Source organism: Coloeus monedula, assembly GCF_965178545.1.
Source record: "Coloeus monedula genome assembly, chromosome: 6".
NCBI lineage: Eukaryota > Metazoa > Chordata > Aves > Passeriformes > Corvidae > Coloeus > Coloeus monedula.
This window is the reverse complement of record NC_138786.1, coordinates 3,328,489-3,395,766: the sequence shown is the minus strand read 5'-3', so window position 1 is coordinate 3,395,766 and position 67,278 is coordinate 3,328,489. Positions and strand designations below refer to the sequence as shown.

Here is a 67,278-nt window from a genome sequence, read left to right as displayed (position 1 = left end):
ATAGAAGGATTGGTCTCTTGCCAGGTGGTTTTACCCGTGCTTTGAATTAACCTCTTCGTTTGTATTGACAGAAGCTGACACACACAGTGAGTGCTTCTGGTAAAGAGGGCGGTGTGTGTGGTGTGCAGCCGATAAATACCAGCGGTTAATAATTGTTTTGTTAACTGACAGTGTACAAGCCATTGCCACGGGCCTCATCGACCCCATATGCACAACAGGCAGAGCGCCCGTGGAGAGCAAGGTCTCCCAGGCCCATATCCCGTTGCTGAAGACCCCAGCAGCTGTGATATTGTCAAGGCTACACAGTAAGTACATATTCTGAGGGTGCAAAGTGTTGCAATGGATGGGAGTGTCCTCAAATGTGAGCCAGGCTGGATATTTTACAAAGGAAACGTTTATAGTTTCGTTTTCTCCCAGTAGTGGAAGAAGAGAAGTCACTTACAGTTGCTATTGTGAATAAAAGCATTCCAAGCAGCTTTCTTTAAATAGAAACTTCTCATCAAGGCACAGCCTCATTCTTTTTACAAGCCTTCCATTGAATGCAATGTGGAATTTGCTCAAGTAGGAGCTGCTGGGTGATCTTTCTCATATGTGTTTTTCCTCTAGGATGCAACTGTTTCCAGACTGGAGAATACTGAAGAGATGATAAGTAAATTGATTTTTTTTTTTTTTTTTTCCCCTCGTTTAAGGTATGGAATGCTAGAGCGATGCAAAGAATTGGTAGAAGCAGGATACGATGTTTGCCAACCAGACAAAGAAAATGTGACTCTTCTTCACTGGGCAGCAACAAACAACAGACAGGAGCTGGTGAAGTAAGCCGGGAGTCCCTGTGACAGTAACAGAGCGTATTCTGCCACTGTTACCTATAATCACTTTGTTGCTTTTGTACTGGAAAAGGAAGCCGGTGCCTGAGAAGAAAAGGGTAGAATTCAAATTTTGATGCGCTTAGCTTTGCGTCGATGTCACTGGAATGTAAAGACAGTGCGGTTTCTTCAGATGTGAAATCATGTATTGCATGAAATAATTTTATTTTCGTGGGTTTTTTTAACAAAGGTGAAAGCTGATCTTAGAAGTACCTTGCTAAAGACTGTATTGTTTCTTCAGCATTTTCTTGAAACAGTGTCATTTACTGCAAAAGCACTTCTGTCCGTTTGCTTCTCTAGTGAATTTTTTATTAGGAGTCATTTACTCCTTTAGCTGTGTTACCATTCGTATCATGTTTTGCTATTTTATTGTGCCTGTTCCTGACCTTCCTGTGTTGCTATTACACAGCTACTACATTTCCAAAGGTGCGGTAGTGGATCAGCTCGGTGGAGATTTGAATTCTACGCCCCTGCACTGGGCCATTAGGTAATGCTGCTTGCAACCGCTACTTGCAAATCTGTCGGTATTGACAGCTGTGGTAGCGTTTCCTGAGATCCGCAGAACAAAGCAGTGCTTGGCTGCAGAAAACATATGCTGAAATAATTCTTCTGGGAAAACTTGTCCGAGTGCAAATTCTCCCATTGGAAGATGAGTGCTTCCTTCTGGACCATCAGTCTTTTGCCAGAGTCAGAGACTTGGCTGACTGCTCAGAGGAGAAATTACTGTAGAATAACCTCTGTATTCTAAATGAACACTTTGCCCTAGGCTCAATCATTAAGGTATATATTGAATATGATTTGCTGAAAAAGCCATGAGAATCTGAGAGAAAACTGTTTTTTGTGCGGTCTCTAGGAGAACTCTAAGGGCAATGCTTTCAATAAAATATCAATTTTTAAAATCATCTCTATAGTTTCATTTCACGCCTCGTTATAAACAAGGACACCTTCCCAGGGGAAGGCAGCATCCAAAGGAGCTGTGCAGGGACATGCAGATGCCAAAAGGGACTCTAGGACAGTTGGACAAGCTCCAGTGGGCTCAGCCCCCCGTGCTGGGGCAGGGAAAGAGCGTGAGGAGACCCCGCTGCGGAGGAAGGAGCGGCAGGGACGGGGGATGAAGTGATGGCAGCAAATGTCGGGAAGGAGGGGACAGAGGGATATTGGTGGGGAAAAGGGAGACACAAGAGCTCTTGGGGGCCTGAAACCATTAACGCTGTCCTGAGAAAGCCCAGCACACTCCCCCCTGCATAGCCCAGCCCCTTACCCAGGGGAAGCCGTGGCTAAAATCCCGGAAAAACGGTGCTGTGGATCCAAGGAATCAGAAGCAGGATCTGTGTGGAGGGTGTCCCTCACGGGAGGCACAGGAATCGAGCTGAGCGAGGCTGGGGCAGGAGGGTCACGTCCAGCAGAGAAGGGAGACCCTCTGTCCATGCCAAGGCCCAGGGCAGCCCTATCCCGGGAAGCGCGCAGGGAGCGGATCCTTGAGCCGCTGCACGTTCGCGCTGCCCTCGCTCAGCCGGGAGCCCCCTCGTTGCCCAGGGGGAGCTGGTGGCAGTGGGGAGAGGGAAAGAAGCGGACAACAAGGACCTGTCCTACACCTCCATGGACTCCGAGGCCGCGTTCATGGGCTGCGCCAAATGGCTGCCCTGTTGGGAACAGAACCAGAGACCTCCATCAACATCCTGATTTAGTGCTCCGGAAAAAGAGAAAAGAGAAAAGGAAAAAAGAGCAATAAAAACAAAGGAGGAAAAAAATTAGGAAGAGAAGATAAATAAAAAGACTGAGAATAAGACCTGGAAGGAGAAGAAGGAGGAGAAGAAAACCAGGGAGGTGCAGACAAACAAGAAGAAGGAGGAAGAAGAACAAGAAGGGGAGAAATGAGCCAGAGGACCAAAGCCCAGGTCAGAGCAGTGATCCCCACCACAAGTGCTCAGCACCCTCTGCCTGATGCCCAGTCAATCCCACCAGGGTTCAGCCTCTCCTGACCAGCTTCCCCAGTTGTTAGACTCAGCAGGACATCCTGCGGTCTGGAATATCCCTCTGGCCAGTCTGGGTCGGCTGTCCTGGACATGATCCCTCCAGGCTCTTTGGCACCTCCTCGACAGCAGAGTATGGCACATGCAGGGGCTTCTAGGACCCTGCAGAGTCCTTGAGGAGGGCAAGCCCTGCTTAGCAACAACCAAACTATCCACCTGTGATCCACAGCATTCCCATCCTGCATGCAAAGGCAGCGCTGTGCCAGTTGCTGGGAAGAAAGGAATCCCACTCAAATCCAGAACAGTGGGAACACTCAGACAGTTCTCTGGGAAAATCCAAATCCATTTAACACACATGCTCCTAAGAAGATCTGACCGCCATCCGTCAACATTTTCCTGGAAGTCAGAAGCCATGTCAGGGGAGCTTCCTGAAGATGGAGGAACCTCCTTGGTTTCATGTGGATCATGTCTGCTGCAAAGCACGGAGTGTTCCCTCCTTGGAACAGCCACAGTGCCACGGGAGCGCTGCGCTGACAATTAGTAGCTCCAAGACTCTTGCTACTGGGACACTTGTCCAGTAGCTCCCAGACATCTGGCACTGGCCTGACCTCTGCGTTTACTTCCAGGCCTTTCCTGGCCATCTGCATCCTCAGCCACAAGCAGGTTCTGCAGATGGACGTGGCTCTGGGGGAGCAGGGACTCCTGTCTGTGGGCAAAGAAAACAAAGACAACTTGTAAGAAGAGAACCTGGAGCTTCTAGTTAGAAGAGAAAGGACTATTCAATCAAGGCAGGGGCGACGGAGGAAACTTTCTAAAATGGAACAAGCAGCAGAAGCACAGTAGTTTTGCAGAAGAAATTCCCCTTCCAGCACTTGGCTTAGGGAAAAAGCCTGATGTTGCCATGAGAGACATGAGTTCGTGTCTAGTATTGGGTAGCAGACATCAGAACATTTAGACTATTGGCTGTCCAGGCTCACGCTATTCGAACCTGAGAGTGAAACTATTCTAAAAGCCAGAGATGCTTGGAAGAAATGTTTCTGCTCACACCACGACTGGGGACCGTGCACCATTCATACCTTGCACCTGTCCAAAGGCCTTCCTTCCTCCGTCTGTGCTCTGGAAGCCCTCACTGAGGCTCTGGCAGGGATGGAGGCTCTTGCCAGAAGTATCGCAAGCGTGGAGATCTTCCTCATCCTGCTCCTCCACTGCCGACCTCAGGGAATTCCCTGGAGCTGCCAACATCTGCCTTTCCTGCTGGAGGATCTTGTTTGGCAGTTCTCTGACGCTCTTCACCTTTGGCAGCGCCGCAGCCATGGAGGTGTAGGACAGATCTTTCCCTCTCCCACTCCCCACTGCCACCAGCTCCCCCTGGGCAACGAGGGGGCTCCCGGCTGAGCGAGGGCAGCGCGAACGTGCAGCGGCTCAAGGGTCCGCTCCCTGCGCGCTTCCCGGGATAGGGCTGCCCTGGGCCTTGGCATGGACAGAGGGTCCCCCTTCTCTGCTGGGCGTGACCCTCCTGCCCCAGCCTCGCGCAGCTCGATTCCTGTGCCTCCCGTGAGGGACACCCTCCACACAGATCCTGCTTCTGATTCCTTGGATCCACAGCACTGTTTTTCCGGGATTTTAGCCACGGCTTCCCCTGGGTAAAGGACAGGGATACATAGGAGGAGCGTGTTGGGCTCCCCTCCACCACTGTTAGTGGTTTCAGGCCCCCAAGAGCTCTTGTGTCTCCCTTTTTCCCAACGATATCCCCTCCGTCCCCTCCTTCCCGACGCTTCCCCTCAGCAGCACCCAGCCTTTTCCCGCCCTTTTTCCCCTCAGCGCTGGCCCCGCCCCCGCTCCGACCACGCCCCCTCGGCGCCGCCGAGGCCCTGGCCACGCCCCCTCGGCTGGGAACGGCTCCCCGCCCTCCCCTCCCTAATTAGCGCCCTTAGCTCCTCCCTCCTTAATACCTCACTAATTAGGCCCCTGGCGGCCAAGAGCAGGCCTTGGGAGGGGCTCTGTGGGACACCCTGGCTGCGTGGGGCAGGCCAGAGACGCCCAGTGTTGGCCCTCCCCTCAGGGCAGGGATCCGGGGCACCGCGGCCACCCGGGGAAGATGCTCCGTTGCCAGCCCACACCTCCACGGAAGGGAGAGGAGGAAAGCAGGCTGCCAGAGACACAGAACCCCTCAAGACTTCCCCGGCTGGCTCTTCTCCGCCCCGCCCCGCCCCGCCCCGCCCCTTCCGGCTCCATGCCGTATTTACAGGAGCTCAGAAAGAGGAAAAAAAAGACAAACGAGCTCCACAGCGAATTCCTGAAAGAAAAATCCATCAATGGCCAGGAGGCTCCTGTGGCTCCTTCGTGAAAATCAGGGCTGTGGGGAACAGGGCGCAGGGTGTCCCAGGACACAGAGCTGGACACTGATCCCTCCTGGATCTCCTTGGCAGCCCTGTCCCAGGCAAGGATGGTCCTGAAGATCCTCCTGGAGCTGTCCCGGGAAGGTCCCTGCTCCCTGGTGCGGGATGGGAGGGGTAGAGGTGGTCCTCTCACACTCATCCCACTCATTCCCCCCTGCGCTGGCTTTGGCCCTGGGGTGTTGACCCCCCTTTTTAGGGTGTCCAGCCCTGTTCCCATGGGGAACCTTGGCAGCACCCGTGGGCATAAGGAACCTTTGTGGGAGGCTGGGAGCACTGGTGAGGGAGGGGGCTGTTCCTGGTGACCTGGAACTTGGCTCCTGCTGTGAGCCACGGGCTTTCTGCCTGCTGGGCTGCGGGAACACCCTCTCTGAGCTCTGTGACACCCCCAGCCCCACACCCACTCCTTGCCACAGCTCCTCCCAGACGGCATCCGCTACGGACACGTCCCCCGCTACCGTCCCTTGGCCAGGGGCCTTGTGGCTCATGCCAGACCCTTCTTCCTCCCCAGGGAGTCTCCTCCCAGGAAAGGGGGAAGCCCCCCACAGCCCAGGACTCTCCAGCTCAGCCCCCCTGGAGCCAGGCCGCCGTCTGAGTCCCACGTGCCCTGAGCCAGGTGGGGACTGGCGGCCGTCTTGGCCACAGCGACCACAGATAAATCGAGTTTCAAACCTGTGACAAGAGGAAAAGGGCCAGCAAAACCTCAGCTCGGGGCATGAGGAGAGCAGACTTCAGACTGCTCAGGGAACTGGTAAGCAGGGTCTCCAGGGACAATGTTTTTGCAGGTGCTGGGGTCCATCAGTGCTGGTCAATTTTGAAACATCACCTCCTAAGGGCACAGGAGCAGGCGATTCCCAAATGTCGGAAGCCAAGCAGGCGACGCAGAAGGCATCTTCTCTGGGAAAGAGGATGGAAAAGGAAGCTGTGTGCCCAGTGGAAGCAAGGTCACAAGAAGAATACGGATGTCAGGAAAATGAGTCCTCAAACACCACAGGTTTATGTCCAATCAAGAGACAGAGCAGTCCTGTTCCTTTAATCGAATAAAGGGAGAGGTCATGGGCATTTCCCACGGGATCTCTCAAGTTGATAGAGGACGCAGCTTCCTTTTTCTCCTAATTTCCCAGTTGCATTTCCCTCTCTCTTTCCCCACTGGCTGAGGTACTTGAGAGGTACAGACTTCCCGAATGGCTTAATACAAACCCCCTTTCTAATGTGTACCCCCCCCACCCCCATTCTTTTCCTCGTGTCTCTGTTCTTTTTCTCTAAATCCAGGGATTAGCAGAGTCTTGGGTGAGTAACAGTCTGTGTCAATTAGTGGAATTCCTATGGAGTTTATGGTTCCTCCCTTTGCTTCTTTCACCTATCAGTATCTGGCTTTATCTACCATCAGGCCCACAGATAGTTTGTAAAGACGCCTCCTTCTCATTCCTTCCACAGAGATGTTCCTTGCCACTGTAGGGAGAACTTTGGTGCGGTGAAAGCTCAGCTGGAGAGGAAGGTGGCCAGAAATGTGGGGCACAATAAAAGGAGTGTTTTAAAATATATTCATGGAAAGAAACATTGTAGAAATAATATTGTCCCCTTCCAGGATGTGGATGGTGTAGCGGGTTGAGTTCGAAAACCGGGCAGAAAACACCAATTAAATGTAGTGGTTTTGGTTCAAAATATTCATTACTTACTCATTTTCCTTCTGTGAGATAAGAATTAGGAGAAAAGCAAAGCAGGCACAAACCTTAAACAGTTGCAGTACAATGAAAGAGTTTTATTACTAATAGAATTAAAAGTAAAGAGACAATAACAAAACAAAATTAAAGCAAATCCCCCCCCCCCCCAGCACTTCTCTCCTTTTACCTAGCTCACACAAGGGATAACAGAACATGGGATGTTAGTCAGCGTTCCAGTTCTTGAAAAGTCTCTCTCTTATGCTTAAGGGAAAAAAGGGTTTTTCCTTCAGTTGCACGTGGTTCCCAAACTGCCACTAACAGCAGATCCGCCCGGAAACAATCAATCTGCTGTGTGTAGAACATCTCTCCCATGAAAAATCTCACAGTTCCTTCACACTGCAAAACATGGGCCATCACATGGGGTTATTCATCTTTTTTAAGGATAAGTTCTTTTGGCCTGCACACAAAGGCTCTTCTTCGCCACAAGTCTCTAACAGCCTCTTACTACTATATAGCCTGGCATCGGGCATTCTTCACAATCTTCACAGGCACACGAAGATACTCCATCCCCCCATGTTCTTCAAATGGATTAAAGAGACAAACAGTTTGTGGTATTACAGTTTCTTACCACGGCATGCAAGAAGGTTTCTTTTAAGCTGCGCGCCAGAATCGCGGCACCGCCCTCTTTTCTCCCGCCGCCATTTCCAGCTCCGTCCCACGGGACTCACTTCTCTTTCTCTCTGACTCTGACGCCGCCATGCTGAAGGGTGTTCTTGTTCGGGCTTTACGGTGGGGAAAGCCTCGCTCCCTCTGTGCTGCTGGCTGCGTGGTGTCTTCTTCAGTTCAGCACGAAGTGTGCTGGCTGCGGACAGGAGGCTCTGCCGGCTCCCGTTGACTCCGCCGGCTCCGCATGGAGAGGAGAGGGACCCGCCGGTCCCCAGAAGCCGCGCTGGATGGGTTTAGCTGTGAGCACTCCATGGCTGGTTTTAGCTGTGAGCACTCCATGGCTGGTTTTAGCTGTGAGCAGTCCATGGCTGGTTTTAGCTGCCTGTGGCTCTGAAGCAGTCCCCCCCCAGCCACCCAGGGTCCGTGCCACAGCGTTGGGAAAGGGGGAAAGGGGCAGTGGCCCCGGCCCGGCCCGGCCCGGCGGGGCCGGGAGGCTCCGGAACCCCCACCTCCCAGCAAGCGAGCTCCGACCAAAGGGGAAGTCCCGCCTTTCTGTGCAGTTTAAATATGTAAATTGTGAGAAGCGTAATTGGTCTTAAAGACTGTCCATCAACTCAGGGTCAACCCAATACAGATGGTCACCTCACAAACAGGGACAGGGACACAGCACAGGTGTTTAATGCATTCTTTGCCTCTGTCTTCAATACTCCTCCCTCCCTTCCCAGTGGAAAACATGCACTGTACCAAGGGACACTGCAAAGTCCTTGAAGAGGGCAAGCCCTGCTCAGCAGAAACCAAACCACCCCTGTTTGATCCACAGCATTCCCATCGTGAAGCTGAACCCAGCGTGTGCCAGCAAGTGGGAAAAAGGGAACCCTATGCCCGTCAAAACCAGAGCAGTGGGAGCACCATGAGCGCTCCTTGGGAAATCCTGACTTGTTTAGAACAGAGGCAAGGCAGAAGTCGGTGAGCTGTTACACAAAACTCTTCCTGCCCTCGACAGCCAGCTCAGGAGAGCTCCCCAGAGACACAGGAACTTCAACTCCCTTTGTCTCTGGAAGATCTTCTCAGGCACAGAGTAGTGGGTGTTGCCAGTTGGTACCGCTGCAGCGTCCTGGGAGCCATGGGCTTGACACTGGTGGCAGCAGCACTCTTCCTGATGTGCCACTTGCTGCAGGGAACGATTCGCTGCAGCAGGCTGAGCTCCTGGTCTTACTGCCAGGCTTTTTGTGGCCATGTGCATCCTTAGGCATGAGCTGGTTCTGCTGCTCCCTGAGGTGGGCCCAGGGCTGTGACGGCACAAAGGGGCTGAGCGCTGGCGAGAGGCAGGGCTGGGATGTCACACGGCTGTCCTGGCCCACAGCACTGTGACATCACCGCGCAGTCGCTGTGTAACACGGGCCAGCACCTGCAGCTGCCAGTGCAGTCGCGATGGGACGTGCCGGAGCCATGTGTGACGGTGTTGTCCCGGTGATTGTGCTTGTCCTGCTGCTGGCCACTGTGGCTGTCTGGTGGGCCGTTGGCCACTGGCAACCACGGAGGCGGCAGACAAGGACAGCGAAGAGGCGCAAGCGCCCCGGGGTGCAGCCCAGAGGCTCACGGAGGAAGCGAGGAGCCCCTGCGGCTCCCAGGTCCTCCAGGCCTCGGGCGACCCCTGGCAAGCGGCCACGTGCTCCCGCGAGCCCCCTGCACAGCCCCTGCAGCTGCGGCCCCTGCGTGGCAGTGGCCCAGGAGCTGCAGGAACTGATGCTGCTGCTCTGGGCTCGCAATGGGACATGGGTGCCGCTCTACTCTGGGATGTGGCAGGCGTTGTGGAAAGAACTGGAGGAGCTGCTGAAGCGAGGCCACCTGCCCTGCTGTGGCTCGTCCAGCTCCTCCAGGAGCCTCCATCCCTTCAAGAGGCTGCTCCCAGCAAGATTCTCCATCCCTGGGAGAGCCTCAAGCCCTGCAAGGACGGCACACCATCAGAGACCCGCCACCCAGGCAAGAAGCTCAGGCTGTCAGAGATCCTCCATCCTGCCAGGAGTGTCCGCTATCTCTGACAGCCTCCATCCCCCGCAGACGCTCAGTGAGACCTGTCAGCCTGCAGAAGGTGCAGAGCCTGTGCACAGGTCTCCCAGCTCCCTTGGACTCAGGGACTTCGACAACACGGGCGCAACCCTGACAACTGACGTTGCCACGGAAAGCCCAGGAGTCCAAGTGGGAGCCCAGCCCGATCCAGGGGAGCCTTCTCAGGAGCAGGTGGCGGAGCAGCGAGTGAGCTGGAGCCAGCAGTTGCCGGCCCACAGCTCCCAGGACGCTGTGCCGGCTGTGCCAGCTGGCAACAGCCCGTGCCTGGTGGCGGAAACGACCCTCAAGACACCCAGGAGGTCCCTCCATCTCCAGGAAGCTGCTCCGAGACGGCCACCGACTACCACGAAGGCCTTTTTGGTAGCAGGTGAGATCTTGTGAGGAGCTGTCTGAGGCTCTCCCAGGGCTCTTGAGGGGCATGCCCAGGCCAGGCCAGGGCCCTTGAGAGCAGCCGAGTCCCTGGCTGCTTCCAGTGCTTCTGATGCCACGGCTTCAAAAAACCCCTCGCTGGTTTGCAGCTGCTCCTGACACCCCCCTGTGCGAGTCCTCGGGCTGTAGCCCCGGCCGTCCTCAACAGCAGAGTCCAGCCCACGACGCCGGGGACAGCGACGGTGCCGCCCTGCCCCGCTGCCCTCCGGCTCCTGCAGCCGCCTCTGCGCGCTCCCCTGCCCCAGCTCTGCCGCTCGCCAGCCCGACGGCTGCAAGGCGGTGGCCGCTGCCCGGCGCGCAGCAGCAAGCAGGTCAGAGCAACGTGGCCCGCGCTGGCTCGGCCCGCTTCACTCGCGGGCACTCGGCCGGGGGGGCCCTGGGCGCAAGGCTGATGGCTCGGCCTCGGTCGCAGGGCAAAAGAAGAAGCTGCAGGAGCTGTACCAGCTGGGCCCGCAGCTGGGCAGCGGTGGCTTCGGCACCGTTTTCTCGGGCATCCGCCTCTCGGACGGGAGCCCGGTAGGTGGCCGGGACGGCGGGGCGCGGGAGGAGGGCCAGGGGCGGGGCGGGGCGGGGCAGGGCTTGAGCTCAGCCCCGTCTCTCGTGGCCTTGCAGGTGGCCATCAAACGCGTGGCCCGGGAGAGCGTCCTGCAGTGGTACGAGCTGGTGAGTGAGCGGGGCCACCGCGACAGAGCGGGCCGTGGCGGGCGGGGATAAGGCCGGGGCCCCGAGGGCGGGAGGCGGCGCAGGGCGGGGGGAGCGGGCGTGGGCTCAGCGTGCGAGCCGGAGCATGGCGGGCCCGGGGATGCCAAACACCGGAGGTGGGGCCGGGCACGGGGGCACCCCCCAAGCATCCCCTGGGCGGGAGGAAGCCCAAGCACCAGGGAGGCTGCCCGAGGGGGGGCACTGGGGCATCCCAGGCACGGGGCAGCGCAGCCACAGGGCGGCATCAGGCCTGCTGCAGGCACTGTCTCCTCCTCACAGCCCGACGGCACCCGTGTTCCCATGGAGATTGTGCTCATGGAGAAGGTGGGCTCTGGCTGCCACAACATCATCCAGCTCCTCGACTGGTTTGAGCTGCCTGACAGCTTCCTGCTGGTGATGGAGCGTCCGGAGTCATCGCAGGATCTCCTGGCCTTCCTGCTGGAGCAGGGGTTCCTGTGCGAGGAGATGGCGCGCTGGCTTTTCTGCCAGGTGCTGGAGGCCGTGCGGCACTGCACCGCCTGCGGCGTCCTGCACCGGGACATCAAGCCGGAGAACCTCCTCGTGGACCCGGAGAGTGGCGACCTGAAGCTCATCGACTTCGGCTGCGGCACCTTCCTCCAGGAGCAGGCCTTCACGCGATTTGCCGGTGAGCCCACAGGCCGGGCCCCGCTCCCAGTGCCCGGCACTGCACGGCCCCGTTCCCTCCTGGGCTGCGGGGTGCGGCATTCAGCCGGCTGCCGGCTGCCCTTTGGCACGGGCCAGATGCTGTGCCCCAGGAGCCGGCTGCCGGCCCTGCCCACAGAGGGGGGCTGCCAAAGCCAGGCCCCGGCCGCTCGGCTTGGCAGGCCCGCAAGGGCTTGGGCTGCTCCGCTGGCCTTGTTTGCCTCGCAGAATGGTTTCCTGGCTTTGGCCAATTGGCTGGGGGACGCCGGGCGGCCCCGGGGGGAAGTTGTGGCCACCGGCGCAGCCCCTGCTTCCGCCAGGAGGCTGGCACCAGGCTCTGGAAGGCAGCAGCCTGCGCCTGGACAGCGCCGCCTGTGTCCCCTAGGAACACACATGTACAGCCCGCCCGAGTGGATCTGCCTTGGCTGCTACCACGGCCATTCGGCGACCATCTGGTCCCTGGGCGTGCTGCTGTACGTCATGGTCTGCGGGAACATGCCCTTCCAGGAGGACCGTGCCATCATGTCGGGGCAGCTCTTCTTCTGGCAGCAGGTCTCTCCAGGTTGGTGTCCGGCCTCAAGAAGGCAGGCTTTGGCAGATGGCACCGCGCAGCCCAGCGTGGCCCTCACGCAGCTGCGCGGGAGGTCGATCTGCCCTCAAGGGCTGGCCGCAGGCGGCGGCCCGTGACCACGGGGTCGGCGTGGCCCGCTCGGCTGAAGGAGGTGGCGCGTGTCCTGCCGTGCCGCTGTCCCGCAAAGGGCAGAGTCAGCCGGGAGGCCGGCACAGCTCTGAGCACACGCAGCACGGCCCGGGCCCTGCGGGCGCCGGGAGCAGCTGGGCAGGAGCCTTCTGCAAGTGACGGGCGCTTTCTGGCTTCTCTCCCCAGAGTGCCAACATCTGATCCGCTGGTGTTTGTCCAAGCACCCCGCGGACAGGCCAGCGCTGGAGGAGATCTTGCGCCACCCTTGGGTGCGGGGCAGGCGTCTTTGATGCCTTGCCGGAGCCTCTGCAGCGCCCGGTGACCGAGTCCCACGCAGGACTGAGGACTCGAGTGTCATACCTGAAATCCCTAATTAGCTTCGTCTTTGCATGTTAAGTGCTTTAATTAGTTAATTTTGAGTTAAATATGTTTTAATTGAATGTTAAAATTAACCCATCAGCCCGGGTACAGAAATCAAGTTCTGTTATTAGTGTTCTAAATGGTTCAAAGCAGTTTATTTGCACCATTCCCAGTTAAAAATCCCCCAGTTAAAAGTTTCCCAGTTAAAACCCCTTTTCAAACTGTAAGCCACTTGTACACGATAAGAGTTATTTTTCCCATGTTCATTGTATACTTCTACAAATGTTTTAAGATGTATGAGATGTATGTTAATATTTTTTTAAGGCACGCTTCAGAGCAAGCGCAGAGATCACTGCAGATTAGATGTAGTGGACGCCAGTGCTGGGTGTTAAAGCCTTACTCCTATTAAGGAGCTTTTAATAGTTTTTCCTTGACTTTTGGATTAGCTAAAAGTCAGCCCAGCACTGCAAGTTCTTCCACCAGAGGTCCAGTGCTGTCTAAGCCTGAAGATCTCTAATCCCTGCGCTCCTGGGGCATACCTCCTGAGCCACTAGGACCCCAAATTTTTATAGTTTTCTAATTTTTGTAATTTTTCAATTTTTCTGTTTTTAATAAATTATTTTAATTTTTCTAAGAGTTGTCTCGTTCCTCACACGAGAAATAAAAGCACCACAAAGCCATGCGGGGGTGTCAAGGCTGGTCCTGGTTAGCAACTTCAGCTAAAGAACCCTCTTGGGAAAAGGGGTAATCAGAGTGTTCCCTTCAGCCTTTGTCAAGCTTTTGATGCCTTTCCTCCAGGCATCATGGCAGTTTTGTGTCTTCAAGCACAGGCTGTAGTACAGGCAGGAGGGGCTGTAACAAGCCAAGAAATGCAACAGTGAAACAACAGCCGCCCTGTCAAACTGACGCGGCCACTTGGGTTCACCTGAAGTGATAGCTGGGCTCGTGTGTGCATTCCAAGGGCCAGCGGGTGGCAGGCACAGAGATGCTGCTCCTCTCCAATGCTGGGAGAAGAATCAGAAATGGCAAAAGGTCATTTCAGGTTGAGCCCTGACAAAATTCTTCCTCTTTCCTCCACTGAAATGGGAGGCAGGGCTGGGCCTTTGACCAGCTGGGTCTGCAGCCTCGTAAGCCATGGGCATGGAGCCCATGGGAAATGTTGAGATGCTGGAGTTGCTCCCATGGTGCTGGGCTCATTGTAGCCCCCAAGTAATCTTTCTCTACCCTCAAAACAAATGATGGCCCCACCTCCGGTGTTTGGCATCCCCGGGCCCGCCATGCTCCGGCTCGCACGCTGAGCCCACGCCCGCTCCCCCCGCCCTGCGCCGCCTCCCGCCCTCGGGGCCCCGGCCTTATCCCCGCCCGCCACGGCCCGCTCTGTCGCGGTGGCCCCGCTCACTCACCAGCTCGTACCACTGCAGGACGCTCTCCCGGGCCACGCGTTTGATGGCCACCTGCAAGGCCACGAGATGGAGATGGAAAGTGCAGTAACCAGTCTAGCCACAGGAAAGCACCCAGGTGCCTTCCCTGGCCCTGTGGGCAGGTGCCAGCTGCTAACCTGCGCCACCTTCTGTCTACTGCCCTGACCTACCAATACAGGCTTTGGGAAAAAACCATCCTTTTTCATAAATGAGGAAGGGGCAGTCAATAGCTAACTCATGTAAGCACAAGTTAACTATTGGGAGACAGCAAATGTTAGTTCAGACAGCAGATGTTAATTACAAAACCTAAGAAACCGAAGTCGCCCTAATCTTGTCAAGATTGAGGGCACAAGGATTATCTCAGAGCCCGCTGAATCATTCCTCAAAGGACTACGCATGCCCAGGGAGAAAGCTGAAAAGTGCACTGTGAGGAGGACTAGTGGTCTTCGTCAGAAAGACCCCCGAGGAAGAGGAGAGGCCTTCCTCAGCGCGACCACCAGGACACACAGCGCATGCGGGACCCGTATGCTAATGATATTAATGACTCCCAAGAAATCATTTGTACAACCATGCCTGTCCCAAGGAATGTGATGAATACTCATAATTTAACCCATAATACTGTGTTGTAGGGAGCACCGGTGTGCGTGTTTGGAGGAGCGATCCCCACACACCCGGCGTGCGGAATAAAGCAAATACCCACTTCTCTGACTCTGTCTCTGAAGTGTCTCCTGGCCCGGTTTTGGCACGATTCATAAATGTGCCTGCTCTTTCAATTTTCTTCCCTTTTATTTGGGCTGCTGACCCTCTTGTGCCTTGAATGGCTCTCCAAGCCTCTACCTGAAGGCCTGACCTGAGCTGTGATCCTTCCAGCCAGGACCCCGCTGTGAGGGGATGGCGAGAGTCCTGTGTGTCAGCCCTGGTCTGGGGGCTGAGCTGGGGGTGATAATTACCCCTTTTCTGATGGCCTGTGAGTGATGACTTCCAATTCTCCAAGAGCCATGGCACGTTTCCTCCAGGAGCAGGAGGCCCCCATGTCCTCCACAGCCCTGGGACACCTCAGGCCCTTCCCTGCTCTGCCCAGGCCCAGAGCCATCGAGAGCTGGCGGTCTCCGGTCACCCCATGCCGGGGTTTGTCCTCAGGCCAGAGGAGCTGGCATCGCTCTGGGGGCTGCCAGGGTCCCACCTCACCTGGGAAGCTTGTGGGTGTTTGACACCTGTGGGTGTTTTCCCAGGTTATCCCCATTTCTTCGCGGGGTGACCACTTGCCCCTCACAGACTGCCCTAAAATGGCAGCTCCTCCCTCACCCTGCGCTCATTATGAGGGGACACTGGGGCTCGGCCACGGGTGGAAACGCTCCCAAATGGCCTTGAACTCCTGTGGCAACCGTGCCAGCAGGGAGGTGGCACTACTACTCCTTGCAGGGAATTGTGGAGAGCCAGGAGGTCCCCCTTGTACCTCCTTTTCTCCAGGCTGAGCCCCCCCAGCTCCCTCAGCCGCTCCTCATCAGACTTGTGCTCCAGAGCCTTCACCAAGGGACCGCTTCCAGCTGCAGAGGCACAACCCCCCGAAAACTTCGCCAGCAGAAAAGGGTCCTTGTCTGACACAAGCCGGGGGGATCCTGTGCGAAAACGAGAGAGTTTTTCGCTGTGGCTGCCTCGGTAAAAGGGAAGGAGCCATTTCAGGCACAGCTCAACAAGCCTGGCAGCCGCCGATCTACCCGCCCAAGCGGCTCCGCAGCGGCCGGGGCAGCTCAGGAATGGCTCCCCTGGGCTTCCCCGGTCCCGCCCCGCCCGGGCCGTGAGTGCCCGGCCCCGCCCCGCAGGCGTGCCCAGGAAGCGGGAGCAGGAAGCTGCGGGGCCGCGGGGATGGCGGGCAGCGGCCCGGCGGTGAGCGGGGAGCCCGCGGGCAGTGCCGGGGCTGGAGCGGGGCTGGGACCCGGCGCTGCCCGGGCCGGGGGTGCGGAGCGCGGCCGCGGGCCCCTGGCAGGCGGCGAGGGCCGGGCCGCGGTGCCGCCGGGGTCTGGCGGGCGCTGCCGGGCAAGAGCCGTCCGCGTCCTGCCCTGCGTGTGCCTCGTCTGTTGCCTCGCATGGGCTTTCAGGCTGCACGGGCGGCACTGCGGCTCCCAAGTGCGTTTAAAACCCTCCGCAAGGCCGTAGCTGTTGGTTCTGGTGTGGCAGCGCTGTTGTGGCTGAGGCTGCTGTGTCGGGAACCAGCTCTGCAGGCTGCTGAATAGAAGGATTGGTCTCTTGCCAGGTGGTTTTACCCGTGCTTTGAATTAACCTCTTCGTTTGTATTGACAGAAGCTGACACACACAGTGAGTGCTTCTGGTAAAGAGGGCGGTGTGTGTGGTGTGCAGCCGATAAATACCAGCGGTTAATAATTGTTTTGTTAACTGACAGTGTACAAGCCATTGCCACGGGCCTCATCGACCCCATATGCACAACAGGCAGAGCGCCCGTGGAGAGCAAGGTCTCCCAGGCCCATATCCCGTTGCTGAAGACCCCAGCAGCTGTGATATTGTCAAGGCTACACAGTAAGTACATATTCTGAGGGTGCAAAGTGTTGCAATGGATGGGAGTGTCCTCAAATGTGAGCCAGGCTGGATATTTTACAAAGGAAACGTTTATAGTTTCGTTTTCTCCCAGTAGTGGAAGAAGAGAAGTCACTTACAGTTGCTATTGTGAATAAAAGCATTCCAAGCAGCTTTCTTTAAATAGAAACTTCTCATCAAGGCACAGCCTCATTCTTTTTACAAGCCTTCCATTGAATGCAATGTGGAATTTGCTCAAGTAGGAGCTGCTGGGTGATCTTTCTCATATGTGTTTTTCCTCTAGGATGCAACTGTTTCCAGACTGGAGAATACTGAAGAGATGATAAGTAAATTGATTTTTTTTTTTTTTTTTCCCCTCGTTTAAGGTATGGAATGCTAGAGCGATGCAAAGAATTGGTAGAAGCAGGATACGATGTTTGCCAACCAGACAAAGAAAATGTGACTCTTCTTCACTGGGCAGCAACAAACAACAGACAGGAGCTGGTGAAGTAAGCCGGGAGTCCCTGTGACAGTAACAGAGCGTATTCTGCCACTGTTACCTATAATCACTTTGTTGCTTTTGTACTGGAAAAGGAAGCCGGTGCCTGAGAAGAAAAGGGTAGAATTCAAATTTTGATGCGCTTAGCTTTGCGTCGATGTCACTGGAATGTAAAGACAGTGCGGTTTCTTCAGATGTGAAATCATGTATTGCATGAAATAATTTTATTTTCGTGGGTTTTTTTAACAAAGGTGAAAGCTGATCTTAGAAGTACCTTGCTAAAGACTGTATTGTTTCTTCAGCATTTTCTTGAAACAGTGTCATTTACTGCAAAAGCACTTCTGTCCGTTTGCTTCTCTAGTGAATTTTTTATTAGGAGTCATTTACTCCTTTAGCTGTGTTACCATTCGTATCATGTTTTGCTATTTTATTGTGCCTGTTCCTGACCTTCCTGTGTTGCTATTACACAGCTACTACATTTCCAAAGGTGCGGTAGTGGATCAGCTCGGTGGAGATTTGAATTCTACGCCCCTGCACTGGGCCATTAGGTAATGCTGCTTGCAACCGCTACTTGCAAATCTGTCGGTATTGACAGCTGTGGTAGCGTTTCCTGAGATCCGCAGAACAAAGCAGTGCTTGGCTGCAGAAAACATATGCTGAAATAATTCTTCTGGGAAAACTTGTCCGAGTGCAAATTCTCCCATTGGAAGATGAGTGCTTCCTTCTGGACCATCAGTCTTTTGCCAGAGTCAGAGACTTGGCTGACTGCTCAGAGGAGAAATTACTGTAGAATAACCTCTGTATTCTAAATGAACACTTTGCCCTAGGCTCAATCATTAAGGTATATATTGAATATGATTTGCTGAAAAAGCCATGAGAATCTGAGAGAAAACTGTTTTTTGTGCGGTCTCTAGGAGAACTCTAAGGGCAATGCTTTCAATAAAATATCAATTTTTAAAATCATCTCTATAGTTTCATTTCACGCCTCGTTATAAACAAGGACACCTTCCCAGGGGAAGGCAGCATCCAAAGGAGCTGTGCAGGGACGTGCAGATGCCAAAAGGGACTCTAGGACAGTTGGACAAGCTCCAGTGGGCTCAGCCCCCCGTGCTGGGGCAGGGAAAGAGCGTGAGGAGACCCCGCTGCGGAGGAAGGAGCGGCAGGGACGGGGGATGAAGTGATGGCAGCAAATGTCGGGAAGGAGGGGACAGAGGGATATTGGTGGGGAAAAGGGAGACACGAGAGCTCTTGGGGGCCTGAAACCATTAACGCTGTCCTGAGAAAGCCCAGCACACTCCCCCCTGCATAGCCCAGCCCCTTACCCAGGGGAAGCCGTGGCTAAAATCCCGGAAAAACGGTGCTGTGGATCCAAGGAATCAGAAGCAGGATCTGTGTGGAGGGTGTCCCTCACGGGAGGCACAGGAATCGAGCTGAGCGAGGCTGGGGCAGGAGGGTCACGCCCAGCAGAGAAGGGGGACCCTCTGTCCATGCCAAGGCCCAGGGCAGCCCTATCCCGGGAAGCGCGCAGGGAGCGGATCCTTGAGCCGCTGCACGTTCGCGCTGCCCTCGCTCAGCCGGGAGCCCCCTCGTTGCCCAGGGGGAGCTGGTGGCAGTGGGGAGAGGGAAAGAAGCGGACAACAAGGACCTGTCCTACACCTCCATGGACTCCGAGGCCGCGTTCATGGGCTGCGCCAAATGGCTGCCCTGTTGGGAACAGAACCAGAGACCTCCATCAACATCCTGATTTAGTGCTCCGGAAAAAGAGAAAAGAGAAAAGGAAAAAAGAGCAATAAAAACAAAGGAGGAAAAAAATTAGGAAGAGAAGATAAATAAAAAGACTGAGAATAAGACCTGGAAGGAGAAGAAGGAGGAGAAGAAAACCAGGGAGGTGCAGACAAACAAGAAGAAGGAGGAAGAAGAACAAGAAGGGGAGAAATGAGCCAGAGGACCAAAGCCCAGGTCAGAGCAGTGATCCCCACCACAAGTGCTCAGCACCCTCTGCCTGATGCCCAGTCAATCCCACCAGGGTTCAGCCTCTCCTGACCAGCTTCCCCAGTTGTTAGACTCAGCAGGACATCCTGCGGTCTGGAATATCCCTCTGGCCAGTCTGGGTCGGCTGTCCTGGACATGATCCCTCCAGGCTCTTTGGCACCTCCTCGACAGCAGAGTATGGCACATGCAGGGGCTTCTAGGACCCTGCAGAGTCCTTGAGGAGGGCAAGCCCTGCTTAGCAACAACCAAACTATCCACCTGTGATCCACAGCATTCCCATCCTGCATGCAAAGGCAGCGCTGTGCCAGTTGCTGGGAAGAAAGGAATCCCACTCAAATCCAGAACAGTGGGAACACTCAGACAGTTCTCTGGGAAAATCCAAATCCATTTAACACACATGCTCCTAAGAAGATCTGACCGCCATCCGTCAACATTTTCCTGGAAGTCAGAAGCCATGTCAGGGGAGCTTCCTGAAGATGGAGGAACCTCCTTGGTTTCATGTGGATCATGTCTGCTGCAAAGCACGGAGTGTTCCCTCCTTGGAACAGCCACAGTGCCACGGGAGCGCTGCGCTGACAATTAGTAGCTCCAAGACTCTTGCTACTGGGACACTTGTCCAGTAGCTCCCAGACATCTGGCACTGGCCTGACCTCTGCGTTTACTTCCAGGCCTTTCCTGGCCATCTGCATCCTCAGCCACAAGCAGGTTCTGCAGATGGACGTGGCTCTGGGGGAGCAGGGACTCCTGTCTGTGGGCAAAGAAAACAAAGACAACTTGTAAGAAGAGAACCTGGAGCTTCTAGTTAGAAGAGAAAGGACTATTCAATCAAGGCAGGGGCGACGGAGGAAACTTTCTAAAATGGAACAAGCAGCAGAAGCACAGTAGTTTTGCAGAAGAAATTCCCCTTCCAGCACTTGGCTTAGGGAAAAAGCCTGATGTTGCCATGAGAGACATGAGTTCGTGTCTAGTATTGGGTAGCAGACATCGGAACATTTAGACTATTGGCTGTCCAGGCTCACGCTATTCGAACCTGAGAGTGAAACTATTCTAAAAGCCAGAGATGCTTGGAAGAAATGTTTCTGCTCACACCACGACTGGGGACCGTGCACCATTCATACCTTGCACCTGTCCAAAGGCCTTCCTTCCTCCGTCTGTGCTCTGGAAGCCCTCACTGAGGCTCTGGCAGGGATGGAGGCTCTTGCCAGAAGTATCGCAAGCGTGGAGATCTTCCTCATCCTGCTCCTCCACTGCCGACCTCAGGGAATTCCCTGGAGCTGCCAACATCTGCCTTTCCTGCTGGAGGATCTTGTTTGGCAGTTCTCTGACGCTCTTCACCTTTGGCAGCGCCGCAGCCATGGAGGTGTAGGACAGATCTTTCCCTCTCCCACTCCCCACTGCCACCAGCTCCCCCTGGGCAACGAGGGGGCTCCCGGCTGAGCGAGGGCAGCGCGAACGTGCAGCGGCTCAAGGGTCCGCTCCCTGCGCGCTTCCCGGGATAGGGCTGCCCTGGGCCTTGGCATGGACAGAGGGTCCCCCTTCTCTGCTGGGCGTGACCCTCCTGCCCCAGCCTCGCGCAGCTCGATTCCTGTGCCTCCCGTGAGGGACACCCTCCACACAGATCCTGCTTCTGATTCCTTGGATCCACAGCACTGTTTTTCCGGGATTTTAGCCACGGCTTCCCCTGGGTAAAGGACAGGGATACATAGGAGGAGCGTGTTGGGCTCCCCTCCACCACTGTTAGTGGTTTCAGGCCCCCAAGAGCTCTTGTGTCTCCCTTTTTCCCAACGATATCCCCTCCGTCCCCTCCTTCCCGACGCTTCCCCTCAGCAGCACCCAGCCTTTTCCCGCCCTTTTTCCCCTCAGCGCTGGCCCCGCCCCCGCTCCGACCACGCCCCCTCGGCGCCGCCGAGGCCCTGGCCACGCCCCCTCGGCTGGGAACGGCTCCCCGCCCTCCCCTCCCTAATTAGCGCCCTTAGCTCCTCCCTCCTTAATACCTCACTAATTAGGCCCCTGGCGGCCAAGAGCAGGCCTTGGGAGGGGCTCTGTGGGACACCCTGGCTGCGTGGGGCAGGCCAGAGACGCCCAGTGTTGGCCCTCCCCTCAGGGCAGGGATCCGGGGCACCGCGGCCACCCGGGGAAGATGCTCCGTTGCCAGCCCACACCTCCACGGAAGGGAGAGGAGGAAAGCAGGCTGCCAGAGACACAGAACCCCTCAAGACTTCCCCGGCTGGCTCTTCTCCGCCCCGCCCCGCCCCGCCCCGCCCCTTCCGGCTCCATGCCGTATTTACAGGAGCTCAGAAAGAGGAAAAAAAAGACAAACGAGCTCCACAGCGAATTCCTGAAAGAAAAATCCATCAATGGCCAGGAGGCTCCTGTGGCTCCTTCGTGAAAATCAGGGCTGTGGGGAACAGGGCGCAGGGTGTCCCAGGACACAGAGCTGGACACTGATCCCTCCTGGATCTCCTTGGCAGCCCTGTCCCAGGCAAGGATGGTCCTGAAGATCCTCCTGGAGCTGTCCCGGGAAGGTCCCTGCTCCCTGGTGCGGGATGGGAGGGGTAGAGGTGGTCCTCTCACACTCATCCCACTCATTCCCCCCTGCGCTGGCTTTGGCCCTGGGGTGTTGACCCCCCTTTTTAGGGTGTCCAGCCCTGTTCCCATGGGGAACCTTGGCAGCACCCGTGGGCATAAGGAACCTTTGTGGGAGGCTGGGAGCACTGGTGAGGGAGGGGGCTGTTCCTGGTGACCTGGAACTTGGCTCCTGCTGTGAGCCACGGGCTTTCTGCCTGCTGGGCTGCGGGAACACCCTCTCTGAGCTCTGTGACACCCCCAGCCCCACACCCACTCCTTGCCACAGCTCCTCCCAGACGGCATCCGCTACGGACACGTCCCCCGCTACCGTCCCTTGGCCAGGGGCCTTGTGGCTCATGCCAGACCCTTCTTCCTCCCCAGGGAGTCTCCTCCCAGGAAAGGGGGAAGCCCCCCACAGCCCAGGACTCTCCAGCTCAGCCCCCCTGGAGCCAGGCCGCCGTCTGAGTCCCACGTGCCCTGAGCCAGGTGGGGACTGGCGGCCGTCTTGGCCACAGCGACCACAGATAAATCGAGTTTCAAACCTGTGACAAGAGGAAAAGGGCCAGCAAAACCTCAGCTCGGGGCATGAGGAGAGCAGACTTCAGACTGCTCAGGGAACTGGTAAGCAGGGTCTCCAGGGACAATGTTTTTGCAGGTGCTGGGGTCCATCAGTGCTGGTCAATTTTGAAACATCACCTCCTAAGGGCACAGGAGCAGGCGATTCCCAAATGTCGGAAGCCAAGCAGGCGACGCAGAAGGCATCTTCTCTGGGAAAGAGGATGGAAAAGGAAGCTGTGTGCCCAGTGGAAGCAAGGTCACAAGAAGAATACGGATGTCAGGAAAATGAGTCCTCAAACACCACAGGTTTATGTCCAATCAAGAGACAGAGCAGTCCTGTTCCTTTAATCGAATAAAGGGAGAGGTCATGGGCATTTCCCACGGGATCTCTCAAGTTGATAGAGGACGCAGCTTCCTTTTTCTCCTAATTTCCCAGTTGCATTTCCCTCTCTCTTTCCCCACTGGCTGAGGTACTTGAGAGGTACAGACTTCCCGAATGGCTTAATACAAACCCCCTTTCTAATGTGTACCCCCCCCACCCCCATTCTTTTCCTCGTGTCTCTGTTCTTTTTCTCTAAATCCAGGGATTAGCAGAGTCTTGGGTGAGTAACAGTCTGTGTCAATTAGTGGAATTCCTGTGGAGTTTATGGTTCCTCCCTTTGCTTCTTTCACCTATCAGTATCTGGCTTTATCTACCATCAGGCCCACAGATAGTTTGTAAAGACGCCTCCTTCTCATTCCTTCCACAGAGATGTTCCTTGCCACTGTAGGGAGAACTTTGGTGCGGTGAAAGCTCAGCTGGAGAGGAAGGTGGCCAGAAATGTGGGGCACAATAAAAGGAGTGTTTTAAAATATATTCATGGAAAGAAACATTGTAGAAATAATATTGTCCCCTTCCAGGATGTGGATGGTGTAGCGGGTTGAGTTCGAAAACCGGGCAGAAAACACCAATTAAATGTAGTGGTTTTGGTTCAAAATATTCATTACTTACTCATTTTCCTTCTGTGAGATAAGAATTAGGAGAAAAGCAAAGCAGGCACAAACCTTAAACAGTTGCAGTACAATGAAAGAGTTTTATTACTAATAGAATTAAAAGTAAAGAGACAATAACAAAACAAAATTAAAGCAAATCCCCCCCCCCCCCAGCACTTCTCTCCTTTTACCTAGCTCACACAAGGGATAACAGAACATGGGATGTTAGTCAGCGTTCCAGTTCTTGAAAAGTCTCTCTCTTATGCTTAAGGGAAAAAAGGGTTTTTCCTTCAGTTGCACGTGGTTCCCAAACTGCCACTAACAGCAGATCCGCCCGGAAACAATCAATCTGCTGTGTGTAGAACATCTCTCCCATGAAAAATCTCACAGTTCCTTCACACTGCAAAACATGGGCCATCACATGGGGTTATTCATCTTTTTTAAGGATAAGTTCTTTTGGCCTGCACACAAAGGCTCTTCTTCGCCACAAGTCTCTAACAGCCTCTTACTACTATATAGCCTGGCATCGGGCATTCTTCACAATCTTCACAGGCACACGAAGATACTCCATCCCCCCATGTTCTTCAAATGGATTAAAGAGACAAACAGTTTGTGGTATTACAGTTTCTTACCACGGCATGCAAGAAGGTTTCTTTTAAGCTGTGCGCCAGAATCGCGGCACCGCCCTCTTTTCTCCCGCCGCCATTTCCAGCTCCGTCCCACGGGACTCACTTCTCTTTCTCTCTGACTCTGACGCCGCCATGCTGAAGGGTGTTCTTGTTCGGGCTTTACGGTGGGGAAAGCCTCGCTCCCTCTGTGCTGCTGGCTGCGTGGTGTCTTCTTCAGTTCAGCACGAAGTGTGCTGGCTGCGGACAGGAGGCTCTGCCGGCTCCCGTTGACTCCGCCGGCTCCGCATGGAGAGGAGAGGGACCCGCCGTTCCCCAGAAGCCGCGCTGGATGGGTTTAGCTGTGAGCACTCCATGGCTGGTTTTAGCTGTGAGCACTCCATGGCTGGTTTTAGCTGTGAGCAGTCCATGGCTGGTTTTAGCTGCCTGTGGCTCTGAAGCAGTCCCCCCCCAGCCACCCAGGGTCCGTGCCACAGCGTTGGGAAAGGGGGAAAGGGGCAGTGGCCCCGGCCCGGCCCGGCCCGGCGGGGCCGGGAGGCTCCGGAACCCCCACCTCCCAGCAAGCGAGCTCCGACCAAAGGGGAAGTCCCGCCTTTCTGTGCAGTTTAAATATGTAAATTGTGAGAAGCGTAATTGGTCTTAAAGACTGTCCATCAACTCAGGGTCAACCCAATACAGATGGTCACCTCACAAACAGGGACAGGGACACAGCACAGGTGTTTAATGCATTCTTTGCCTCTGTCTTCAATACTCCTCCCTCCCTTCCCAGTGGAAAACATGCACTGTACCAAGGGACACTGCAAAGTCCTTGAAGAGGGCAAGCCCTGCTCAGCAGAAACCAAACCACCCCTGTTTGATCCACAGCATTCCCATCGTGAAGCTGAACCCAGCGTGTGCCAGCAAGTGGGAAAAAGGGAACCCTATGCCCGTCAAAACCAGAGCAGTGGGAGCACCATGAGCGCTCCTTGGGAAATCCTGACTTGTTTAGAACAGAGGCAAGGCAGAAGTCGGTGAGCTGTTACACAAAACTCTTCCTGCCCTCGACAGCCAGCTCAGGAGAGCTCCCCAGAGACACAGGAACTTCAACTCCCTTTGTCTCTGGAAGATCTTCTCAGGCACAGAGTAGTGGGTGTTGCCAGTTGGTACCGCTGCAGCGTCCTGGGAGCCATGGGCTTGACACTGGTGGCAGCAGCACTCTTCCTGATGTGCCACTTGCTGCAGGGAACGATTCGCTGCAGCAGGCTGAGCTCCTGGTCTTACTGCCAGGCTTTTTGTGGCCATGTGCATCCTTAGGCATGAGCTGGTTCTGCTGCTCCCTGAGGTGGGCCCAGGGCTGTGACGGCACAAAGGGGCTGAGCGCTGGCGAGAGGCAGGGCTGGGATGTCACACGGCTGTCCTGGCCCACAGCACTGTGACATCACCGCGCAGTCGCTGTGTAACACGGGCCAGCACCTGCAGCTGCCAGTGCAGTCGCGATGGGACGTGCCGGAGCCATGTGTGACGGTGTTGTCCCGGTGATTGTGCTTGTCCTGCTGCTGGCCACTGTGGCTGTCTGGTGGGCCGTTGGCCACTGGCAACCACGGAGGCGGCAGACAAGGACAGCGAAGAGGCGCAAGCGCCCCGGGGTGCAGCCCAGAGGCTCACGGAGGAAGCGAGGAGCCCCTGCGGCTCCCAGGTCCTCCAGGCCTCGGGCGACCCCTGGCAAGCGGCCACGTGCTCCCGCGAGCCCCCTGCACAGCCCCTGCAGCTGCGGCCCCTGCGTGGCAGTGGCCCAGGAGCTGCAGGAACTGATGCTGCTGCTCTGGGCTCGCAATGGGACATGGGTGCCGCTCTACTCTGGGATGTGGCAGGCGTTGTGGAAAGAACTGGAGGAGCTGCTGAAGCGAGGCCACCTGCCCTGCTGTGGCTCGTCCAGCTCCTCCAGGAGCCTCCATCCCTTCAAGAGGCTGCTCCCAGCAAGATTCTCCATCCCTGGGAGAGCCTCAAGCCCTGCAAGGACGGCACACCATCAGAGACCCGCCACCCAGGCAAGAAGCTCAGGCTGTCAGAGATCCTCCATCCTGCCAGGAGTGTCCGCTATCTCTGACAGCCTCCATCCCCCGCAGACGCTCAGTGAGACCTGTCAGCCTGCAGAAGGTGCAGAGCCTGTGCACAGGTCTCCCAGCTCCCTTGGACTCAGGGACTTCGACAACACGGGCGCAACCCTGACAACTGACGTTGCCACGGAAAGCCCAGGAGTCCAAGTGGGAGCCCAGCCCGATCCAGGGGAGCCTTCTCAGGAGCAGGTGGCGGAGCAGCGAGTGAGCTGGAGCCAGCAGTTGCCGGCCCACAGCTCCCAGGACGCTGTGCCGGCTGTGCCAGCTGGCAACAGCCCGTGCCTGGTGGCGGAAACGACCCTCAAGACACCCAGGAGGTCCCTCCATCTCCAGGAAGCTGCTCCGAGACGGCCACCGACTACCACGAAGGCCTTTTTGGTAGCAGGTGAGATCTTGTGAGGAGCTGTCTGAGGCTCTCCCAGGGCTCTTGAGGGGCATGCCCAGGCCAGGCCAGGGCCCTTGAGAGCAGCCGAGTCCCTGGCTGCTTCCAGTGCTTCTGATGCCACGGCTTCAAAAAACCCCTCGCTGGTTTGCAGCTGCTCCTGACACCCCCCTGTGCGAGTCCTCGGGCTGTAGCCCCGGCCGTCCTCAACAGCAGAGTCCAGCCCACGACGCCGGGGACAGCGACGGTGCCGCCCTGCCCCGCTGCCCTCCGGCTCCTGCAGCCGCCTCTGCGCGCTCCCCTGCCCCAGCTCTGCCGCTCGCCAGCCCGACGGCTGCAAGGCGGTGGCCGCTGCCCGGCGCGCAGCAGCAAGCAGGTCAGAGCAACGTGGCCCGCGCTGGCTCGGCCCGCTTCACTCGCGGGCACTCGGCCGGGGGGGCCCTGGGCGCAAGGCTGATGGCTCGGCCTCGGTCGCAGGGCAAAAGAAGAAGCTGCAGGAGCTGTACCAGCTGGGCCCGCAGCTGGGCAGCGGTGGCTTCGGCACCGTTTTCTCGGGCATCCGCCTCTCGGACGGGAGCCCGGTAGGTGGCCGGGACGGCGGGGCGCGGGAGGAGGGCCAGGGGCGGGGCGGGGCGGGGCAGGGCTTGAGCTCAGCCCCGTCTCTCGTGGCCTTGCAGGTGGCCATCAAACGCGTGGCCCGGGAGAGCGTCCTGCAGTGGTACGAGCTGGTGAGTGAGCGGGGCCACCGCGACAGAGCGGGCCGTGGCGGGCGGGGATAAGGCCGGGGCCCCGAGGGCGGGAGGCGGCGCAGGGCGGGGGGAGCGGGCGTGGGCTCAGCGTGCGAGCCGGAGCATGGCGGGCCCGGGGATGCCAAACACCGGAGGTGGGGCCGGGCACGGGGGCACCCCCCAAGCATCCCCTGGGCGGGAGGAAGCCCAAGCACCAGGGAGGCTGCCCGAGGGGGGGCACTGGGGCATCCCAGGCACGGGGCAGCGCAGCCACAGGGCGGCATCAGGCCTGCTGCAGGCACTGTCTCCTCCTCACAGCCCGACGGCACCCGTGTTCCCATGGAGATTGTGCTCATGGAGAAGGTGGGCTCTGGCTGCCACAACATCATCCAGCTCCTCGACTGGTTTGAGCTGCCTGACAGCTTCCTGCTGGTGATGGAGCGTCCGGAGTCATCGCAGGATCTCCTGGCCTTCCTGCTGGAGCAGGGGTTCCTGTGCGAGGAGATGGCGCGCTGGCTTTTCTGCCAGGTGCTGGAGGCCGTGCGGCACTGCACCGCCTGCGGCGTCCTGCACCGGGACATCAAGCCGGAGAACCTCCTCGTGGACCCGGAGAGTGGCGACCTGAAGCTCATCGACTTCGGCTGCGGCACCTTCCTCCAGGAGCAGGCCTTCACGCGATTTGCCGGTGAGCCCACAGGCCGGGCCCCGCTCCCAGTGCCCGGCACTGCACGGCCCCGTTCCCTCCTGGGCTGCGGGGTGCGGCATTCAGCCGGCTGCCGGCTGCCCTTTGGCACGGGCCAGATGCTGTGCCCCAGGAGCCGGCTGCCGGCCCTGCCCACAGAGGGGGGCTGCCAAAGCCAGGCCCCGGCCGCTCGGCTTGGCAGGCCCGCAAGGGCTTGGGCTGCTCCGCTGGCCTTGTTTGCCTCGCAGAATGGTTTCCTGGCTTTGGCCAATTGGCTGGGGGACGCCGGGCGGCCCCGGGGGGAAGTTGTGGCCACCGGCGCAGCCCCTGCTTCCGCCAGGAGGCTGGCACCAGGCTCTGGAAGGCAGCAGCCTGCGCCTGGACAGCGCCGCCTGTGTCCCCTAGGAACACACATGTACAGCCCGCCCGAGTGGATCTGCCTTGGCTGCTACCACGGCCATTCGGCGACCATCTGGTCCCTGGGCGTGCTGCTGTACGTCATGGTCTGCGGGAACATGCCCTTCCAGGAGGACCGTGCCATCATGTCGGGGCAGCTCTTCTTCTGGCAGCAGGTCTCTCCAGGTTGGTGTCCGGCCTCAAGAAGGCAGGCTTTGGCAGATGGCACCGCGCAGCCCAGCGTGGCCCTCACGCAGCTGCGCGGGAGGTCGATCTGCCCTCAAGGGCTGGCCGCAGGCGGCGGCCCGTGACCACGGGGTCGGCGTGGCCCGCTCGGCTGAAGGAGGTGGCGCGTGTCCTGCCGTGCCGCTGTCCCGCAAAGGGCAGAGTCAGCCGGGAGGCCGGCACAGCTCTGAGCACACGCAGCACGGCCCGGGCCCTGCGGGCGCCGGGAGCAGCTGGGCAGGAGCCTTCTGCAAGTGACGGGCGCTTTCTGGCTTCTCTCCCCAGAGTGCCAACATCTGATCCGCTGGTGTTTGTCCAAGCACCCCGCGGACAGGCCAGCGCTGGAGGAGATCTTGCGCCACCCTTGGGTGCGGGGCAGGCGTCTTTGATGCCTTGCCGGAGCCTCTGCAGCGCCCGGTGACCGAGTCCCACGCAGGACTGAGGACTCGAGTGTCATACCTGAAATCCCTAATTAGCTTGGTCTTTGCATGTTAAGTGCTTTAATTAGTTAATTTTGAGTTAAATATGTTTTAATTGAATGTTAAAATTAACCCATCAGCCCGGGTACAGAAATCAAGTTCTGTTATTAGTGTTCTAAATGGTTCAAAGCAGTTTATTTGCACCATTCCCAGTTAAAAATCCCCCAGTTAAAAGTTTCCCAGTTAAAACCCCTTTTCAAACTGTAAGCCACTTGTACACGATAAGAGTTATTTTTCCCATGTTCATTGTATACTTCTACAAATGTTTTAAGATGTATGAGATGTATGTTAATATTTTTTTAAGGCACGCTTCAGAGCAAGCGCAGAGATCACTGCAGATTAGATGTAGTGGACGCCAGTGCTGGGTGTTAAAGCCTTACTCCTATTAAGGAGCTTTTAATAGTTTTTCCTTGACTTTTGGATTAGCTAAAAGTCAGCCCAGCACTGCAAGTTCTTCCACCAGAGGTCCAGTGCTGTCTAAGCCTGAAGATCTCTAATCCCTGCGCTCCTGGGGCATACCTCCTGAGCCACTAGGACCCCAAATTTTTATAGTTTTCTAATTTTTGTAATTTTTCAATTTTTCTGTTTTTAATAAATTATTTTAATTTTTCTAAGAGTTGTCTCGTTCCTCACACGAGAAATAAAAGCACCACAAAGCCATGCGGGGGTGTCAAGGCTGGTCCTGGTTAGCAACTTCAGCTAAAGAACCCTCTTGGGAAAAGGGGTAATCAGAGTGTTCCCTTCAGCCTTTGTCAAGCTTTTGATGCCTTTCCTCCAGGCATCATGGCAGTTTTGTGTCTTCAAGCACAGGCTGTAGTACAGGCAGGAGGGGCTGTAACAAGCCAAGAAATGCAACAGTGAAACAACAGCCGCCCTGTCAAACTGACGCGGCCACTTGGGTTCACCTGAAGTGATAGCTGGGCTCGTGTGTGCATTCCAAGGGCCAGCGGGTGGCAGGCACAGAGATGCTGCTCCTCTCCAATGCTGGGAGAAGAATCAGAAATGGCAAAAGGTCATTTCAGGTTGAGCCCTGACAAAATTCTTCCTCTTTCCTCCACTGAAATGGGAGGCAGGGCTGGGCCTTTGACCAGCTGGGTCTGCAGCCTCGTAAGCCATGGGCATGGAGCCCATGGGAAATGTTGAGATGCTGGAGTTGCTCCCATGGTGCTGGGCTCATTGTAGCCCCCAAGTAATCTTTCTCTACCCTCAAAACAAATGATGGCCCCACCTCCGGTGTTTGGCATCCCCGGGCCCGCCATGCTCCGGCTCGCACGCTGAGCCCACGCCCGCTCCCCCCGCCCTGCGCCGCCTCCCGCCCTCGGGGCCCCGGCCTTATCCCCGCCCGCCACGGCCCGCTCTGTCGCGGTGGCCCCGCTCACTCACCAGCTCGTACCACTGCAGGACGCTCTCCCGGGCCACGCGTTTGATGGCCACCTGCAAGGCCACGAGATGGAGATGGAAAGTGCAGTAACCAGTCTAGCCACAGGAAAGCACCCAGGTGCCTTCCCTGGCCCTGTGGGCAGGTGCCAGCTGCTAACCTGCGCCACCTTCTGTCTACTGCCCTGACCTACCAATACAGGCTTTGGGAAAAAACCATCCTTTTTCATAAATGAGGAAGGGGCAGTCAATAGCTAACTCATGTAAGCACAAGTTAACTATTGGGAGACAGCAAATGTTAGTTCAGACAGCAGATGTTAATTACAAAACCTAAGAAACCGAAGTCGCCCTAATCTTGTCAAGATTGAGGGCACAAGGATTATCTCAGAGCCCGCTGAATCATTCCTCAAAGGACTACGCATGCCCAGGGAGAAAGCTGAAAAGTGCACTGTGAGGAGGACTAGTGGTCTTCGTCAGAAAGACCCCCGAGGAAGAGGAGAGGCCTTCCTCAGCGCGACCACCAGGACACACAGCGCATGCGGGACCCGTATGCTAATGATATTAATGACTCCCAAGAAATCATTTGTACAACCATGCCTGTCCCAAGGAATGTGATGAATACTCATAATTTAACCCATAATACTGTGTTGTAGGGAGCACCGGTGTGCGTGTTTGGAGGAGCGATCCCCACACACCCGGCGTGCGGAATAAAGCAAATACCCACTTCTCTGACTCTGTCTCTGAAGTGTCTCCTGGCCCGGTTTTGGCACGATTCATAAATGTGCCTGCTCTTTCAATTTTCTTCCCTTTTATTTGGGCTGCTGACCCTCTTGTGCCTTGAATGGCTCTCCAAGCCTCTACCTGAAGGCCTGACCTGAGCTGTGATCCTTCCAGCCAGGACCCCGCTGTGAGGGGATGGCGAGAGTCCTGTGTGTCAGCCCTGGTCTGGGGGCTGAGCTGGGGGTGATAATTACCCCTTTTCTGATGGCCTGTGAGTGATGACTTCCAATTCTCCAAGAGCCATGGCACGTTTCCTCCAGGAGCAGGAGGCCCCCATGTCCTCCACAGCCCTGGGACACCTCAGGCCCTTCCCTGCTCTGCCCAGGCCCAGAGCCATCGAGAGCTGGCGGTCTCCGGTCACCCCATGCCGGGGTTTGTCCTCAGGCCAGAGGAGCTGGCATCGCTCTGGGGGCTGCCAGGGTCCCACCTCACCTGGGAAGCTTGTGGGTGTTTGACACCTGTGGGTGTTTTCCCAGGTTATCCCCATTTCTTCGCGGGGTGACCACTTGCCCCTCACAGACTGCCCTAAAATGGCAGCTCCTCCCTCACCCTGCGCTCATTATGAGGGGACACTGGGGCTCGGCCACGGGTGGAAACGCTCCCAAATGGCCTTGAACTCCTGTGGCAACCGTGCCAGCAGGGAGGTGGCACTACTACTCCTTGCAGGGAATTGTGGAGAGCCAGGAGGTCCCCCTTGTACCTCCTTTTCTCCAGGCTGAGCCCCCCCAGCTCCCTCAGCCGCTCCTCATCAGACTTGTGCTCCAGAGCCTTCACCAAGGGACCGCTTCCAGCTGCAGAGGCACAACCCCCCGAAAACTTCGCCAGCAGAAAAGGGTCCTTGTCTGACACAAGCCGGGGGGATCCTGTGCGAAAACGAGAGAGTTTTTCGCTGTGGCTGCCTCGGTAAAAGGGAAGGAGCCATTTCAGGCACAGCTCAACAAGCCTGGCAGCCGCCGATCTACCCGCCCAAGCGGCTCCGCAGCGGCCGGGGCAGCTCAGGAATGGCTCCCCTGGGCTTCCCCGGTCCCGCCCCGCCCGGGCCGTGAGTGCCCGGCCCCGCCCCGCAGGCGTGCCCAGGAAGCGGGAGCAGGAAGCTGCGGGGCCGCGGGGATGGCGGGCAGCGGCCCGGCGGTGAGCGGGGAGCCCGCGGGCAGTGCCGGGGCTGGAGCGGGGCTGGGACCCGGCGCTGCCCGGGCCGGGGGTGCGGAGCGCGGCCGCGGGCCCCTGGCAGGCGGCGAGGGCCGGGCCGCGGTGCCGCCGGGGTCTGGCGGGCGCTGCCGGGCAAGAGCCGTCCGCGTCCTGCCCTGCGTGTGCCTCGTCTGTTGCCTCGCATGGGCTTTCAGGCTGCACGGGCGGCACTGCGGCTCCCAAGTGCGTTTAAAACCCTCCGCAAGGCCGTAGCTGTTGGTTCTGGTGTGGCAGCGCTGTTGTGGCTGAGGCTGCTGTGTCGGGAACCAGCTCTGCAGGCTGCTGAATAGAAGGATTGGTCTCTTGCCAGGTGGTTTTACCCGTGCTTTGAATTAACCTCTTCGTTTGTATTGACAGAAGCTGACACACACAGTGAGTGCTTCTGGTAAAGAGGGCGGTGTGTGTGGTGTGCAGCCGATAAATACCAGCGGTTAATAATTGTTTTGTTAACTGACAGTGTACAAGCCATTGCCACGGGCCTCATCGACCCCATATGCACAACAGGCAGAGCGCCCGTGGAGAGCAAGGTCTCCCAGGCCCATATCCCGTTGCTGAAGACCCCAGCAGCTGTGATATTGTCAAGGCTACACAGTAAGTACATATTCTGAGGGTGCAAAGTGTTGCAATGGATGGGAGTGTCCTCAAATGTGAGCCAGGCTGGATATTTTACAAAGGAAACGTTTATAGTTTCGTTTTCTCCCAGTAGTGGAAGAAGAGAAGTCACTTACAGTTGCTATTGTGAATAAAAGCATTCCAAGCAGCTTTCTTTAAATAGAAACTTCTCATCAAGGCACAGCCTCATTCTTTTTACAAGCCTTCCATTGAATGCAATGTGGAATTTGCTCAAGTAGGAGCTGCTGGGTGATCTTTCTCATATGTGTTTTTCCTCTAGGATGCAACTGTTTCCAGACTGGAGAATACTGAAGAGATGATAAGTAAATTGATTTTTTTTTTTTTTTTTCCCCTCGTTTAAGGTATGGAATGCTAGAGCGATGCAAAGAATTGGTAGAAGCAGGATACGATGTTTGCCAACCAGACAAAGAAAATGTGACTCTTCTTCACTGGGCAGCAACAAACAACAGACAGGAGCTGGTGAAGTAAGCCGGGAGTCCCTGTGACAGTAACAGAGCGTATTCTGCCACTGTTACCTATAATCACTTTGTTGCTTTTGTACTGGAAAAGGAAGCCGGTGCCTGAGAAGAAAAGGGTAGAATTCAAATTTTGATGCGCTTAGCTTTGCGTCGATGTCACTGGAATGTAAAGACAGTGCGGTTTCTTCAGATGTGAAATCATGTATTGCATGAAATAATTTTATTTTCGTGGGTTTTTTTAACAAAGGTGAAAGCTGATCTTAGAAGTACCTTGCTAAAGACTGTATTGTTTCTTCAGCATTTTCTTGAAACAGTGTCATTTACTGCAAAAGCACTTCTGTCCGTTTGCTTCTCTAGTGAATTTTTTATTAGGAGTCATTTACTTCTTTAGCTGTGTTACCATTCGTATCATGTTTTGCTATTTTATTGTGCCTGTTCCTGACCTTCCTGTGTTGCTATTACACAGCTACTACATTTCCAAAGGTGCGGTAGTGGATCAGCTCGGTGGAGATTTGAATTCTACGCCCCTGCACTGGGCCATTAGGTAATGCTGCTTGCAACCGCTACTTGCAAATCTGTCGGTATTGACAGCTGTGGTAGCGTTTCCTGAGATCCGCAGAACAAAGCAGTGCTTGGCTGCAGAAAACATATGCTGAAATAATTCTTCTGGGAAAACTTGTCCGAGTGCAAATTCTCCCATTGGAAGATGAGTGCTTCCTTCTGGACCATCAGTCTTTTGCCAGAGTCAGAGACTTGGCTGACTGCTCAGAGGAGAAATTACTGTAGAATAACCTCTGTATTCTAAATGAACACTTTGCCCTAGGCTCAATCATTAAGGTATATATTGAATATGATTTGCTGAAAAAGCCATGAGAATCTGAGAGAAAACTGTTTTTTGTGCGGTCTCTAGGAGAACTCTAAGGGCAATGCTTTCAATAAAATATCAATTTTTAAAATCATCTCTATAGTTTCATTTCACGCCTCGTTATAAACAAGGACACCTTCCCAGGGGAAGGCAGCATCCAAAGGAGCTGTGCAGGGACGTGCAGATGCCAAAAGGGACTCTAGGACAGTTGGACAAGCTCCAGTGGGCTCAGCCCCCCGTGCTGGGGCAGGGAAAGAGCGTGAGGAGACCCCGCTGCGGAGGAAGGAGCGGCAGGGACGGGGGATGAAGTGATGGCAGCAAATGTCGGGAAGGAGGGGACAGAGGGATATTGGTGGGGAAAAGGGAGACACGAGAGCTCTTGGGGGCCTGAAACCATTAACGCTGTCCTGAGAAAGCCCAGCACACTCCCCCCTGCATAGCCCAGCCCCTTACCCAGGGGAAGCCGTGGCTAAAATCCCGGAAAAACGGTGCTGTGGATCCAAGGAATCAGAAGCAGGATCTGTGTGGAGGGTGTCCCTCACGGGAGGCACAGGAATCGAGCTGAGCGAGGCTGGGGCAGGAGGGTCACGCCCAGCAGAGAAGGGGGACCCTCTGTCCATGCCAAGGCCCAGGGCAGCCCTATCCCGGGAAGCGCGCAGGGAGCGGATCCTTGAGCCGCTGCACGTTCGCGCTGCCCTCGCTCAGCCGGGAGCCCCCTCGTTGCCCAGGGGGAGCTGGTGGCAGTGGGGAGAGGGAAAGAAGCGGACAACAAGGACCTGTCCTACACCTCCATGGACTCCGAGGCCGCGTTCATGGGCTGCGCCAAATGGCTGCCCTGTTGGGAACAGAACCAGAGACCTCCATCAACATCCTGATTTAGTGCTCCGGAAAAAGAGAAAAGAGAAAAGGAAAAAAGAGCAATAAAAACAAAGGAGGAAAAAAATTAGGAAGAGAAGATAAATAAAAAGACTGAGAATAAGACCTGGAAGGAGAAGAAGGAGGAGAAGAAAACCAGGGAGGTGCAGACAAACAAGAAGAAGGAGGAAGAAGAACAAGAAGGGGAGAAATGAGCCAGAGGACCAAAGCCCAGGTCAGAGCAGTGATCCCCACCACAAGTGCTCAGCACCCTCTGCCTGATGCCCAGTCAATCCCACCAGGGTTCAGCCTCTCCTGACCAGCTTCCCCAGTTGTTAGACTCAGCAGGACATCCTGCGGTCTGGAATATCCCTCTGGCCAGTCTGGGTCGGCTGTCCTGGACATGATCCCTCCAGGCTCTTTGGCACCTCCTCGACAGCAGAGTATGGCACATGCAGGGGCTTCTAGGACCCTGCAGAGTCCTTGAGGAGGGCAAGCCCTGCTTAGCAACAACCAAACTATCCACCTGTGATCCACAGCATTCCCATCCTGCATGCAAAGGCAGCGCTGTGCCAGTTGCTGGGAAGAAAGGAATCCCACTCAAATCCAGAACAGTGGGAACACTCAGACAGTTCTCTGGGAAAATCCAAATCCATTTAACACACATGCTCCTAAGAAGATCTGACCGCCATCCGTCAACATTTTCCTGGAAGTCAGAAGCCATGTCAGGGGAGCTTCCTGAAGATGGAGGAACCTCCTTGGTTTCATGTGGATCATGTCTGCTGCAAAGCACGGAGTGTTCCCTCCTTGGAACAGCCACAGTGCCACGGGAGCGCTGCGCTGACAATTAGTAGCTCCAAGACTCTTGCTACTGGGACACTTGTCCAGTAGCTCCCAGACATCTGGCACTGGCCTGACCTCTGCGTTTACTTCCAGGCCTTTCCTGGCCATCTGCATCCTCAGCCACAAGCAGGTTCTGCAGATGGACGTGGCTCTGGGGGAGCAGGGACTCCTGTCTGTGGGCAAAGAAAACAAAGACAACTTGTAAGAAGAGAACCTGGAGCTTCTAGTTAGAAGAGAAAGGACTATTCAATCAAGGCAGGGGCGACGGAGGAAACTTTCTAAAATGGAACAAGCAGCAGAAGCACAGTAGTTTTGCAGAAGAAATTCCCCTTCCAGCACTTGGCTTAGGGAAAAAGCCTGATGTTGCCATGAGAGACATGAGTTCGTGTCTAGTATTGGGTAGCAGACATTGGAACATTTAGACTATTGGCTGTCCAGGCTCACGCTATTCGAACCTGAGAGTGAAACTATTCTAAAAGCCAGAGATGCTTGGAAGAAATGTTTCTGCTCACACCACGACTGGGGACCGTGCACCATTCATACCTTGCACCTGTCCAAAGGCCTTCCTTCCTCCGTCTGTGCTCTGGAAGCCCTCACTGAGGCTCTGGCAGGGATGGAGGCTCTTGCCAGAAGTATCGCAAGCGTGGAGATCTTCCTCATCCTGCTCCTCCACTGCCGACCTCAGGGAATTCCCTGGAGCTGCCAACATCTGCCTTTCCTGCTGGAGGATCTTGTTTGGCAGTTCTCTGACGCTCTTCACCTTTGGCAGCGCCGCAGCCATGGAGGTGTAGGACAGATCTTTCCCTCTCCCACTCCCCACTGCCACCAGCTCCCCCTGGGCAACGAGGGGGCTCCCGGCTGAGCGAGGGCAGCGCGAACGTGCAGCGGCTCAAGGGTCCGCTCCCTGCGCGCTTCCCGGGATAGGGCTGCCCTGGGCCTTGGCATGGACAGAGGGTCCCCCTTCTCTGCTGGGCGTGACCCTCCTGCCCCAGCCTCGCGCAGCTCGATTCCTGTGCCTCCCGTGAGGGACACCCTCCACACAGATCCTGCTTCTGATTCCTTGGATCCACAGCACTGTTTTTCCGGGATTTTAGCCACGGCTTCCCCTGGGTAAAGGACAGGGATACATAGGAGGAGCGTGTTGGGCTCCCCTCCACCACTGTTAGTGGTTTCAGGCCCCCAAGAGCTCTTGTGTCTCCCTTTTTCCCAACGATATCCCCTCCGTCCCCTCCTTCCCGACGCTTCCCCTCAGCAGCACCCAGCCTTTTCCCGCCCTTTTTCCCCTCAGCGCTGGCCCCGCCCCCGCTCCGACCACGCCCCCTCGGCGCCGCCGAGGCCCTGGCCACGCCCCCTCGGCTGGGAACGGCTCCCCGCCCTCCCCTCCCTAATTAGCGCCCTTAGCTCCTCCCTCCTTAATACCTCACTAATTAGGCCCCTGGCGGCCAAGAGCAGGCCTTGGGAGGGGCTCTGTGGGACACCCTGGCTGCGTGGGGCAGGCCAGAGACGCCCAGTGTTGGCCCTCCCCTCAGGGCAGGGATCCGGGGCACCGCGGCCACCCGGGGAAGATGCTCCGTTGCCAGCCCACACCTCCACGGAAGGGAGAGGAGGAAAGCAGGCTGCCAGAGACACAGAACCCCTCAAGACTTCCCCGGCTGGCTCTTCTCCGCCCCGCCCCGCCCCGCCCCGCCCCTTCCGGCTCCATGCCGTATTTACAGGAGCTCAGAAAGAGGAAAAAAAAGACAAACGAGCTCCACAGCGAATTCCTGAAAGAAAAATCCATCAATGGCCAGGAGGCTCCTGTGGCTCCTTCGTGAAAATCAGGGCTGTGGGGAACAGGGCGCAGGGTGTCCCAGGACACAGAGCTGGACACTGATCCCTCCTGGATCTCCTTGGCAGCCCTGTCCCAGGCAAGGATGGTCCTGAAGATCCTCCTGGAGCTGTCCCGGGAAGGTCCCTGCTCCCTGGTGCGGGATGGGAGGGGTAGAGGTGGTCCTCTCACACTCATCCCACTCATTCCCCCCTGCGCTGGCTTTGGCCCTGGGGTGTTGACCCCCCTTTTTAGGGTGTCCAGCCCTGTTCCCATGGGGAACCTTGGCAGCACCCGTGGGCATAAGGAACCTTTGTGGGAGGCTGGGAGCACTGGTGAGGGAGGGGGCTGTTCCTGGTGACCTGGAACTTGGCTCCTGCTGTGAGCCACGGGCTTTCTGCCTGCTGGGCTGCGGGAACACCCTCTCTGAGCTCTGTGACACCCCCAGCCCCACACCCACTCCTTGCCACAGCTCCTCCCAGACGGCATCCGCTACGGACACGTCCCCCGCTACCGTCCCTTGGCCAGGGGCCTTGTGGCTCATGCCAGACCCTTCTTCCTCCCCAGGGAGTCTCCTCCCAGGAAAGGGGGAAGCCCCCCACAGCCCAGGACTCTCCAGCTCAGCCCCCCTGGAGCCAGGCCGCCGTCTGAGTCCCACGTGCCCTGAGCCAGGTGGGGACTGGCGGCCGTCTTGGCCACAGCGACCACAGATAAATCGAGTTTCAAACCTGTGACAAGAGGAAAAGGGCCAGCAAAACCTCAGCTCGGGGCATGAGGAGAGCAGACTTCAGACTGCTCAGGGAACTGGTAAGCAGGGTCTCCAGGGACAATGTTTTTGCAGGTGCTGGGGTCCATCAGTGCTGGTCAATTTTGAAACATCACCTCCTAAGGGCACAGGAGCAGGCGATTCCCAAATGTCGGAAGCCAAGCAGGCGACGCAGAAGGCATCTTCTCTGGGAAAGAGGATGGAAAAGGAAGCTGTGTGCCCAGTGGAAGCAAGGTCACAAGAAGAATACGGATGTCAGGAAAATGAGTCCTCAAACACCACAGGTTTATGTCCAATCAAGAGACAGAGCAGTCCTGTTCCTTTAATCGAATAAAGGGAGAGGTCATGGGCATTTCCCACGGGATCTCTCAAGTTGATAGAGGACGCAGCTTCCTTTTTCTCCTAATTTCCCAGTTGCATTTCCCTCTCTCTTTCCCCACTGGCTGAGGTACTTGAGAGGTACAGACTTCCCGAATGGCTTAATACAAACCCCCTTTCTAATGTGTACCCCCCCCACCCCCATTCTTTTCCTCGTGTCTCTGTTCTTTTTCTCTAAATCCAGGGATTAGCAGAGTCTTGGGTGAGTAACAGTCTGTGTCAATTAGTGGAATTCCTATGGAGTTTATGGTTCCTCCCTTTGCTTCTTTCACCTATCAGTATCTGGCTTTATCTACCATCAGGCCCACAGATAGTTTGTAAAGACGCCTCCTTCTCATTCCTTCCACAGAGATGTTCCTTGCCACTGTAGGGAGAACTTTGGTGCGGTGAAAGCTCAGCTGGAGAGGAAGGTGGCCAGAAATGTGGGGCACAATAAAAGGAGTGTTTTAAAATATATTCATGGAAAGAAACATTGTAGAAATAATATTGTCCCCTTCCAGGATGTGGATGGTGTAGCGGGTTGAGTTCGAAAACCGGGCAGAAAACACCAATTAAATGTAGTGGTTTTGGTTCAAAATATTCATTACTTACTCATTTTCCTTCTGTGAGATAAGAATTAGGAGAAAAGCAAAGCAGGCACAAACCTTAAACAGTTGCAGTACAATGAAAGAGTTTTATTACTAATAGAATTAAAAGTAAAGAGACAATAACAAAACAAAATTAAAGCAAATCCCCCCCCCCCCCAGCACTTCTCTCCTTTTACCTAGCTCACACAAGGGATAACAGAACATGGGATGTTAGTCAGCGTTCCAGTTCTTGAAAAGTCTCTCTCTTATGCTTAAGGGAAAAAAGGGTTTTTCCTTCAGTTGCACGTGGTTCCCAAACTGCCACTAACAGCAGATCCGCCCGGAAACAATCAATCTGCTGTGTGTAGAACATCTCTCCCATGAAAAATCTCACAGTTCCTTCACACTGCAAAACATGGGCCATCACATGGGGTTATTCATCTTTTTTAAGGATAAGTTCTTTTGGCCTGCACACAAAGGCTCTTCTTCGCCACAAGTCTCTAACAGCCTCTTACTACTATATAGCCTGGCATCGGGCATTCTTCACAATCTTCACAGGCACATGAAGATACTCCATCCCCCCATGTTCTTCAAATGGATTAAAGAGACAAACAGTTTGTGGTATTACAGTTTCTTACCACGGCATGCAAGAAGGTTTCTTTTAAGCTGCGCGCCAGAATCGCGGCACCGCCCTCTTTTCTCCCGCCGCCATTTCCAGCTCCGTCCCACGGGACTCACTTCTCTTTCTCTCTGACTCTGACGCCGCCATGCTGAAGGGTGTTCTTGTTCGGGCTTTACGGTGGGGAAAGCCTCGCTCCCTCTGTGCTGCTGGCTGCGTGGTGTCTTCTTCAGTTCAGCACGAAGTGTGCTGGCTGCGGACAGGAGGCTCTGCCGGCTCCCGTTGACTCCGCCGGCTCCGCATGGAGAGGAGAGGGACCCGCCGGTCCCCAGAAGCCGCGCTGGATGGGTTTAGCTGTGAGCACTCCATGGCTGGTTTTAGCTGTGAGCACTCCATGGCTGGTTTTAGCTGTGAGCAGTCCATGGCTGGTTTTAGCTGCCTGTGGCTCTGAAGCAGTCCCCCCCCAGCCACCCAGGGTCCGTGCCACAGCGTTGGGAAAGGGGGAAAGGGGCAGTGGCCCCGGCCCGGCCCGGCCCGGCGGGGCCGGGAGGCTCCGGAACCCCCACCTCCCAGCAAGCGAGCTCCGACCAAAGGGGAAGTCCCGCCTTTCTGTGCAGTTTAAATATGTAAATTGTGAGAAGCGTAATTGGTCTTAAAGACTGTCCATCAACTCAGGGTCAACCCAATACAGATGGTCACCTCACAAACAGGGACAGGGACACAGCACAGGTGTTTAATGCATTCTTTGCCTCTGTCTTCAATACTCCTCCCTCCCTTCCCAGTGGAAAACATGCACTGTACCAAGGGACACTGCAAAGTCCTTGAAGAGGGCAAGCCCTGCTCAGCAGAAACCAAACCACCCCTGTTTGATCCACAGCATTCCCATCGTGAAGCTGAACCCAGCGTGTGCCAGCAAGTGGGAAAAAGGGAACCCTATGCCCGTCAAAACCAGAGCAGTGGGAGCACCATGAGCGCTCCTTGGGAAATCCTGACTTGTTTAGAACAGAGGCAAGGCAGAAGTCGGTGAGCTGTTACACAAAACTCTTCCTGCCCTCGACAGCCAGCTCAGGAGAGCTCCCCAGAGACACAGGAACTTCAACTCCCTTTGTCTCTGGAAGATCTTCTCAGGCACAGAGTAGTGGGTGTTGCCAGTTGGTACCGCTGCAGCGTCCTGGGAGCCATGGGCTTGACACTGGTGGCAGCAGCACTCTTCCTGATGTGCCACTTGCTGCAGGGAACGATTCGCTGCAGCAGGCTGAGCTCCTGGTCTTACTGCCAGGCTTTTTGTGGCCATGTGCATCCTTAGGCATGAGCTGGTTCTGCTGCTCCCTGAGGTGGGCCCAGGGCTGTGACGGCACAAAGGGGCTGAGCGCTGGCGAGAGGCAGGGCTGGGATGTCACACGGCTGTCCTGGCCCACAGCACTGTGACATCACCGCGCAGTCGCTGTGTAACACGGGCCAGCACCTGCAGCTGCCAGTGCAGTCGCGATGGGACGTGCCGGAGCCATGTGTGACGGTGTTGTCCCGGTGATTGTGCTTGTCCTGCTGCTGGCCACTGTGGCTGTCTGGTGGGCCGTTGGCCACTGGCAACCACGGAGGCGGCAGACAAGGACAGCGAAGAGGCGCAAGCGCCCCGGGGTGCAGCCCAGAGGCTCACGGAGGAAGCGAGGAGCCCCTGCGGCTCCCAGGTCCTCCAGGCCTCGGGCGACCCCTGGCAAGCGGCCACGTGCTCCCGCGAGCCCCCTGCACAGCCCCTGCAGCTGCGGCCCCTGCGTGGCAGTGGCCCAGGAGCTGCAGGAACTGATGCTGCTGCTCTGGGCTCGCAATGGGACATGGGTGCCGCTCTACTCTGGGATGTGGCAGGCGTTGTGGAAAGAACTGGAGGAGCTGCTGAAGCGAGGCCACCTGCCCTGCTGTGGCTCGTCCAGCTCCTCCAGGAGCCTCCATCCCTTCAAGAGGCTGCTCCCAGCAAGATTCTCCATCCCTGGGAGAGCCTCAAGCCCTGCAAGGACGGCACACCATCAGAGACCCGCCACCCAGGCAAGAAGCTCAGGCTGTCAGAGATCCTCCATCCTGCCAGGAGTGTCCGCTATCTCTGACAGCCTCCATCCCCCGCAGACGCTCAGTGAGACCTGTCAGCCTGCAGAAGGTGCAGAGCCTGTGCACAGGTCTCCCAGCTCCCTTGGACTCAGGGACTTCGACAACACGGGCGCAACCCTGACAACTGACGTTGCCACGGAAAGCCCAGGAGTCCAAGTGGGAGCCCAGCCCGATCCAGGGGAGCCTTCTCAGGAGCAGGTGGCGGAGCAGCGAGTGAGCTGGAGCCAGCAGTTGCCGGCCCACAGCTCCCAGGACGCTGTGCCGGCTGTGCCAGCTGGCAACAGCCCGTGCCTGGTGGCGGAAACGACCCTCAAGACACCCAGGAGGTCCCTCCATCTCCAGGAAGCTGCTCCGAGACGGCCACCGACTACCACGAAGGCCTTTTTGGTAGCAGGTGAGATCTTGTGAGGAGCTGTCTGAGGCTCTCCCAGGGCTCTTGAGGGGCATGCCCAGGCCAGGCCAGGGCCCTTGAGAGCAGCCGAGTCCCTGGCTGCTTCCAGTGCTTCTGATGCCACGGCTTCAAAAAACCCCTCGCTGGTTTGCAGCTGCTCCTGACACCCCCCTGTGCGAGTCCTCGGGCTGTAGCCCCGGCCGTCCTCAACAGCAGAGTCCAGCCCACGACGCCGGGGACAGCGACGGTGCCGCCCTGCCCCGCTGCCCTCCGGCTCCTGCAGCCGCCTCTGCGCGCTCCCCTGCCCCAGCTCTGCCGCTCGCCAGCCCGACGGCTGCAAGGCGGTGGCCGCTGCCCGGCGCGCAGCAGCAAGCAGGTCAGAGCAACGTGGCCCGCGCTGGCTCGGCCCGCTTCACTCGCGGGCACTCGGCCGGGGGGGCCCTGGGCGCAAGGCTGATGGCTCGGTCTCGGTCGCAGGGCAAAAGAAGAAGCTGCAGGAGCTGTACCAGCTGGGCCCGCAGCTGGGCAGCGGTGGCTTCGGCACCGTTTTCTCGGGCATCCGCCTCTCGGACGGGAGCCCGGTAGGTGGCCGGGACGGCGGGGCGCGGGAGGAGGGCCAGGGGCGGGGCGGGGCGGGGCAGGGCTTGAGCTCAGCCCCGTCTCTCGTGGCCTTGCAGGTGGCCATCAAACGCGTGGCCCGGGAGAGCGTCCTGCAGTGGTACGAGCTGGTGAGTGAGCGGGGCCACCGCGACAGAGCGGGCCGTGGCGGGCGGGGATAAGGCCGGGGCCCCGAGGGCGGGAGGCGGCGCAGGGCGGGGGGAGCGGGCGTGGGCTCAGCGTGCGAGCCGGAGCATGGCGGGCCCGGGGATGCCAAACACCGGAGGTGGGGCCGGGCACGGGGGCACCCCCCAAGCATCCCCTGGGCGGGAGGAAGCCCAAGCACCAGGGAGGCTGCCCGAGGGGGGGCACTGGGGCATCCCAGGCACGGGGCAGCGCAGCCACAGGGCGGCATCAGGCCTGCTGCAGGCACTGTCTCCTCCTCACAGCCCGACGGCACCCGTGTTCCCATGGAGATTGTGCTCATGGAGAAGGTGGGCTCTGGCTGCCACAACATCATCCAGCTCCTCGACTGGTTTGAGCTGCCTGACAGCTTCCTGCTGGTGATGGAGCGTCCGGAGTCATCGCAGGATCTCCTGGCCTTCCTGCTGGAGCAGGGGTTCCTGTGCGAGGAGATGGCGCGCTGGCTTTTCTGCCAGGTGCTGGAGGCCGTGCGGCACTGCACCGCCTGCGGCGTCCTGCACCGGGACATCAAGCCGGAGAACCTCCTCGTGGACCCGGAGAGTGGCGACCTGAAGCTCATCGACTTCGGCTGCGGCACCTTCCTCCAGGAGCAGGCCTTCACGCGATTTGCCGGTGAGCCCACAGGCCGGGCCCCGCTCCCAGTGCCCGGCACTGCACGGCCCCGTTCCCTCCTGGGCTGCGGGGTGCGGCATTCAGCCGGCTGCCGGCTGCCCTTTGGCACGGGCCAGATGCTGTGCCCCAGGAGCCGGCTGCCGGCCCTGCCCACAGAGGGGGGCTGCCAAAGCCAGGCCCCGGCCGCTCGGCTTGGCAGGCCCGCAAGGGCTTGGGCTGCTCCGCTGGCCTTGTTTGCCTCGCAGAATGGTTTCCTGGCTTTGGCCAATTGGCTGGGGGACGCCGGGCGGCCCCGGGGGGAAGTTGTGGCCACCGGCGCAGCCCCTGCTTCCGCCAGGAGGCTGGCACCAGGCTCTGGAAGGCAGCAGCCTGCGCCTGGACAGCGCCGCCTGTGTCCCCTAGGAACACACATGTACAGCCCGCCCGAGTGGATCTGCCTTGGCTGCTACCACGGCCATTCGGCGACCATCTGGTCCCTGGGCGTGCTGCTGTACGTCATGGTCTGCGGGAACATGCCCTTCCAGGAGGACCGTGCCATCGTGTCGGGGCAGCTCTTCTTCTGGCAGCAGGTCTCTCCAGGTTGGTGTCCGGCCTCAAGAAGGCAGGCTTTGGCAGATGGCACCGCGCAGCCCAGCGTGGCCCTCACGCAGCTGCGCGGGAGGTCGATCTGCCCTCAAGGGCTGGCCGCAGGCGGCGGCCCGTGACCACGGGGTCGGCGTGGCCCGCTCGGCTGAAGGAGGTGGCGCGTGTCCTGCCGTGCCGCTGTCCCGCAAAGGGCAGAGTCAGCCGGGAGGCCGGCACAGCTCTGAGCACACGCAGCACGGCCCGGGCCCTGCGGGCGCCGGGAGCAGCTGGGCAGGAGCCTTCTGCAAGTGACGGGCGCTTTCTGGCTTCTCTCCCCAGAGTGCCAACATCTGATCCGCTGGTGTTTGTCCAAGCACCCCGCGGACAGGCCAGCGCTGGAGGAGATCTTGCGCCACCCTTGGGTGCGGGGCAGGCGTCTTTGATGCCTTGCCGGAGCCTCTGCAGCGCCCGGTGACCGAGTCCCACGCAGGACTGAGGACTCGAGTGTCATACCTGAAATCCCTAATTAGCTTGGTCTTTGCATGTTAAGTGCTTTAATTAGTTAATTTTGAGTTAAATATGTTTTAATTGAATGTTAAAATTAACCCATCAGCCCGGGTACAGAAATCAAGTTCTGTTATTAGTGTTCTAAATGGTTCAAAGCAGTTTATTTGCACCATTCCCAGTTAAAAATCCCCCAGTTAAAAGTTTCCCAGTTAAAACCCCTTTTCAAACTGTAAGCCACTTGTACACGATAAGAGTTATTTTTCCCATGTTCATTGTATACTTCTACAAATGTTTTAAGATGTATGAGATGTATGTTAATATTTTTTTAAGGCACGCTTCAGAGCAAGCGCAGAGATCACTGCAGATTAGATGTAGTGGACGCCAGTGCTGGGTGTTAAAGCCTTACTCCTATTAAGGAGCTTTTAATAGTTTTTCCTTGACTTTTGGATTAGCTAAAAGTCAGCCCAGCACTGCAAGTTCTTCCACCAGAGGTCCAGTGCTGTCTAAGCCTGAAGATCTCTAATCCCTGCGCTCCTGGGGCATACCTCCTGAGCCACTAGGACCCCAAATTTTTATAGTTTTCTAATTTTTGTAATTTTTCAATTTTTCTGTTTTTAATAAATTATTTTAATTTTTCTAAGAGTTGTCTCGTTCCTCACACGAGAAATAAAAGCACCACAAAGCCATGCGGGGGTGTCAAGGCTGGTCCTGGTTAGCAACTTCAGCTAAAGAACCCTCTTGGGAAAAGGGGTAATCAGAGTGTTCCCTTCAGCCTTTGTCAAGCTTTTGATGCCTTTCCTCCAGGCATCATGGCAGTTTTGTGTCTTCAAGCACAGGCTGTAGTACAGGCAGGAGGGGCTGTAACAAGCCAAGAAATGCAACAGTGAAACAACAGCCGCCCTGTCAAACTGACGCGGCCACTTGGGTTCACCTGAAGTGATAGCTGGGCTCGTGTGTGCATTCCAAGGGCCAGCGGGTGGCAGGCACAGAGATGCTGCTCCTCTCCAATGCTGGGAGAAGAATCAGAAATGGCAAAAGGTCATTTCAGGTTGAGCCCTGACAAAATTCTTCCTCTTTCCTCCACTGAAATGGGAGGCAGGGCTGGGCCTTTGACCAGCTGGGTCTGCAGCCTCGTAAGCCATGGGCATGGAGCCCATGGGAAATGCTGAGATGCTGGAGTTGCTCCCATGGTGCTGGGCTCATTGTAGCCCCCAAGTAATCTTTCTCTACCCTCAAAACAAATGATGGCCCCACCTCCGGTGTTTGGCATCCCCGGGCCCGCCATGCTCCGGCTCGCACGCTGAGCCCACGCCCGCTCCCCCCGCCCTGCGCCGCCTCCCGCCCTCGGGGCCCCGGTCTTATCCCCGCCCGCCACGGCCCGCTCTGTCGCGGTGGCCCCGCTCACTCACCAGCTCGTACCACTGCAGGACGCTCTCCCGGGCCACGCGTTTGATGGCCACCTGCAAGGCCACGAGATGGAGATGGAAAGTGCAGTAACCAGTCTAGCCACAGGAAAGCACCCAGGTGCCTTCCCTGGCCCTGTGGGCAGGTGCCAGCTGCTAACCTGCGCCACCTTCTGTCTACTGCCCTGACCTACCAATACAGGCTTTGGGAAAAAACCATCCTTTTTCATAAATGAGGAAGGGGCAGTCAATAGCTAACTCATGTAAGCACAAGTTAACTATTGGGAGACAGCAAATGTTAGTTCAGACAGCAGATGTTAATTACAAAACCTAAGAAACCGAAGTCGCCCTAATCTTGTCAAGATTGAGGGCACAAGGATTATCTCAGAGCCCGCTGAATCATTCCTCAAAGGACTACGCATGCCCAGGGAGAAAGCTGAAAAGTGCACTGTGAGGAGGACTAGTGGTCTTCGTCAGAAAGACCCCCGAGGAAGAGGAGAGGCCTTCCTCAGTGCGACCACCAGGACACACAGCGCATGCGGGACCCGTATGCTAATGATATTAATGACTCCCGAGAAATCATTTGTACAACCATGCCTGTCCCAAGGAATGTGATGAATACTCATAATTTAACCCATAATACTGTGTTGTAGGGAGCACCGGTGTGCGTGTTTGGAGGAGCGATCCCCACACACCCGGCGTGCGGAATAAAGCAAATACCCACTTCTCTGACTCTGTCTCTGAAGTGTCTCCTGGCCCGGTTTTGGCACGATTCATAAATGTGCCTGCTCTTTCAATTTTCTTCCCTTTTATTTGGGCTGCTGACCCTCTTGTGCCTTGAATGGCTCTCCAAGCCTCTACCTGAAGGCCTGACCTGAGCTGTGATCCTTCCAGCCAGGACCCCGCTGTGAGGGGATGGCGAGAGTCCTGTGTGTCAGCCCTGGTCTGGGGGCTGAGCTGGGGGTGATAATTACCCCTTTTCTGATGGCCTGTGAGTGATGACTTCCAATTCTCCAAGAGCCATGGCACGTTTCCTCCAGGAGCAGGAGGCCCCCATGTCCTCCACAGCCCTGGGACACCTCAGGCCCTTCCCTGCTCTGCCCAGGCCCAGAGCCATCGAGAGCTGGCGGTCTCCGGTCACCCCATGCCGGGGTTTGTCCTCAGGCCAGAGGAGCTGGCATCGCTCTGGGGGCTGCCAGGGTCCCACCTCACCTGGGAAGCTTGTGGGTGTTTGACACCTGTGGGCGTTTTCCCAGGTTATCCCCATTTCTTCGCGGGGTGACCACTTGCCCCTCACAGACTGCCCTAAAATGGCAGCTCCTCCCTCACCCTGCGCTCATTATGAGGGGACACTGGGGCTCGGCCACGGGTGGAAACGCTCCCAAATGGCCTTGAACTCCTGTGGCAACCGTGCCAGCAAGGAGGTGGCACTACTCCTTGCAGGGAATTGTGGAGAGCCAGGAGGTCCCCCTTGTACCTCCTTTTCTCCAGGCTGAGCCCCCCCAGCTCCCTCAGCCGCTCCTCATCAGACTTGTGCTCCAGAGCCTTCACCAAGGGACCGCTTCCAGCTGCAGAGGCACAACCCCCCGAAAACTTCGCCAGCAGAAAAGGGTCCTTGTCTGACACAAGCCGGGGGGATCCTGTGCGAAAACGAGAGAGTTTTTCGCTGTGGCTGCCTCGGTAAAAGGGAAGGAGCCATTTCAGGCACAGCTCAACAAGCCTGGCAGCCGCCGATCTACCCGCCCAAGCGGCTCCGCAGCGGCCGGGGCAGCTCAGGAATGGCTCCCCTGGGCTTCCCCGGTCCCGCCCCGCCCGGGCCGTGAGTGCCCGGCCCCGCCCCGCAGGCGTGCCCAGGAAGCGGGAGCAGGAAGCTGCGGGGCCGCGGGGATGGCGGGCAGCGGCCCGGCGGTGAGCGGGGAGCCCGCGGGCAGTGCCGGGGCTGGAGCGGGGCTGGGACCCGGCGCTGCCCGGGCCGGGGGTGCGGAGCGCGGCCGCGGGCCCCTGGCAGGCGGCGAGGGCCGGGCCGCGGTGCCGCCGGGGTCTGGCGGGCGCTGCCGGGCAAGAGCCGTCCGCGTCCTGCCCTGCGTGTGCCTCGTCTGTTGCCTCGCATGGGCTTTCAGGCTGCACGGGCGGCACTGCGGCTCCCAAGTGCGTTTAAAACCCTCCGCAAGGCCGTAGCTGTTGGTTCTGGTGTGGCAGCGCTGTTGTGGCTGAGGCTGCTGTGTCGGGAACCAGCTCTGCAGGCTGCTGAATAGAAGGATTGGTCTCTTGCCAGGTGGTTTTACCCGTGCTTTGAATTAACCTCTTCGTTTGTATTGACAGAAGCTGACACACACAGTGAGTGCTTCTGGTAAAGAGGGCGGTGTGTGTGGTGTGCAGCCGATAAATACCAGCGGTTAATAATTGTTTTGTTAACTGACAGTGTACAAGCCATTGCCACGGGCCTCATCGACCCCATATGCACAACAGGCAGAGCGCCCGTGGAGAGCAAGGTCTCCCAGGCCCATATCCCGTTGCTGAAGACCCCAGCAGCTGTGATATTGTCAAGGCTACACAGTAAGTACATATTCTGAGGGTGCAAAGTGTTGCAATGGATGGGAGTGTCCTCAAATGTGAGCCAGGCTGGATATTTTACAAAGGAAACGTTTATAGTTTCGTTTTCTCCCAGTAGTGGAAGAAGAGAAGTCACTTACAGTTGCTATTGTGAATAAAAGCATTCCAAGCAGCTTTCTTTAAATAGAAACTTCTCATCAAGGCACAGCCTCATTCTTTTTACAAGCCTTCCATTGAATGCAATGTGGAATTTGCTCAAGTAGGAGCTGCTGGGTGATCTTTCTCATATGTGTTTTTCCTCTAGGATGCAACTGTTTCCAGACTGGAGAATACTGAAGAGATGATAAGTAAATTGATTTTTTTTTTTTTTTTTTCCCCTCGTTTAAGGTATGGAATGCTAGAGCGATGCAAAGAATTGGTAGAAGCAGGATACGATGTTTGCCAACCAGACAAAGAAAATGTGACTCTTCTTCACTGGGCAGCAACAAACAACAGACAGGAGCTGGTGAAGTAAGCCGGGAGTCCCTGTGACAGTAACAGAGCGTATTCTGCCACTGTTACCTATAATCACTTTGTTGCTTTTGTACTGGAAAAGGAAGCCGGTGCCTGAGAAGAAAAGGGTAGAATTCAAATTTTGATGCGCTTAGCTTTGCGTCGATGTCACTGGAATGTAAAGACAGTGCGGTTTCTTCAGATGTGAAATCATGTATTGCATGAAATAATTTTATTTTCGTGGGTTTTTTTAACAAAGGTGAAAGCTGATCTTAGAAGTACCTTGCTAAAGACTGTATTGTTTCTTCAGCATTTTCTTGAAACAGTGTCATTTACTGCAAAAGCACTTCTGTCCGTTTGCTTCTCTAGTGAATTTTTTATTAGGAGTCATTTACTCCTTTAGCTGTGTTACCATTCGTATCATGTTTTGCTATTTTATTGTGCCTGTTCCTGACCTTCCTGTGTTGCTATTACACAGCTACTACATTTCCAAAGGTGCAGTAGTGGATCAGCTCGGTGGAGATTTGAATTCTACGCCCCTGCACTGGGCCATTAGGTAATGCTGCTTGCAACCGCTACTTGCAAATCTGTCGGTATTGACAGCTGTGGTAGCGTTTCCTGAGATCCGCAGAACAAAGCAGTGCTTGGCTGCAGAAAACATATGCTGAAATAATTCTTCTGGGAAAACTTGTCCGAGTGCAAATTCTCCCATTGGAAGATGAGTGCTTCCTTCTGGACCATCAGTCTTTTGCCAGAGTCAGAGACTTGGCTGACTGCTCAGAGGAGAAATTACTGTAGAATAACCTCTGTATTCTAAATGAACACTTTGCCCTAGGCTCAATCATTAAGGTATATATTGAATATGATTTGCTGAAAAAGCCATGAGAATCTGAGAGAAAACTGTTTTTTGTGCGGTCTCTAGGAGAACTCTAAGGGCAATGCTTTCAATAAAATATCAATTTTTAAAATCATCTCTATAGTTTCATTTCACGCCTCGTTATAAACAAGGACACCTTCCCAGGGGAAGGCAGCATCCAAAGGAGCTGTGCAGGGACGTGCAGATGCCAAAAGGGACTCTAGGACAGTTGGACAAGCTCCAGTGGGCTCAGCCCCCCGTGCTGGGGCAGGGAAAGAGCGTGAGGAGACCCCGCTGCGGAGGAAGGAGCGGCAGGGACGGGGGATGAAGTGATGGCAGCAAATGTCGGGAAGGAGGGGACAGAGGGATATTGGTGGGGAAAAGGGAGACACGAGAGCTCTTGGGGGCCTGAAACCATTAACGCTGTCCTGAGAAAGCCCAGCACACTCCCCCCTGCATAGCCCAGCCCCTTACCCAGGGGAAGCCGTGGCTAAAATCCCGGAAAAACGGTGCTGTGGATCCAAGGAATCAGAAGCAGGATCTGTGTGGAGGGTGTCCCTCACGGGAGGCACAGGAATCGAGCTGAGCGAGGCTGGGGCAGGAGGGTCACGCCCAGCAGAGAAGGGGGACCCTCTGTCCATGCCAAGGCCCAGGGCAGCCCTATCCCGGGAAGCGCGCAGGGAGCGGATCCTTGAGCCGCTGCACGTTCGCGCTGCCCTCGCTCAGCCGGGAGCCCCCTCGTTGCCCAGGGGGAGCTGGTGGCAGTGGGGAGAGGGAAAGAAGCGGACAACAAGGACCTGTCCTACACCTCCATGGACTCCGAGGCCGCGTTCATGGGCTGCGCCAAATGGCTGCCCTGTTGGGAACAGAACCAGAGACCTCCATCAACATCCTGATTTAGTGCTCCGGAAAAAGAGAAAAGAGAAAAGGAAAAAAGAGCAATAAAAACAAAGGAGGAAAAAAATTAGGAAGAGAAGATAAATAAAAAGACTGAGAATAAGACCTGGAAGGAGAAGAAGGAGGAGAAGAAAACCAGGGAGGTGCAGACAAACAAGAAGAAGGAGGAAGAAGAACAAGAAGGGGAGAAATGAGCCAGAGGACCAAAGCCCAGGTCAGAGCAGTGATCCCCACCACAAGTGCTCAGCACCCTCTGCCTGATGCCCAGTCAATCCCACCAGGGTTCAGCCTCTCCTGACCAGCTTCCCCAGTTGTTAGACTCAGCAGGACATCCTGCGGTCTGGAATATCCCTCTGGCCAGTCTGGGTCGGCTGTCCTGGACATGATCCCTCCAGGCTCTTTGGCACCTCCTCGACAGCAGAGTATGGCACATGCAGGGGCTTCTAGGACCCTGCAGAGTCCTTGAGGAGGGCAAGCCCTGCTTAGCAACAACCAAACTATCCACCTGTGATCCACAGCATTCCCATCCTGCATGCAAAGGCAGCGCTGTGCCAGTTGCTGGGAAGAAAGGAATCCCACTCAAATCCAGAACAGTGGGAACACTCAGACAGTTCTCTGGGAAAATCCAAATCCATTTAACACACATGCTCCTAAGAAGATCTGACCGCCATCCGTCAACATTTTCCTGGAAGTCAGAAGCCATGTCAGGGGAGCTTCCTGAAGATGGAGGAACCTCCTTGGTTTCATGTGGATCATGTCTGCTGCAAAGCACGGAGTGTTCCCTCCTTGGAACAGCCACAGTGCCACGGGAGCGCTGCGCTGACAATTAGTAGCTCCAAGACTCTTGCTACTGGGACACTTGTCCAGTAGCTCCCAGACATCTGGCACTGGCCTGACCTCTGCGTTTACTTCCAGGCCTTTCCTGGCCATCTGCATCCTCAGCCACAAGCAGGTTCTGCAGATGGACGTGGCTCTGGGGGAGCAGGGACTCCTGTCTGTGGGCAAAGAAAACAAAGACAACTTGTAAGAAGAGAACCTGGAGCTTCTAGTTAGAAGAGAAAGGACTATTCAATCAAGGCAGGGGCGACGGAGGAAACTTTCTAAAATGGAACAAGCAGCAGAAGCACAGTAGTTTTGCAGAAGAAATTCCCCTTCCAGCACTTGGCTTAGGGAAAAAGCCTGATGTTGCCATGAGAGACATGAGTTCGTGTCTAGTATTGGGTAGCAGACATTGGAACATTTAGACTATTGGCTGTCCAGGCTCACGCTATTCGAACCTGAGAGTGAAACTATTCTAAAAGCCAGAGATGCTTGGAAGAAATGTTTCTGCTCACACCACGACTGGGGACCGTGCACCATTCATACCTTGCACCTGTCCAAAGGCCTTCCTTCCTCCGTCTGTGCTCTGGAAGCCCTCACTGAGGCTCTGGCAGGGATGGAGGCTCTTGCCAGAAGTATCGCAAGCGTGGAGATCTTCCTCATCCTGCTCCTCCACTGCCGACCTCAGGGAATTCCCTGGAGCTGCCAACATCTGCCTTTCCTGCTGGAGGATCTTGTTTGGCAGTTCTCTGACGCTCTTCACCTTTGGCAGCGCCGCAGCCATGGAGGTGTAGGACAGATCTTTCCCTCTCCCACTCCCCACTGCCACCAGCTCCCCCTGGGCAACGAGGGGGCTCCCGGCTGAGCGAGGGCAGCGCGAACGTGCAGCGGCTCAAGGGTCCGCTCCCTGCGCGCTTCCCGGGATAGGGCTGCCCTGGGCCTTGGCATGGACAGAGGGTCCCCCTTCTCTGCTGGGCGTGACCCTCCTGCCCCAGCCTCGCGCAGCTCGATTCCTGTGCCTCCCGTGAGGGACACCCTCCACACAGATCCTGCTTCTGATTCCTTGGATCCACAGCACTGTTTTTCCGGGATTTTAGCCACGGCTTCCCCTGGGTAAAGGACAGGGATACATAGGAGGAGCGTGTTGGGCTCCCCTCCACCACTGTTAGTGGTTTCAGGCCCCCAAGAGCTCTTGTGTCTCCCTTTTTCCCAACGATATCCCCTCCGTCCCCTCCTTCCCGACGCTTCCCCTCAGCAGCACCCAGCCTTTTCCCGCCCTTTTTCCCCTCAGCGCTGGCCCCGCCCCCGCTCCGACCACGCCCCCTCGGCGCCGCCGAGGCCCTGGCCACGCCCCCTCGGCTGGGAACGGCTCCCCGCCCTCCCCTCCCTAATTAGCGCCCTTAGCTCCTCCCTCCTTAATACCTCACTAATTAGGCCCCTGGCGGCCAAGAGCAGGCCTTGGGAGGGGCTCTGTGGGACACCCTGGCTGCGTGGGGCAGGCCAGAGACGCCCAGTGTTGGCCCTCCCCTCAGGGCAGGGATCCGGGGCACCGCGGCCACCCGGGGAAGATGCTCCGTTGCCAGCCCACACCTCCACGGAAGGGAGAGGAGGAAAGCAGGCTGCCAGAGACACAGAACCCCTCAAGACTTCCCCGGCTGGCTCTTCTCCGCCCCGCCCCGCCCCGCCCCGCCCCTTCCGGCTCCATGCCGTATTTACAGGAGCTCAGAAAGAGGAAAAAAAAGACAAACGAGCTCCACAGCGAATTCCTGAAAGAAAAATCCATCAATGGCCAGGAGGCTCCTGTGGCTCCTTCGTGAAAATCAGGGCTGTGGGGAACAGGGCGCAGGGTGTCCCAGGACACAGAGCTGGACACTGATCCCTCCTGGATCTCCTTGGCAGCCCTGTCCCAGGCAAGGATGGTCCTGAAGATCCTCCTGGAGCTGTCCCGGGAAGGTCCCTGCTCCCTGGTGCGGGATGGGAGGGGTAGAGGTGGTCCTCTCACACTCATCCCACTCATTCCCCCCTGCGCTGGCTTTGGCCCTGGGGTGTTGACCCCCCTTTTTAGGGTGTCCAGCCCTGTTCCCATGGGGAACCTTGGCAGCACCCGTGGGCATAAGGAACCTTTGTGGGAGGCTGGGAGCACTGGTGAGGGAGGGGGCTGTTCCTGGTGACCTGGAACTTGGCTCCTGCTGTGAGCCACGGGCTTTCTGCCTGCTGGGCTGCGGGAACACCCTCTCTGAGCTCTGTGACACCCCCAGCCCCACACCCACTCCTTGCCACAGCTCCTCCCAGACGGCATCCGCTACGGACACGTCCCCCGCTACCGTCCCTTGGCCAGGGGCCTTGTGGCTCATGCCAGACCCTTCTTCCTCCCCAGGGAGTCTCCTCCCAGGAAAGGGGGAAGCCCCCCACAGCCCAGGACTCTCCAGCTCAGCCCCCCTGGAGCCAGGCCGCCGTCTGAGTCCCACGTGCCCTGAGCCAGGTGGGGACTGGCGGCCGTCTTGGCCACAGCGACCACAGATAAATCGAGTTTCAAACCTGTGACAAGAGGAAAAGGGCCAGCAAAACCTCAGCTCGGGGCATGAGGAGAGCAGACTTCAGACTGCTCAGGGAACTGGTAAGCAGGGTCTCCAGGGACAATGTTTTTGCAGGTGCTGGGGTCCATCAGTGCTGGTCAATTTTGAAACATCACCTCCTAAGGGCACAGGAGCAGGCGATTCCCAAATGTCGGAAGCCAAGCAGGCGACGCAGAAGGCATCTTCTCTGGGAAAGAGGATGGAAAAGGAAGCTGTGTGCCCAGTGGAAGCAAGGTCACAAGAAGAATACGGATGTCAGGAAAATGAGTCCTCAAACACCACAGGTTTATGTCCAATCAAGAGACAGAGCAGTCCTGTTCCTTTAATCGAATAAAGGGAGAGGTCATGGGCATTTCCCACGGGATCTCTCAAGTTGATAGAGGACGCAGCTTCCTTTTTCTCCTAATTTCCCAGTTGCATTTCCCTCTCTCTTTCCCCACTGGCTGAGGTACTTGAGAGGTACAGACTTCCCGAATGGCTTAATACAAACCCCCTTTCTAATGTGTACCCCCCCCACCCCCATTCTTTTCCTCGTGTCTCTGTTCTTTTTCTCTAAATCCAGGGATTAGCAGAGTCTTGGGTGAGTAACAGTCTGTGTCAATTAGTGGAATTCCTATGGAGTTTATGGTTCCTCCCTTTGCTTCTTTCACCTATCAGTATCTGGCTTTATCTACCATCAGGCCCACAGATAGTTTGTAAAGACGCCTCCTTCTCATTCCTTCCACAGAGATGTTCCTTGCCACTGTAGGGAGAACTTTGGTGCGGTGAAAGCTCAGCTGGAGAGGAAGGTGGCCAGAAATGTGGGGCACAATAAAAGGAGTGTTTTAAAATATATTCATGGAAAGAAACATTGTAGAAATAATATTGTCCCCTTCCAGGATGTGGATGGTGTAGCGGGTTGAGTTCGAAAACCGGGCAGAAAACACCAATTAAATGTAGTGGTTTTGGTTCAAAATATTCATTACTTACTCATTTTCCTTCTGTGAGATAAGAATTAGGAGAAAAGCAAAGCAGGCACAAACCTTAAACAGTTGCAGTACAATGAAAGAGTTTTATTACTAATAGAATTAAAAGTAAAGAGACAATAACAAAACAAAATTAAAGCAAATCCCCCCCCCCCCCAGCACTTCTCTCCTTTTACCTAGCTCACACAAGGGATAACAGAACATGGGATGTTAGTCAGCGTTCCAGTTCTTGAAAAGTCTCTCTCTTATGCTTAAGGGAAAAAAGGGTTTTTCCTTCAGTTGCACGTGGTTCCCAAACTGCCACTAACAGCAGATCCGCCCGGAAACAATCAATCTGCTGTGTGTAGAACATCTCTCCCATGAAAAATCTCACAGTTCCTTCACACTGCAAAACATGGGCCATCACATGGGGTTATTCATCTTTTTTAAGGATAAGTTCTTTTGGCCTGCACACAAAGGCTCTTCTTCGCCACAAGTCTCTAACAGCCTCTTACTACTATATAGCCTGGCATCGGGCATTCTTCACAATCTTCACAGGCACACGAAGATACTCCATCCCCCCATGTTCTTCAAATGGATTAAAGAGACAAACAGTTTGTGGTATTACAGTTTCTTACCACGGCATGCAAGAAGGTTTCTTTTAAGCTGCGCGCCAGAATCGCGGCACCGCCCTCTTTTCTCCCGCCGCCATTTCCAGCTCCGTCCCACGGGACTCACTTCTCTTTCTCTCTGACTCTGACGCCGCCATGCTGAAGGGTGTTCTTGTTCGGCCTTTACGGTGGGGAAAGCCTCGCTCCCTCTGTGCTGCTGGCTGCGTGGTGTCTTCTTCAGTTCAGCACGAAGTGTGCTGGCTGCGGACAGGAGGCTCTGCCGGCTCCCGTTGACTCCGCCGGCTCCGCATGGAGAGGAGAGGGACCCGCCGTTCCCCAGAAGCCGCGCTGGATGGGTTTAGCTGTGAGCACTCCATGGCTGGTTTTAGCTGTGAGCACTCCATGGCTGGTTTTAGCTGTGAGCAGTCCATGGCTGGTTTTAGCTGCCTGTGGCTCTGAAGCAGTCCCCCCCCAGCCACCCAGGGTCCGTGCCACAGCGTTGGGAAAGGGGGAAAGGGGCAGTGGCCCCGGCCCGGCCCGGCCCGGCGGGGCCGGGAGGCTCCGGAACCCCCACCTCCCAGCAAGCGAGCTCCGACCAAAGGGGAAGTCCCGCCTTTCTGTGCAGTTTAAATATGTAAATTGTGAGAAGCGTAATTGGTCTTAAAGACTGTCCATCAACTCAGGGTCAACCCAATACAGATGGTCACCTCACAAACAGGGACAGGGACACAGCACAGGTGTTTAATGCATTCTTTGCCTCTGTCTTCAATACTCCTCCCTCCCTTCCCAGTGGAAAACATGCACTGTACCAAGGGACACTGCAAAGTCCTTGAAGAGGGCAAGCCCTGCTCAGCAGAAACCAAACCACCCCTGTTTGATCCACAGCATTCCCATCGTGAAGCTGAACCCAGCGTGTGCCAGCAAGTGGGAAAAAGGGAACCCTATGCCCGTCAAAACCAGAGCAGTGGGAGCACCATGAGCGCTCCTTGGGAAATCCTGACTTGTTTAGAACAGAGGCAAGGCAGAAGTCGGTGAGCTGTTACACAAAACTCTTCCTGCCCTCGACAGCCAGCTCAGGAGAGCTCCCCAGAGACACAGGAACTTCAACTCCCTTTGTCTCTGGAAGATCTTCTCAGGCACAGAGTAGTGGGTGTTGCCAGTTGGTACCGCTGCAGCGTCCTGGGAGCCATGGGCTTGACACTGGTGGCAGCAGCACTCTTCCTGATGTGCCACTTGCTGCAGGGAACGATTCGCTGCAGCAGGCTGAGCTCCTGGTCTTACTGCCAGGCTTTTTGTGGCCATGTGCATCCTTAGGCATGAGCTGGTTCTGCTGCTCCCTGAGGTGGGCCCAGGGCTGTGACGGCACAAAGGGGCTGAGCGCTGGCGAGAGGCAGGGCTGGGATGTCACACGGCTGTCCTGGCCCACAGCACTGTGACATCACCGCGCAATCGCTGTGTAACACGGGCCAGCACCTGCAGCTGCCAGTGCAGTCGCGATGGGACGTGCCGGAGCCATGTGTGACGGTGTTGTCCCGGTCATTGTGCTTGTCCTGCTGCTGGCCACTGTGGCTGTCTGGTGGGCCGTTGGCCACTGGCAACCACGGAGGCGGCAGACAAGGACAGCGAAGAGGCGCAAGCGCCCCGGGGTGCAGCCCAGAGGCTCACGGAGGAAGCGAGGAGCCCCTGCGGCTCCCAGGTCCTCCAGGCCTCGGGCGACCCCTGGCAAGCGGCCACGTGCTCCCGCGAGCCCCCTGCACAGCCCCTGCAGCTGCGGCCCCTGCGTGGCAGTGGCCCAGGAGCTGCAGGAACTGATGCTGCTGCTCTGGGCTCGCAATGGGACATGGGTGCCGCTCTACTCTGGGATGTGGCAGGCGTTGTGGAAAGAACTGGAGGAGCTGCTGAAGCGAGGCCACCTGCCCTGCTGTGGCTCGTCCAGCTCCTCCAGGAGCCTCCATCCCTTCAAGAGGCTGCTCCCAGCAAGATTCTCCATCCCTGGGAGAGCCTCAAGCCCTGCAAGGACGGCACACCATCAGAGACCCGCCACCCAGGCAAGAAGCTCAGGCTGTCAGAGATCCTCCATCCTGCCAGGAGCGTCCGCTATCTCTGACAGCCTCCATCCCCCGCAGACGCTCAGTGAGACCTGTCAGCCTGCAGAAGGTGCAGAGCCTGTGCACAGGTCTCCCAGCTCCCTTGGACTCAGGGACTTCGACAACACGGGCGCAACCCTGACAACTGACGTTGCCACGGAAAGCCCAGGAGTCCAAGTGGGAGCCCAGCCCGATCCAGGGGAGCCTTCTCAGGAGCAGGTGGCAGAGCAGCGAGTGAGCTGGAGCCAGCAGTTGCCGGCCCACAGCTCCCAGGACGCTGTGCCGGCTGTGCCAGCTGGCAACAGCCCGTGCCTGGTGGCGGAAACGACCCTCAAGACACCCAGGAGGTCCCTCCATCTCCAGGAAGCTGCTCCGAGACGGCCACCGACTACCACGAAGGCCTTTTTGGTAGCAGGTGAGATCTTGTGAGGAGCTGTCTGAGGCTCTCCCAGGGCTCTTGAGGGGCATGCCCAGGCCAGGCCAGGGCCCTTGAGAGCAGCCGAGTCCCTGGCTGCTTCCAGTGCTTCTGATGCCACGGCTTCAAAAAACCCCTCGCTGGTTTGCAGCTGCTCCTGACACCCCCCTGTGCGAGTCCTCGGGCTGTAGCCCCGGCCGTCCTCAACAGCAGAGTCCAGCCCACGACGCCCGGGACAGCGACGGTGCCGCCCTGCCCCGCTGCCCTCCGGCTCCTGCAGCCGCCTCTGCGCGCTCCCCTGCCCCAGCTCTGCCGCTCGCCAGCCCGACGGCTGCAAGGCGGTGGCCGCTGCCCGGCGCGCAGCAGCAAGCAGGTCAGAGCAACGTGGCCCGCGCTGGCTCGGCCCGCTTCACTCGCGGGCACTCGGCCGGGGGGGCCCTGGGCGCAAGGCTGATGGCTCGGTCTCGGTCGCAGGGCAAAAGAAGAAGCTGCAGGAGCTGTACCAGCTGGGCCCGCAGCTGGGCAGCGGTGGCTTCGGCACCGTTTTCTCGGGCATCCGCCTCTCGGACGGGAGCCCGGTAGGTGGCCGGGACGGCGGGGCGCGGGAGGAGGGCCAGGGGCGGGGCGGGGCGGGGCAGGGCTTGAGCTCAGCCCCGTCTCTCGTGGCCTTGCAGGTGGCCATCAAACGCGTGGCCCGGGAGAGCGTCCTGCAGTGGTACGAGCTGGTGAGTGAGCGGGGCCACCGCGACAGAGCGGGCCGTGGCGGGCGGGGATAAGGCCGGGGCCCCGAGGGCGGGAGGCGGCGCAGGGCGGGGGGAGCGGGCGTGGGCTCAGCGTGCGAGCCGGAGCATGGCGGGCCCGGGGATGCCAAACACCGGAGGTGGGGCCGGGCACGGGGGCACCCCCCAAGCATCCCCTGGGCGGGAGGAAGCCCAAGCACCAGGGAGGCTGCCCGAGGGGGGGCACTGGGGCATCCCAGGCACGGGGCAGCGCAGCCACAGGGCGGCATCAGGCCTGCTGCAGGCACTGTCTCCTCCTCACAGCCCGACGGCACCCGTGTTCCCATGGAGATTGTGCTCATGGAGAAGGTGGGCTCTGGCTGCCACAACATCATCCAGCTCCTCGACTGGTTTGAGCTGCCTGACAGCTTCCTGCTGGTGATGGAGCGTCCGGAGTCATCGCAGGATCTCCTGGCCTTCCTGCTGGAGCAGGGGTTCCTGTGCGAGGAGATGGCGCGCTGGCTTTTCTGCCAGGTGCTGGAGGCCGTGCGGCACTGCACCGCCTGCGGCGTCCTGCACCGGGACATCAAGCCGGAGAACCTCCTCGTGGACCCGGAGAGTGGCGACCTGAAGCTCATCGACTTCGGCTGCGGCACCTTCCTCCAGGAGCAGGCCTTCACGCGATTTGCCGGTGAGCCCACAGGCCGGGCCCCGCTCCCAGTGCCCGGCACTGCACGGCCCCGTTCCCTCCTGGGCTGCAGGGTGCGGCATTCAGCCGGCTGCTGGCTGCCCTTTGGCACGGGCCAGATGCTGTGCCCCAGGAGCCGGCTGCCGGCCCTGCCCACAGAGGGGGGCTGCCAAAGCCAGGCCCCGGCCGCTCGGCTTGGCAGGCCCGCAAGGGCTTGGGCTGCTCCGCTGGCCTTGTTTGCCTCGCAGAATGGTTTCCTGGCTTTGGCCAATTGGCTGGGGGACGCCGGGCGGCCCCGGGGGGAAGTTGTGGCCACCGGCGCAGCCCCTGCTTCCGCCAGGAGGCTGGCACCAGGCTCTGGAAGGCAGCAGCCTGCGCCTGGACAGCGCCGCCTGTGTCCCCTAGGAACACACATGTACAGCCCGCCCGAGTGGATCTGCCTTGGCTGCTACCACGGCCATTCGGCGACCATCTGGTCCCTGGGCGTGCTGCTGTACGTCATGGTCTGCGGGAACATGCCCTTCCAGGAGGACCGTGCCATCGTGTCGGGGCAGCTCTTCTTCTGGCAGCAGGTCTCTCCAGGTTGGTGTCCGGCCTCAAGAAGGCAGGCTTTGGCAGATGGCACCGCGCAGCCCAGCGTGGCCCTCACGCAGCTGCGCGGGAGGTCGATCTGCCCTCAAGGGCTGGCCGCAGGCGGCGGCCCGTGACCACGGGGTCGGCGTGGCCCGCTCGGCTGAAGGAGGTGGCGCGTGTCCTGCCGTGCCGCTGTCCCGCAAAGGGCAGAGTCAGCCGGGAGGCCGGCACAGCTCTGAGCACACGCAGCACGGCCCGGGCCCTGCGGGCGCCGGGAGCAGCTGGGCAGGAGCCTTCTGCAAGTGACGGGCGCTTTCTGGCTTCTCTCCCCAGAGTGCCAACATCTGATCCGCTGGTGTTTGTCCAAGCACCCCGCGGACAGGCCAGCGCTGGAGGAGATCTTGCGCCACCCTTGGGTGCGGGGCAGGCGTCTTTGATGCCTTGCCGGAGCCTCTGCAGCGCCCGGTGACCGAGTCCCACGCAGGACTGAGGACTCGAGTGTCATACCTGAAATCCCTAATTAGCTTGGTCTTTGCATGTTAAGTGCTTTAATTAGTTAATTTTGAGTTAAATATGTTTTAATCGAATGTTAAAATTAACCCATCAGCCCGGGTACAGAAATCAAGTTCTGTTATTAGTGTTCTAAATGGTTCAAAGCAGTTTATTTGCACCATTCCCAGTTAAAAATCCCCCAGTTAAAAGTTTCCCAGTTAAAACCCCTTTTCAAACTGTAAGCCACTTGTACACGATAAGAGTTATTTTTCCCATGTTCATTGTATACTTCTACAAATGTTTTAAGATGTATGAGATGTATGTTAATATTTTTTTAAGGCACGCTTCAGAGCAAGCGCAGAGATCACTGCAGATTAGATGTAGTGGACGCCAGTGCTGGGTGTTAAAGCCTTACTCCTATTAAGGAGCTTTTAATAGTTTTTCCTTGACTTTTGGATTAGCTAAAAGTCAGCCCAGCACTGCAAGTTCTTCCACCAGAGGTCCAGTGCTGTCTAAGCCTGAAGATCTCTAATCCCTGCGCTCCTGGGGCATACCTCCTGAGCCACTAGGACCCCAAATTTTTATAGTTTTCTAATTTTTGTAATTTTTCAATTTTTCTGTTTTTAATAAATTATTTTAATTTTTCTAAGAGTTGTCTCGTTCCTCACACGAGAAATAAAAGCACCACAAAGCCATGCGGGGGTGTCAAGGCTGGTCCTGGTTAGCAACTTCAGCTAAAGAACCCTCTTGGGAAAAGGGGTAATCAGAGTGTTCCCTTCAGCCTTTGTCAAGCTTTTGATGCCTTTCCTCCAGGCATCATGGCAGTTTTGTGTCTTCAAGCACAGGCTGTAGTACAGGCAGGAGGGGCTGTAACAAGCCAAGAAATGCAACAGTGAAACAACAGCCGCCCTGTCAAACTGACGCGGCCACTTGGGTTCACCTGAAGTGATAGCTGGGCTCATGTGTGCATTCCAAGGGCCAGCGGGTGGCAGGCACAGAGATGCTGCTCCTCTCCAATGCTGGGAGAAGAATCAGAAATGGCAAAAGGTCATTTCAGGTTGAGCCCTGACAAAATTCTTCCTCTTTCCTCCACTGAAATGGGAGGCAGGGCTGGGCCTTTGACCAGCTGGGTCTGCAGCCTCGTAAGCCATGGGCATGGAGCCCATGGGAAATGTTGAGATGCTGGAGTTGCTCCCATGGTGCTGGGCTCATTGTAGCCCCCAAGTAATCTTTCTCTACCCTCAAAACAAATGATGGCCCCACCTCCGGTGTTTGGCATCCCCGGGCCCGCCATGCTCCGGCTCGCACGCTGAGCCCACGCCCGCTCCCCCCGCCCTGCGCCGCCTCCCGCCCTCGGGGCCCCGGCCTTATCCCCGCCCGCCACGGCCCGCTCTGTCGCGGTGGCCCCGCTCACTCACCAGCTCGTACCACTGCAGGACGCTCTCCCGGGCCACGCGTTTGATGGCCACCTGCAAGGCCACGAGATGGAGATGGAAAGTGCAGTAACCAGTCTAGCCACAGGAAAGCACCCAGGTGCCTTCCCTGGCCCTGTGGGCAGGTGCCAGCTGCTAACCTGCGCCACCTTCTGTCTACTGCCCTGACCTACCAATACAGGCTTTGGGAAAAAACCATCCTTTTTCATAAATGAGGAAGGGGCAGTCAATAGCTAACTCATGTAAGCACAAGTTAACTATTGGGAGACAGCAAATGTTAGTTCAGACAGCAGATGTTAATTACAAAACCTAAGAAACCGAAGTCGCCCTAATCTTGTCAAGATTGAGGGCACAAGGATTATCTCAGAGCCCGCTGAATCATTCCTCAAAGGACTACGCATGCCCAGGGAGAAAGCTGAAAAGTGCACTGTGAGGAGGACTAGTGGTCTTCGTCAGAAAGACCCCCGAGGAAGAGGAGAGGCCTTCCTCAGCGCGACCACCAGGACACACAGCGCATGCGGGACCCGTATGCTAATGATATTAATGACTCCCGAGAAATCATTTGTACAACCATGCCTGTCCCAAGGAATGTGATGAATATTCATAATTTAACCCATAATACTGTGTTGTAGGGAGCACCGGTGTGCGTGTTTGGAGGAGCGATCCCCACACACCCGGCGTGCGGAATAAAGCAAATACCCACTTCTCTGACTCTGTCTCTGAAGTGTCTCCTGGCCCGGTTTCGGCACGATTCATAAATGTGCCTGCTCTTTCAATTTTCTTCCCTTTTATTTGGGCTGCTGACCCTCTTGTGCCTTGAATGGCTCTCCAAGCCTCTACCTGAAGGCCTGACCTGAGCTGTGATCCTTCCAGCCAGGACCCCGCTGTGAGGGGATGGCGAGAGTCCTGTGTGTCAGCCCTGGTCTGGGGGCTGAGCTGGGGGGTGATAATTACCCCTTTTCTGATGGCCTGTGAGTGATGACTTCCAATTCTCCAAGAGCCATGGCACGTTTCCTCCAGGAGCAGGAGGCCCCCATGTCCTCCACAGCCCTGGGACACCTCAGGCCCTTCCCTGCTCTGCCCAGGCCCAGAGCCATCGAGAGCTGGCGGTCGCCGGTCACCCCATGCCGGGGTTTGTCCTCAGGCCAGAGGAGCTGGCATCGCTCTGGGGGCTGCCAGGGTCCCACCTCACCTGGGAAGCTTGTGGGTGTTTGACACCTGTGGGCGTTTTCCCAGGTTATCCCCATTTCTTCGCGGGGTGACCACTTGCCCCTCACAGACTGCCCTAAAATGGCAGCTCCTCCCTCACCCTGCGCTCATTATGAGGGGACACTGGGGCTCGGCCACGGGTGGAAACGCTCCCAAATGGCCTTGAACTCCTGTGGCAACCGTGCCAGCAAGGAGGTGGCACTACTCCTTGCAGGGAATTGTGGAGAGCCAGGAGGTCCCCCTTGTACCTCCTTTTCTCCAGGCTGAGCCCCCCCAGCTCCCTCAGCCGCTCCTCATCAGACTTGTGCTCCAGAGCCTTCACCAAGGGACCGCTTCCAGCTGCAGAGGCACAACCCCCCGAAAAATTCGCCAGCAGAAAAGGGTCCTTGTCTGACACAAGCCGGGGGGATCCTGTGCGAAAACGAGAGAGTTTTTCGCTGTGGCTGCCTCGGTAAAAGGGAAGGAGCCATTTCAGGCACAGCTCAACAAGCCTGGCAGCCGCCGATCTGCCCGCCCAAGCGGCTCCGCAGCGGCCGGGGCAGCTCAGGAATGGCTCCCCTGGGCTTCCCCGGTCCCGCCCCGCCCGGGCCGTGAGTGCCCGGCCCCGCCCCGCAGGCGTGCCCAGGAAGCGGGAGCAGGAAGCTGCGGGGCCGCGGGGATGGCGGGCAGCGGCCCGGCGGTGAGCGGGGAGCCCGCGGGCAGTGCCGGGGCTGGAGCGGGGCTGGGACCCGGCGCTGCCCGGGCCGGGGGTGCGGAGCGCGGCCGCGGGCCCCTGGCAGGCGGCGAGGGCCGGGCCGCGGTGCCGCCGGGGTCTGGCGGGCGCTGCCGGGCAAGAGCCGTCCGTGTCCTGCCCTGCGTGTGCCTCGTCTGTTGCCTCGCATGGGCTTTCAGACTGCACGGGCGGCACTGCGGCTCCCAAGTGCGTTTATAACCCTCCGCAAGGCCGTAGCTGTTGGTTCTGGTGTGGCAGCGCTGTGGTGGCTGAGGCTGCTGTGTCGGGAACCAGCTCTGCAGGCTGCTGAATAGAAGGATTAGTCTCTTGCCAGGTGGTTTTACCCGTGCTTTGAATTAACCTCTTCGTTTGTATTGACAGAAGCTGACACACACAGTGAGTGCTTCTGGTAAAGAGGGCGGTGTGTGTGGTGTGCAGCCGATAAATACCAGCGGTTAATAATTGTTTTGTTAACTGACAGTGTACAAGCCATTGCCACGGGCCTCATCGACCCCATATGCACAACAGGCAGAGCGCCCGTGGAGAGCAAGGTCTCCCAGGCCCATATCCCGTTGCTGAAGACCCCAGCAGCTGTGATATTGTCAAGGCTACACAGTAAGTACATATTCTGAGGGTGCAAAGTGTTGCAATGGATGGGTGTGTCCTCAAATGTGAGCCAGGCTGGATATTTTACAAAGGAAACGTTTTCAGTTTCGTTTTCTCCCAGTAGTGGAAGAAGAGAAGTCACTTACAGTTGCTATTGTAAATAAAAGCATTCCAAGCAGCTTTCTTTAAATAGAAACTTCTCATCAAGGCACAGCCTCATTCTTTTTACAAGCCTTCCATTGAATGCAATGTGGAATTTGCTCAAGTAGGAGCTGCTGGGTGATCTTTCTCATATGTGTTTTTCCTCTAGGATGCAACTGTTTCCAGACTGGAGAATACTGAAGAGATGATAAGTAAATTGATTTTTTTTTTTTTTTTCCCCTCATTTAAGGTATGGAATGCTAGAGAGATGCAAAGAATTGGTAGAAGCAGGATACGATGTTTGCCAACCAGACAAAGAAAATGTGACTCTTCTTCACTGGGCAGCAACAAACAACAGACAGGAGCTGGTGAAGTAAGCCGGGAGTCCCTGTGACAGTAACAGAGCATATTCTGCCACTGTTACCTATAATCACTTTGTTGCTTTTGTACTGGAAAAGGAAGCCGGTGCCTGAGAAGAAAAGGGTAGAATTCAAATTTTGATGCGCTTAGCTTTGCATTGATGTCACTGGAATGTAAAGACAGTGCGGTTTCTTCAGATGTGAAATCATGTATTGCATGAAATAATTTTATTTTCGTGGGTTTTTTTAACAAAGGTGAAAGCTGATCTTAGAAGTACCTTGCTAAAGACTGTATTGTTTCTTCAGCATTTTCTTGAAACAGTGTCATTTACTGCAAAAGCACTTCTGTCCGTTTGCTTCTCTAGTGAATTTTTTATTAGGAGTCATTTACTCCTTTAGCTGTGTTACCATTCGTATCATGTTTTGCTATTTTATTATGTCTGTTCCTGACCTTCCTGTGTTGCTATTACACAGCTACTACATTTCCAAAGGTGCGGTAGTGGATCAGCTCGGTGGAGATTTGAATTCTACGCCCCTGCACTGGGCCATTAGGTAACGCTGCTTGCAACCGCTACTTGCAAATCTGTCGGTATTGACAGCTGTGGTAGCGTTTCCTGAGATCCGCAGAACAAAGCAGTGCTTGGCTGCAGAAAACATATGCTGAAATAATTCTTCTGGGAAAACTTGTCCGAGTGCAAATTCTCCCATTGGAAGATGAGTGCTTCCTTCTGGACCATCAGTCTTTTGCCAGAGTCAGAGACTTGGCTGACTGCTCAGAGGAGAAATTACTGTAGAATAACCTCTGTATTCTAAATGAACACTTTGCCCTAGGCTCAATCATTAAGGTATATATTGAATATGATTTGCTGAAAAAGCCATGAGAATCTGAGAGAAAACTGTTTTTTGTGCGGTCTCTAGGAGAACTCTAAGGGCAATGCTTTCAATAAAATATCAATTTTTAAAATCATCTCTATAGTTTCATTTCACGCCTCGTTATAAACAAGGACACCTTCCCAGGGGAAGGCAGCATCCAAAGGAGCTGTGCAGGGACGTGCAGATGCCAAAAGGGACTCTAGGACAGTTGGACAAGCTCCAGTGGGCTCAGCCCCCCGTGCTGGGGCAGGGAAAGAGCGTGAGGAGACCCCGCTGCGGAGGAAGGAGCGGCAGGGACGGGGGATGAAGTGATGGCAGCAAATGTCGGGAAGGAGGGGACAGAGGGATATTGGTGGGGAAAAGGGAGACACAAGAGCTCTTGGGGGCCTGAAACCATTAACGCTGTCCTGAGAAAGCCCAGCACACTCCCCCCTGCATAGCCCAGCCCCTTACCCAGGGGAAGCCGTGGCTAAAATCCTGGAAAAACGGTGCTGTGGATCCAAGGAATCAGAAGCAGGATCTGTGTGGAGGGTGTCCCTCACGGGAGGCACAGGAATCGAAGTGAGCGAGGCTGGGGCAGGAGGGTCACGTCCAGCAGAGAAGGGGGACCCTCTGTCCATGCCAAGGCCCAGGGCAGCCCTATCCCGGGAAGCGCGCAGGGAGCGGATCCTTGAGCCGCTGCACGTTCGCGCTGCCCTCGCTCAGCCGGGAGCCCCCTCGTTGCCCAGGGGGAGCTGGTGGCAGTGGGGAGTGGGAGAGGGAAAGAAGCGGACAACAAGGACCTGTCCTACACCTCCATGGACTCCGAGGCCGCGTTCATGGGCTGCGCCAAATGGCTGCCCTGTTGGGAACAGAACCAGAGACCTCCATCAACATCCTGATTTAGTGCTCCGGAAAAAGAGAAAAGAGAAAAGGAAAAAAGAGCAATAAAAACAAAGGAGGAAAAAAATTAGGAAGAGAAGATAAATAAAAAGACTGAGAATAAGACCTGGAAGGAGAAGAAGGAGAAGAAAACCAGGGAGGTGCAGACAAACAAGAAGAAGGAGGAAGAAGAACAAGAAGGGGAGA

At 56.6% G+C, this 67,278-nt stretch overlaps 7 protein-coding genes and 1 long non-coding RNA gene across 8 annotated transcripts in view; all 8 read left to right on the top strand.

Moving 5' to 3' along the window:
- The window catches only part of LOC309574662 (palmitoyltransferase ZDHHC13-like), a gene marked incomplete at its 5' end in the record, with an annotated part of 2,129 nt that extends 364 nt beyond the window's left edge, over positions 1 to 1,765 (top strand). Inside the window, 3 exons of the mRNA XM_082284452.1 lie at positions 172 to 305; positions 690 to 812; positions 1,273 to 1,765. Of these exons, the coding sequence (XP_082140578.1) occupies positions 172 to 305; positions 690 to 812; positions 1,273 to 1,354 (339 nt within the window). The 3' untranslated portion in view covers positions 1,355 to 1,765. The remainder of the gene's footprint in view (positions 1 to 171; positions 306 to 689; positions 813 to 1,272) is intronic.
- A 9,289-nt stretch (positions 1,766 to 11,054) lies between these two features.
- Positions 11,055 to 12,416, top strand: LOC309574620 (serine/threonine-protein kinase pim-1-like; the record flags this gene model as incomplete). Its single annotated transcript, XM_082284401.1, has 3 exons — positions 11,055 to 11,409; positions 11,812 to 11,988; positions 12,313 to 12,416. The coding sequence occupies exons 1-3, from the start codon at positions 11,064 to 11,066 to the stop codon at positions 12,414 to 12,416; spliced, it is 627 nt and encodes a 208-aa protein (XP_082140527.1). The 5' UTR covers positions 11,055 to 11,063.
- A 3,357-nt stretch (positions 12,417 to 15,773) lies between these two features.
- LOC309574729 (palmitoyltransferase ZDHHC13-like) lies at positions 15,774 to 17,901 on the top strand (the record flags this gene model as incomplete). The annotated part of the gene is made up of 4 exons (XM_082284560.1): positions 15,774 to 15,794; positions 16,309 to 16,442; positions 16,826 to 16,948; positions 17,409 to 17,901. 4 exons carry the CDS (start codon positions 15,774 to 15,776, stop codon positions 17,488 to 17,490), a joined length of 360 nt encoding a protein of 119 aa, XP_082140686.1. The 3' UTR covers positions 17,491 to 17,901.
- Positions 17,902 to 27,190: 9,289 nt separating this feature from the next.
- LOC309574619 (serine/threonine-protein kinase pim-1-like) lies at positions 27,191 to 28,552 on the top strand (the record flags this gene model as incomplete). The annotated part of the gene is made up of 3 exons (XM_082284400.1): positions 27,191 to 27,545; positions 27,948 to 28,124; positions 28,449 to 28,552. Exons 1-3 carry the CDS (start codon positions 27,200 to 27,202, stop codon positions 28,550 to 28,552), a joined length of 627 nt encoding a protein of 208 aa, XP_082140526.1. The 5' UTR covers positions 27,191 to 27,199.
- Positions 28,553 to 31,909: 3,357 nt separating this feature from the next.
- On the top strand, positions 31,910 to 34,037 carry LOC309574469 (palmitoyltransferase ZDHHC13-like; the record flags this gene model as incomplete). The annotated part of the gene is made up of 4 exons (XM_082284166.1): positions 31,910 to 31,930; positions 32,445 to 32,578; positions 32,962 to 33,084; positions 33,545 to 34,037. 4 exons carry the CDS (start codon positions 31,910 to 31,912, stop codon positions 33,624 to 33,626), a joined length of 360 nt encoding a protein of 119 aa, XP_082140292.1. The 3' UTR covers positions 33,627 to 34,037.
- A 9,289-nt stretch (positions 34,038 to 43,326) lies between these two features.
- On the top strand, positions 43,327 to 44,688 carry LOC309574618 (serine/threonine-protein kinase pim-1-like; the record flags this gene model as incomplete). Its single annotated transcript, XM_082284399.1, has 3 exons — positions 43,327 to 43,681; positions 44,084 to 44,260; positions 44,585 to 44,688. The coding sequence occupies exons 1-3, from the start codon at positions 43,336 to 43,338 to the stop codon at positions 44,686 to 44,688; spliced, it is 627 nt and encodes a 208-aa protein (XP_082140525.1). The 5' UTR covers positions 43,327 to 43,335.
- Positions 44,689 to 48,037: 3,349 nt separating this feature from the next.
- LOC309573936 lies at positions 48,038 to 49,672 on the top strand. Its single transcript, XR_014226476.1, has 3 exons — positions 48,038 to 48,063; positions 48,578 to 48,711; positions 49,096 to 49,672. It is a non-coding gene; the product is annotated as an uncharacterized lncRNA (long non-coding RNA).
- Positions 49,673 to 58,920: 9,248 nt separating this feature from the next.
- On the top strand, positions 58,921 to 60,822 carry LOC309574617 (serine/threonine-protein kinase pim-1-like; the record flags this gene model as incomplete). The annotated part of the gene is made up of 5 exons (XM_082284398.1): positions 58,921 to 58,983; positions 59,080 to 59,130; positions 59,449 to 59,815; positions 60,218 to 60,394; positions 60,719 to 60,822. Exons 3-5 carry the CDS (start codon positions 59,470 to 59,472, stop codon positions 60,820 to 60,822), a joined length of 627 nt encoding a protein of 208 aa, XP_082140524.1. The 5' UTR covers positions 58,921 to 58,983; positions 59,080 to 59,130; positions 59,449 to 59,469.
- Between the last annotated feature and the right edge of the window lie 6,456 nt (positions 60,823 to 67,278).